The sequence below is a fragment of the Macrosteles quadrilineatus genome, unplaced genomic scaffold, assembly GCF_028750875.1.
Source record: "Macrosteles quadrilineatus isolate MER2022 unplaced genomic scaffold, UCM_ALF_1.0 Scaffold_6__1_contigs__length_79288215, whole genome shotgun sequence".
In the NCBI taxonomy this organism is placed as follows: Eukaryota; Metazoa; Arthropoda; class Insecta; order Hemiptera; family Cicadellidae; genus Macrosteles; species Macrosteles quadrilineatus.
In genome coordinates this window covers 7,138,504-7,193,412 of record NW_026542599.1, presented here as the reverse complement: position 1 = coordinate 7,193,412, position 54,909 = coordinate 7,138,504, and the positions used below count along the sequence as shown (strand labels likewise).

At 36.3% G+C, this 54,909-nt stretch overlaps 2 protein-coding genes across 4 annotated transcripts; both read left to right on the top strand.

The window, feature by feature from the left end:
• Positions 1 to 385: 385 nt before the first annotated feature.
• Positions 386 to 32,028, top strand: LOC128996365 (protein lingerer). Of its 3 annotated transcripts, XM_054421651.1 has the most exons (21): positions 386 to 438; positions 2,785 to 2,962; positions 4,068 to 4,148; positions 4,791 to 4,898; positions 5,288 to 5,495; positions 7,693 to 7,944; positions 8,678 to 8,740; positions 14,582 to 14,805; positions 15,336 to 15,480; positions 17,326 to 17,462; positions 17,917 to 18,207; positions 18,875 to 19,144; positions 19,464 to 19,644; positions 20,301 to 20,419; positions 20,781 to 20,907; positions 21,466 to 21,635; positions 23,998 to 24,273; positions 26,090 to 26,314; positions 26,871 to 27,044; positions 28,143 to 28,172; positions 31,331 to 32,028. In XM_054421651.1, exons 2-21 carry the CDS (start codon positions 2,825 to 2,827, stop codon positions 31,436 to 31,438), a joined length of 3,327 nt encoding a protein of 1,108 aa, XP_054277626.1. In that variant the 5' UTR covers positions 386 to 438; positions 2,785 to 2,824; the 3' UTR covers positions 31,439 to 32,028. The 3 variants fall into 3 exon arrangements, with proteins under 3 accessions (XP_054277626.1, XP_054277628.1, XP_054277627.1); XM_054421653.1 differs by lacking the exon at positions 8,678 to 8,740; XM_054421652.1 differs by lacking the exon at positions 28,143 to 28,172.
• A 17,544-nt stretch (positions 32,029 to 49,572) lies between these two features.
• On the top strand, positions 49,573 to 54,468 carry LOC128997128 (la-related protein 6). Its single transcript, XM_054422710.1, has 2 exons — positions 49,573 to 50,556; positions 52,902 to 54,468. Exons 1-2 carry the CDS (start codon positions 49,681 to 49,683, stop codon positions 53,739 to 53,741), a joined length of 1,716 nt encoding a protein of 571 aa, XP_054278685.1. The 5' UTR covers positions 49,573 to 49,680; the 3' UTR covers positions 53,742 to 54,468.
• The last annotated feature ends 441 nt before the right edge of the window (positions 54,469 to 54,909 follow it).

The window sequence follows — 54,909 nt, the reverse complement described above, 5'->3', positions numbered from 1 at the left end:
ACTTCTGTACGTTTAAAGGGGAGTCAACATTTTCATAGCCCAGTAACCAATACTTGAGGAGTAGCCTATGTCTTATCTATGGTGTCGTGTAAATCAAATTAGGCGAATGGGAATTCGCTTAGCCTGCAGGTCTGCTGCGGCGGAGGTATTTATGAATTGATCGTACATTTTATTATTACCAAAGCTATTGAGTATTTATAATTGAATTCATAAGAAGCATTAATTTGTCCACATATCTGTTTTTTACACAGTTATGGCCACGTTATCAATGACTATCCATAAAAAGACTATTGTTATACATAAAACAAATATATGAAAATTGGGAAACATAGTTCATCAATGGTATGCAGTGGGAACTCAACTGGGAAGAACAGAAGAAGTGATCTGATCACGTGACCTGACTACTACTAGTGACTACCATTTGAGCGCTTGCTGCAGGTACCGTGATTAAATTATATATTTATCAAATTTAGTGGGTAAATTGTATTATATTACTGTTTACTTGTGTTCCAAAATTAAGTTGACCACTTTAGAATAACAAGTTATAGTTTTTGGTACTACCGGTTTATGTTATTCTATTTCTTGTGCAATATTTGATTTTGTCGAATAGCGGACTAATGAACCTTCTGCCAAGGCCTCAAACAAAGTTTCGGAATGGCGTCCTCTCCACATGGCAATTAATGACCCTCTTTAAAGCCAGGAACTAATATATTCACTTTATATTTCGCGTCAAATTTGTTAGTCATAACGTTATCTATAACTCATCCAAAACTCGCAAGGGTGTCTCCTTGTTGGATGATTCTATGCCGATCATAATGTTGAGGTCCATTGTGATCGGTCGCGCAATAATAAACTAGGAAATATTTGTCATAAATTTGAAAATAGGCCTATTAATTGCATAGTTACTAGGCCCATAGTTTTTATACCAATGCTATACCTATTTAATCAGTTTATGAGTCATTTGCAGGAATATGACTTTTTGATAGCCTATTCCTAGTCTAGGCTTAACTTAAGTGTAACTTAGGCCTATTCTAGCCCAAAATAAATAGACGTAGCCTAATCTGTATAGCATATTCTTCTAACTTATTAACTTAGAATACAGGTTTTAAAGAATTATCTTAGGCTAGTTTGCTTCATTTACAATCACACACACAATTCATAATTTAAAGTTCTAAAACTTAAGTTAGCCTAAGTACTTTATTTCTAAATAGCCTACATTGTTTATGTAGGCTAAATTGTCATTGTCAATTAAGTTAAGTTTAGTCTTATCTGCAAGAATTCCAAATTTCCCTGATTAGACAAATAACTTAGGCTAGTTGTATCCTTATCTATGCTGCAGTATGATAAGGCTCAGGGGTCTGAATTTACTGTCAAATATAACTTAGGCTTGGGCTTTCATAGCAATCATGTTTAGGCAAGTTAAACTTTAAGGTAGGGCCTAAGTTTACACTGGGATAGCCTAACTTACTTGTACGGTAACTTATGGGAGAACATGTGTGAAATAGGCTAGGCATATTGTAATAACGTAAGATGCAAGGTGAAAGTTTGAGGACAAAAATTCCAATAAGTTATCCTAATTTACTTGATAAATGACACTTAAACAGCATAGGCTAATTACACTAAAACAAGTTTAACTTAAGTTAGGGATCTATTAAGCTTAGGCTAAGGCTAGAAAGGGGGTAAGTATTGGTGGCATTGGTGAATACTTAGTTATGTACTGAAGCTATTATTCTTAAATTTAATTTACCGTACTTAAAATTATGGATAAGTTAGGCTAGTGATAAAGAGGAGTATTGAAATAATGTTATTGAAATTGAAATAAAATTATAAAATATTGTGTGTTTTTACACACATAAAGTTAAAACTTATTAGTATAAAAGAGGATGTTTGTATATTTGTTTAGATAAATTACGGCTATGTAGACTGGCCTAGGCTAGGGTATTGTCTTTTACATTTCACATCACTTAAGTTGTAGAAATAAACAAAGACTCCTTACATTTACATGGATCACACTTAACCCTTCAAGGGTTAACAAGGGCCTTGTTAAGGAATCAGGCTTAAGTTAACTTAAGCTTACCTATATATACATTAGTATAATAAATGAACGGTTATAGCGGTGAGCGTATTGCTGCATGAAAAGTGACTTATTGTCTAGAGGAGTAGTAGCGGACTGTGCCGCGGCCGAACATCGTACCTTGGAAAAGTACAAAGGTCGGGAAATTCCTTTCTTATCGGCCGGACATGGGTTGAAAGATAAATAGTGAAACCAACGCTCAGGGCAATGGAAAGTAGGTGTTGAAATAAAAATATACCTAGGCTACCAAACAAAATGATATTTAACAGGCTAAACTTAGGGTACCTTTTACCACCAAGGCCCATGATTCATCATCTAACTTAGGTCTCGTCCTTTATTGCTTAACTTTAAACTTATTGCTTAAGAGTTGTTTCCATTCATCTTGCATAGGTAGTTCTATGAAGCCAACAGTGGGGTGAAACTTTGATATCCGACTTCATTGACATGCTGTAGCAGAGTATTTTTAAATAAGTTAGCTAAACTCTTAATTAACTTAAATTCATTCTTTAAGTTAACTCAGGAACAACACCTCCCTCTTAACCTAGCTATTAATCTTCAGCGTTTAACACAATTTTCTTTTTTAAGTTCGCAATGATTTAACTTAGGCAAAAAGTTTTTGTACTAGACTTCACTTAATTTTGCAGTTATATAATGTTATTAGGCTTAATGTTTTAATTGGGATTTAATTAAGTTTAGGCTTTTTGTTTCAGTGTAACTACTGTGTAAATATTGTAAAATAGTTATCAAACAATGAGCACAACGGCCCGTTCCACCCCCAGGGGTGGGAAGAACAACAAAGCGGAGGCGGCTTCGACTCCGAAAACTCAGAAAACAGAAACCAACAAATCTGAGAGTCCAAAAGTAGCCAACCTTGACAAGTCACAAGTAGTAAGTATTTTAACTTAACAGTAAGTTAAGAGATTGTTCAACAAAAATATCTTTAAGATTTTATTGCTGGTAAACAGTTAGGCTTAATACAGGTAGGCCTGAAGATTTATGTTTATTTTTTAGGTAAACCAACTTGAAAATTAATGTCTAAGTAACCTAACTTAAATTATGTAGTCATACTGTAAAAATATCTTTTTCATTTTTTGAAATTTTGTGTCTTTTGATTATAGACGTAAAAAGTAACTTGGTGGATTAAATTATGTTTATTTAAGTCACATTAGCCTACTCGATTGGAAGGACCAGAATAGCTTTTAAGTCCTTCAAACTCCAACAATCAATATCCCTGCGGTCTGGATTTCTTGGAGAAAACTTCCCGGTTTTACAGAAGGTTCACAGAGCCTCAAGCTGGTTCATTAGTAAAATTTTTGCCTTTTGCCATTTGAACTAACTTAGGACTACTGGCAGACATTTATACTGGTACATGTGCAGTTTTTGTACAGACCTTGTGCTAGCAATTTAGTCATCTTATAACTTAAGCAAGAAATTAACCTGGTGTTGTAAATAAAGTATTTAAGTTAGGTCCATGAATTGGTCTCTCTTGCCATTAATCCTCCATTCATCAATCTTGCCAGCTTTCTTACCCACTTTTTTCAAGAGTTTGTGACGGTACTGCACCTGTATTTAAACATGGAGAAGGTGTAATTTTTTTTCTGTTTGTGTTACCGGTAAGTGTAAGAAAGGGCCATGTGGCCCTAACTTTGCCTGGAAAAATAAACGATTTTCATTTCATTTAACTTAATAAGAAAGTAAATTTTTATTTACCACCAGAGGTTTGGCATCCTTTTTCTGTGGGTGTTTTTTTACTTGAATACTCTAGTTAAGAAAGTTAACCGTTTGATTTTCTAAAAGAAACAAGTTATCTTAAAATATTTAAGTCCCATGAGTACCGTACCCTATCCAAATAAACATTGTTAGGCCTACCTATATAAAAACTTGCCATTTTATCTACGCATAATTATATAAATACTTGACACAACTATAAAAATGAAACTTGTGTGTGAATTTTTGTTGGAACTTTAATAACCACAATGATTGTAACTTTCAGCCCACAGCTGAACAGATGCGAATGGCAGAAATCATGGATACCAAGAAAGATGATTTGGCTTTAAAAGACAAAATCAAGCAGGTACTGTGTCATATGCTAAAATTCATAATCTATTCTGTAACTTAACCTAACATTTTTAGCTCCATGCCGATTTGTGTTAGATTGTAGATAGGCCTATGCTAGAAATGTAACTGTCTGTAAACTCTTATTATCTTTTATTAGCACTAAAACTAATAATTTACAGTTTACGTCAATTGTTAAGATTGGTAATATTAACATCCTGAGACTGTACCTTATTTTCCTCAGATCTATCTGTACTGTATTTTCTTAGAACCCCCCCCCCCCCCCCCACAGGATCTAATTTAAGTTAAACTGAACTTAAAAATCACATAATGGTACCAAAAATGCTTCTAATTGTTTATTATAATTTATGCAATTTAACTATTCTCTCTCTCGCGGCTACCACTACAGGCCTAATCTATATAAGCGTAAGCATCACCAGCACTGGATTCATGGAAATAACATTAACTTCTCTTAAGTATTATAAATAGCAACTTAGAATTTCCTTCTTTAAATAGCCTAGACACATTTTTGATTGTTAATGAAAAAGTAGATAAACTCTGTCTGTATTGATTTATAAGCACAACTAAATTCTGTACCATTTTTTTTTTTTTTTATAATCTTGAGGCATATGAATAAATATATTAATTCATAATTTTTCAGGTGATGGATGCCACGCAGAAATCAGAGGATGAAGTTTGCACTGCTCTTCATGACTGTGACAATGATGCTAACAAGGCTGTTAACTATCTTTTGGAAGGGAGTCTCAAGGTAATATTGTCTACAAATTCCCCAAAATCCCATTTGAAGTTTTAAACTTTTTACACCCTGCTGTTAAAAGATATATATGTTATTTTTTAGTTGAAGAGATAATGGCTGTCAAATTGTGTAGGCCTCCACCATTTACCATCTCATTCCTCTTTTTTACCTCAACTATCCACCTTCCTCAAGATTTTTCTTCCCTCTATCATCGTCATAGAGCCTTGACCACCATTTATATATTTCCTGGAATTTTCTCTCATATTTTTCTCACATGTGTCTGAACCATCTCAGTTTTACTTTTTCTACCCTCATGGTGTCAGTCATCTTGTTTGTGGTGTCGGTTTATTTGTAGGCGTTTTGCAGCAATAGGGCAAAGTGTTACATATGATTTTGTACAGGACGAGTGGTCCACATCAGTTGTCAAGAAGAAGAAGAACAGGACAGCGAGTGCGGCCAAGGGCGCGGAGGCTGTCAACAACCATACAGAAGCGGAGGAGTGGGAGACTGTGGAGCCAAGTGGTGGAGGGCGGGGCAGAGACAGAGCTAGACAGCGGGGCAGCGGCCCACCAAGACTACGGGGCAGAGGATCCATGGAGAGTCAGAGATGTGAGTCAAGACAGTTTAGAACCTTTGACTAAATTCTGTGTTAACTGTATACCTACAGGGTTAGGCAAAAGTCTGGAACCCCCCAGTTAACTTTTTAACGTGTTGCAGTAGGAAAACCAAACTTTGCACATATTTACAACATAAGAAATTGCACTTTTTGATTTAAGTTACTACTTTGCCCCAGCCCCCAAAATGGGGTATTTTGGGGGCAGCCCCAAATTTTCAAAAGTAAACACCTATCATGTGACCCCTCATTTTAAAGGGTTTATCAAGAGAAATTTAATGGCACAAACTAGAGGTCAATATCGCATCCCTAATCAAAATGGCAGCCATTTGAATGATTTAAGATGCGCAAGCAAGATAAAGCAGGGTGTCTAGTAGTCGGGAAAGTCGGGAATTAGTATTGAATTTCAAAATGGTCTTGAAAAGTCGGGATTTAGTCTTAAATTTGATTTAAAAGTCGGGAATTTTATGATTTTGCCGCGATCGTCGTCTTCCGTTTACGTAACCGCGAAAGCCAATGATGATTGTCCTCACGGCCTCGGGAAATGTTCATGATTTTGCCGTGATCGCGGACGTCGACAATAACGTTTCCGTGACCGCGGGAGATGGCGGTAATGTCTAAACAGCCGCGGGAAATGTTCATGATTTTGCCGCGATCCCGGACGACGACGATGACGTTTCTGTGACCGCGGGAGACGACGATGATGTCTACACGGCCGCTGGAAATGTTCATGATTTTGCTGCGATCGAGGACGACGGCGATGACGTTTCCGTGACCGCAGGAGATGACGATGACGTTTCCGTGACCGCAGGATATGACGATGACGTTTCCGTGACCGCAGGATATGACGATGACGTTTCCGTGACCGCGGGAGATGACGATGATATCTGCTCGGCCGCGGGAAATATTCATGATTTTGTCGCGATCGCGGACGACGACGATTACGTTTCCGTGACCGCGGGAGATGACGATGAAGTTTCCGTGACCGCGGGAGATGACGATGAAGTTTCCGTGACCGTGGGAGATGACGATGAAGTTTCCGTGACCGCGGGAGACGACGATCACGTTTCTGTAACCGCTGCAGTCAATGATGATGTCTAAACGTACGGTACGCAGAAGATTTCATGATAAAAAAAACAAATTTGCTAGTTAGAATTTTTTATTGCTGCATTATTTCTTTACTTGAAAACACCACATTATCATAATACTACTTTATGACAAATACAAAGGGTTGGTGTAGTATTATTCAGAAAATTTGGTTAGAAAAAGCTATAAGAATAGGTATCGGTATCAAGAATCGAGAATCGATACATTTTGGTATCAACACCCACTAATTGTGGAAAAAACTAGTCTTGAAAAATCTGGAATTAGTCTTGAAAAGTCTGGAATTAGTCTTGAATTTTATAATGGAAATAAACTAGACACCCTGATAAAGTCTGGACACCCCCAGTTACCTTAAAACATTTAATATTTTAAAACCAAAAGGTGAGTTCTCTTTTTTTATAAAGGTATGCTGAGTTTAGTTTTCCTGCTATAACCTGTTAAAAATTTAATAGGGGATATTTAAAAATGACTGCCATTTTGATTAGAGGTGCGATATTGACCTCTAGTTTGCGCTATTTAATTTCTGTTGATAAACCCTTTAAAATGAGGGGTCACATGATAGGTGATTACTTTTGAAAATTTGGGGCTGCCCCCAAAATACCCCATTTTGGGGGCTGGGTACAAGTTCTGACTTAAATGAAAAAGTGCATTTTTAAATGTTGTAAACATGTGCCGAGTTTGGTTTTCCCACTGCCACACGTTATAAAGTTAACTGGAGGTGTCCAGACTTTATCTTGCTTGCTCATCTTAAATTAAATGGCTGCCATTTCGATTAGGGGTGTGATATTGACCCCTGGTTTGCGCCATTCAATTTCTCTTGATAAACCCTTTAAAATGAGGGGTCACATGGTATTTTTCTGCATGAATTTGTATTTGCTTATGAATTATGTCCTTCTAAGTAGTTGTTTAATTCAATTCTCGTAATTTATTAGATCTGATTATCTTAGGCTGGGCTGAGTTGAGAACTGAATTGTTGTTTAAACATAATCATACAAATATATATATACCGTATATGTATATATTTAACTTTTACATGGCTATTGTGAAATGTTTAGAAGTCTATACCTGTATGACTAATATTGGTTACAGGGAGGGGTCGAGAAAACAAAGAGAATGAACGGAACCTGGAAGACAACTTCAACGGAGAAAGAGGTCGTAGGGGTGACCGTGGAGGTCGTATGTCCAATGGTCCAGGCCGAGGAGGTCGCGGAGGCAGGGGTGGTGGACGGCTCGGCTCTCGAACCTTCCAGCGGGGGGAGAGGCCGAGCGGGGGTGGATTCCCAAGATCCATCGAGACCTGGAACAACCCCTCTGCTGAAGACGGTTCCGGGGAAAAAATGGGTAAGTTGGTGTAATTGTGCCTTTGACTAATTTGTGTATTGAAGGTTGCTGTGGTCTGGTCTTCTTAACTATTATTTTTATGATATGCTGTTTTTTATGGATCATGTGTTCATCTCCTACCTAATCCTCCCCAATTTCTTTACTCTAATATTCTCTTTTTACTTACCTTATTTTTGATGGTTTAAATAATTTCTTCCTTCCGGATTGTGTTAGGGTAGGGCCTTTGGTATTTATTTTATATTATATGGTGGTGGTATTTTTAATCATGTTTTGTACGGGAATTTTTCAAACCCTAGTCTCTTTACTACATTATGTAACGTCGTTGAAAAGCATTAGGCTACTAAATCAAATCAAATCAATACTAGTTCACCTCCTGATAAAAAAATAGATTTGTTAACTAAATTCAGAACCTATCCTATATTTTTATATTTGAATTGGTTATTGTTGTTCTTCCTACCAATAATTTATGGCTCAAAGACTAATAGTTATTGACAGAATTTTACGTTTGATTAAAGAGTACCTAAACAATTTGGTTCCAGTTTGTCAAATTTTTATTTTGGACTTGTTTGTCTTGTGGCATCTGTTTCGCTGATCCTCTCTTTCCCTTAATTCCTATCTTCTGGTGTTTGCTTTGTTCATTTTCTTTTGTTGGTGATGGGTTTCTGCATGCCAAGCCATTTGCGATTTCAAATACTTATTAAACATTTTTTTCGTTCCATGTTTTGTTCTGAAGAAAATTGGGATGCTAACGGAGCTGAAGATTGGGACACGGAAGAGCCCAAAACCAAACAAAATGGTATAGTATTGTTCTTAGGGAAAGTAGCAGAGGTCCTTCTCTCTAGTCGTTAGTATCCTGCAAAGGTTCAAGATGCTGATTATAAAATTTTGTTTCCACCCATTCATGAAATGTATTAATTGTTTAATTAGGCCTAAGGGGATGGTTAAAAAAAATAACTATCATTAAGGAAATTAAAAAAAGGATATTCAACAAAATCTTCTTAGCCAAGTAGTCTTTAAGTTTTGAAACTTTGCATGGACTCTCATCAATAGCTCGAGGCGCTTTTATAGAAACAGGTTTGCATAATGTTATTAGGGCCTGGTTGTACCTAGGGTGATTTACATGATTCATCATGTTTAAAATTTGTTAATGACCTTTTACTGAACAAATATTGATAAATCTATATCAATAGAAAGAAAATTTCTTCTTAGATACCCCTACCGTTTTGTTAGCCATGGAGCAAGTTTCTAATCGATGTTGTAAATTTGCTCATTCACGGGCTAGCAATACAATCTACGACAATGAGAATTGGTTCATGTAGTTCTTGAAGGTTTTGAGGTTTTGGCGGTATATATACTTTGTCCTAAACCTAGTCCCAGAGAAAAGAATTGAACACCGTATGGTCCATAAGAGAAAGGACAAGTCACGTGAGGTAACTTGTCGTGTAAGAATTTACGTACTTCATGGTGCCAGTGAGGTGGAGCCCCATGCTGCTGAAACATTGAGTCTTGTGAGACTTCTATCTGAGGAAACAACCAGTCCTCCAACGTGTCAAGAATGGCTATTCCTGTGATGGGTTTTTTCTGGAAACAAACAGGCCATTCACCTAGGGTTTTAAAACCACAGAAGACATTACACCAAAGTGTCTGAATTTGACATAGCAAATCCGTCTCTTGTTTACGTTTCAGCGCACTTCCAGAGTTTTTAAACTGAAGACACCGCCGTAGGCTGCTTTGTTGTGGCGGATTTTTTCTGTTGGATTGTAATCAATAGTAAAATGACTAGGGATGGACGGGCCTCGAAATTTCGGGAAATTTTAAATCTCGTTCTACAAGACGAGATTCTATTTTGGTCAAGATTTCTTCGAGACAAGATAAAAAAAAAATTTAATTTAAAAATTTGTAAACATTAAAAATAAAAACTTTGCAAAGGTGTTTTTATTTAATTATTATTTATATAGATTAATTCTTTACATGGAAATATTGCTTCAATTGTTTTATTATTTTTTTTGACATAGCAAATAATGAGAAGTTTTGTTAGTGTAAGCAGTGGGGAACATGTTTTAACTGTAAACATAGCCAAAATAAGTCACTCCAAAATCATTCTAAAAATAACACAATACTTGAAAATTGTTACTTGATACTTAACTAGTAATACTGTTGTTAAAGATTTATAAATTTGATATTTTTCAAAGTTGAACTATATATTAAGTGATATCTCCATGATTCCTATGCCGGAGAGTTATTTTTAATAAGTTAGGCCTTAATAATATTTTTTTTATACTGATATTTTTATTAATGTTTTTTAATAAAAGATTTTAAATATTTGTGTATATTAATATTTTTTTATTTACAGTCATAAATCAGTAGGTATTTAAAATAATCAGGTTAAAATGTGGAACGTGCATTTCCTGTTATATACGAGAAGAAAAAACCCGTCTCAATCTTGTCTCGAAATTTTATGAGAAATAAAAAATCCTGTCCTTTCTCGAACTAAAAATTCAATCTCGTCCATCCCTAGTAATCATCCAAGTACCATGTAAACAAACCCGATAAAATGGCATGAATAATTATTAAACATGTGATTATAACAATTTAAAACATTCTCTTCAAGCCAATATTAAAATCATCAACTAACAGTAGATAAGAAATAAGTGAGATACTTGATGTTAAAACCTGACGAATCATTTACGTACCCTGTATTTAGAATATTACCAAGTAAACACATAATGGTCCGCAATATAAACATTTGTTGGATAGTGAAAGTCAATACACCAACTGACTTGCTCAACAATTAGACTAATCACAGTTGAGGATTTGGTCAACTAGTTGCATTGAGGATTTGATCCACCTCTTCTAGATAAGAATGGCCCAAATTTAAACAAAAATACTTATCTGCACAGTGATAGGAAAAACATGGTTCTCCTGATAGTTTTAGATGTTAGTCTGGCTCATTCTTTGATAAGAATGAGTTCACCCCTTCTAGATAAGATAAGTAATGGTTCTACCAATAATAGGAAAATAATTATAGGAAAAAATAAATAGGAAAATATGTTTCTTCTTGAAGTTTTAGATATTTGTTTGGTCTTGCCTCACCCTTAAAAGCTGTTTATCTGCATTTAAATAAACAATTACTGTTGGCCTAAAACAAATATGCTAAACATTTCTAGTAGCCTACATTTCAAGCAATGCAATATATTATTTTATAGATAGGGTCACAACAATAATTTCACTACTTATCTCAGCCTTCTAATATTACACATTGTGTTTATCAGTTAATCAATACACTACCAACCTTGCCCTGGTAACTGATATGGTGTTGGTGCTATTGAACATTTTTATCTTTTTGCACTGATAGTAAATTATTGTTAAAAAAATTATATTTTGAGAATTTTTTATACTTATCTGTTATTTAATGTCAAAAAATTTAATTTGAGGATTCCATTACCTGAATAAGAATATATAACATTTTATTTTAATATGCAAAGACATTTGTAATTTGTAACATGACTTTTCTCTGCATTAAAAAACTGAATTATACCCAGTAAAGTATCTATACATTGGCATTCAGTCAATGTCATTAAATTGTAGGTAATACTGAAAACATTGAATTATGATGTTTGAGGATCAAGTAGACTTCCGATTATTAAAAAAACTCAAACTAGTTTTTAATGAGTGTTATTTTTATGTGGATTGACCACTGATGAATGTTTCTATATTAGGTAGGGTAGATCTTTGCGAATTCTGATTTACAGTTTTAAGCTATTGTTTCTATAATTGGGCCAATTTATTTGTTAAAATATTTTTTAAACTAGCTGTTGTACCCGTGCTTTGCAACGGGAAGAGAACACGAAATAGAAACATGTTGATCTTTACATCTGTTGATAAAATAGTTACACATAAGCCTTTTGAAAACATAATTTAACCTTTACGGCCTTTATAAAATAGATGTTATAAATGTAAAAAAATAATAGTATCGCACCCTGTTGGTAAACCTTGTAACTTTTTAATGCTATTCAATATCATAGAACCAACTTGTGTAGTTGAAACAGCTGACAAAATTCTTTTACTATAATATTGTGGTATAATTACCTCGTCAAGTAATCCAAATGATGTGATGTTAGGCTAAAAACCTACATGTTTCACCGTTAATACGGCATCGTCAGGGTACAAACACAGTAAGACATTGTTGTCACACGCATACAATAAATAAATAACACGAAACGAATTACGAACATAACATTTAGATAGGCCTATCACACGACGCGGACGGTCCCGGCGCAGGTAGTAGACAAAATTCTTTTACTCCTTTTAAATATGATTACTCATAAGGTTAACATGGGAAACTCCAGAGCCACTGAGGCGGAGCCCGATAGGACTTTTGAGATAAGAATGCGTCCATATGTTAATCGGGAATGTGAGCTATCATCATACCAAATTTCAGCTCAATCCGACCAGTATTTTTCGCGTTTACTTGTCACAAACATACATCCAAACTTTCTCATTTATAATATTAGTAGGATAAGCTAAGTACTGTGGAACAAACATTCTAGAACAAATTGTCCTCTCTACATAAACAAGACTGATCTGCTATTCAAATTATCTTTTTAAAATCACGTTTTCATAAGCATGATAAATATATAATTGAGTGGCTCAAACATATTTTCAGGTTCCAGATTTTAACAATAAGATGAGAAATGTTCTGGTAGTGTTTAAAATCAACAGTATAACTTAAATTAGGAATATGCCTGTGTGAGCTTCTATATTAATTATTAAAACACCCAGTTTCATTGACAATTTTAATCACCAGTTAAATTAAGGCATCTCACATATTGTTCTTGTGTTTATTCACTGTTTTAAAACAACTCAATAGTATCATTGTTAATAGGAGTTAACACTCCATTCCTATGTTGGTAGCCTGTTGTAGAATGATAAAGTAGTTGAATTATTACTGACGGTGTGTACTAATCTCAATAATTACTGTCTGTTGACAACACAAATGTGTTAATCAAGCAAATAGAAAGAGTTAATTATTCTAAACTATAGCTTGTTTCATCTCACATCTAATATCATTCCATGAACTACAGGAGTGAATTAAATTATGACAGCGGCATACACAGATCATAATTCTACCCTCATCCTTCACTCATATTTGGGTTAAAATACACACCCAGTTGGCATCCCCGTCTTAATGATTAATAATAATTCACGGTTTGTGTCTCATTAATATATTTTTATATTTAAATAAAATATTGGGTGCAGCTGGTCCATATGGATGAGATGTCTAATTAAGTATACTAAAGTCAACAGTAGTATTTTGACTTCAACAATGCTGACTGGGGGATTTTTAGAATGCCGTGTGATATCCATAATCTTGCAGGGAACTGGGACGGGTTTCCATCCCCTGAAGACTGGGACAACGAGGAGTATACCGGCTCAATAAGTTAGTGATTTTAAGATAATAAGAGTACATTGGGTCAGATCACTTGCCAATACAATTAACTCTTATGATAAGGAAAGAATTGGATTCCAGAGACGAGAGACAAGTGTTATCTTTACTTCCAAGATTAAAGTGGACAAATTTTGATGATTTTAATTTCTAGGAAAGAATACACACTGCTGCTTTAAATTTGCAATTGGACATAGACGAGAAAAGAAATGTTAAGAGTCTCATTCAATGTACTACAGAGTCAGCTCATGTTAAACAAGTAAAGTCAAATAAAAACAACTCTTTCAAGTTTGCAAGAAAACAGCCATGGTTTGACTTACAGTGCGCTAAAGCTAGGCACAACATTTTTAAACTATTGAGAAACTACAGAAAAAGCAATGAAATTGAGAACAAAATGAATATATTGAGGCAACAGATCTTTAAAAAATGTACTTAAACCTAAAAAAAAAACTTCTTACTTTGACAATATGTATTTATCTTTGACTCAGACTAAAGATGGTAAATGTTTATGGAAACTTATTAATAGTTTTAAGATTAAAAGTCCCAATACAGGTGGTCAAGTCAGTCCAAACGAATGGTTAGAGCAGAGCACTTTAAGAGTCTCTTGAACCCGCCCCTGCTGTCAGCCAATGTCCGTTATGCGCTTCCTCTTATTCAAGACGACTTTCTAGATAGAGAATTTAATTTGAACAAATTAAAATCAGTTTTATTAAAAGTAAAGTAAGGTAAGGCACCAGGAGCTGACAGAATACCATACGAGTTCTTTAAAAAAAGTTCAGAATCTTTTTTTTTAGTTAAGTTGCTGAATTTTTATAACAATCTTTTCAAAACTAGTAAAGTACCGAAAAGTTTAAAAAAATCAATAATATATTCTCTGTTTAAGAAAGGTAATAAAAACAATGCCCAAAATTATAGGGGTTTATCGTTTATAGATTGCGTAGCTAAGTTATACACAAGTTTACTGCACAACAGATTAAATCTTTGGATAACAGATCATGGTAAGCTATGTGAATATCAAGCCGGTTTCAGGAATGGTTATTCGACAATTGATAATGTTTTTATTCTTTCTAATGCTGCAAAATTGTGTCTCAGTAAAAAAAGGTAAATTATACACTTTTTTTGTAGATTTTACCTCAGCTTAATGCTGACTAGGTGTTTTTAGAATGTCGTGTGATATCCATAACCTTGCAGAGAACTGGGGTGACGGGTTTCCATCGCCTGAAGACTGGGACAACGAGGAGTACACCGGCTCGCTGGCTGACAGCAAGGTGTTCACCCCGTCGTCCGGGCCTGACCCGGCGGCACCCCAGGCTGCGGCAGACCCAGACCAACCTGAGGATGGGTCAGTGGAGCAGCCTCTGCAACCCGTACTGCTGGACACTCAGCAACCGCCCCGACCTGTGCAGATGCCTCCGGTAGGTTATTTGTTTCATTCATAAGTTAAATCAATGCATGTACAGTAGAACTTCAATTATTTGGAATGTTTGAAACCGGTCCTTGTCCAGATAATACAAATCTGAATAACTGAGTTGTTCGAGGAAAAAGTTAGCCTATTTCAAATGGCAAAAGACAGGCATTAGGCAGATTAAAGAGGTTAAAGAGTAGCATATTACGAGGGTTGTTTACATCTGTGTTATTGTTGATTTATATTTGTTAGCTTTGTTATTGTAATTCATGCTTTGATAGCTTGAGATATTTTGTTTTCATTATTTTAACATTTTTCTTGACAAGGTGTTGTATACACTATTCTGTTTTGTGTTATTTGACCAATAAATCTCTTGACTCTTGACTTAATCCTGCCTGCCTCTAAAAAATATCTGATTCCCAATTTTTTTTTAACCTAGTTTGGTGATTAAAAGAGATGGTTCTGCGGTGAAATACATTGTAACACAATGGAACAGATTTTTTGGTGAACAGTTGCGTAATATCGATGTTATTGTTACAGAGCCCAGTGGGGGTGAACACTCTAACGCCAGCTCAGTCGCAGTATCTCAGTCAGCTGACGCAGCAGAGTAGTGACTACAAGGCAATGACTCAGTCACAACCCCAGCCTCAACAGTACCCCACCACCTACCCCGCTCCTCCCTCCGGTGAGTCACAAGAGTAAATAAACACTACATTTAACCTATAAGCTTAACTTGTGATATTATTTGATTACTCCATTGAGTGTTGAAATAAATCCCTCTTGATGTATCTTAAGCGTGGATGTTGCTGAAAAGCAATCGGGCGAGTATTTACCAATTTTAGCGAATTTCCCTATAGGGAAGTAGCTATTACCGTAGGTCTCATGGTAAGACCTAAGCCCGGGACCGATTTACTTTTTCATTTTGATGTCCCCAGAGGCCAAAAACACCATTCGTTCAAATTTTTATATATCTATATATAGATATATATTTTGATAGTTCTGTTCACTTTTTAGGGCTACTTTTTCAATTAATAAGCGAAATAATAAAAACCAGAGTACCCTGAAATTCATTTTTATTTAAACTGATACGTATTTCGGCACTAAGGCCATGAATTACTGTGATCATGGCCTTAGTGCCGAAATACGTATCAGTTTAAATAAAAATGAATTTCAGGGTACTCTGGTTTTTATTATTTCGCTTATTAATAGATATATATATATATATATATATATATATGTCCATCCGCACGATAACTTGAGTAATTTTTGTCCGATTTTGATAAAATTTGGTTTGAAGGTGTAAGGCGGGATAAACTTGAATGAGTTCGCGAACCAGCATGATCAGACTATGGGAACGGGGGTTTATGGGGGGTTTTATGGGGTAAAAATAGGTTTTTCCCATTTTTTACCCTAAAAACATGAAATTTCACAATTTCTTTTTAAACCATTTTGTAGAGCTTAAAAAAACAAATAATTTAGTATATTGAAGCGTTATTATGCGCCTATTTGTTACGGAGAAAATTCAAAAAAATTTAATTTTGAAATTCCCATGTTATTCTTATGGGGAATAAGTCAACTGTTGTAGTTTGCTTGTTTATGAACATATTTTGATCGATTTTGGAAAATACTTTTATTTCTTACTAAACTATTATCAATTTATAAAAAAAAAACTTTTTTACCCTCCCTGTTGCAGCAAACCTAAGTACTCGTTAAACTTATTCTATTTAAATAGGAAATAAATGTGCTATTTTTATGGAGGCATTTTAATGTAAATCTAATCAGGTTAATGGAAATTCGCTTAGTCTGCAGGTTTGCTGCGGCGGGGGTATTTATCTGTGATTTTTCCAGACCAGTTATTTGACAGCTTGTTGCCTTGTGGTTCAAGCTTTTTGTGATTGGATTATGCTCTAATCAAATTTAAAGGTGATCATCAAATGTGACAAATCAAAATGAAGCTTGCACTTCGAGGCAACATTGGATGAATTTAAAAAAAACATTAGGAGGTCAATATTTATCTGTATATAAACACATGAAACTGAGTTACTTCTTCAGTGTTAGTGGCGATCTGTTCGCTCCATTGCAGCCAGCTTGAGTGTAAACGGTGTTATAAACAATAATAATGGCACCAAACTATGTCATCAGGTTCCAAACCAAAATCTTCAATTTCAACACTTTGAACCTATAAACTGTCCAATAAAATTTCAAAACGGAGACTTTTCTAAAGTTTTGATGGTTTCAACATCACTATTCAGCACCATGGTATCAGACTGGGCGACACAACTCTAAAAAACGCAAAACTCTAATCTAACTCTGGATATCACAACTCTAATTGAAGTATTGTAGGTATATTTGCAGCTTAGTTAACTGTAGTTTGAATAATAATTTCATGGTGTTTTTATAAATATTTTATGGTTGTTTGCTTATACTAAAAAAAGTCTAAATAACAAAATGTCTGGCTTATGGTATATGTCCTTGGTATTTCTTTCAATGTACACTTTATGGATTTGAAAGATAAACATTTACTTTACAGTCGCCTATTCATCCAGCTATGGTGTCAACACTAACAGCTACAGCTCGTCTCTGCAGGATGGAACATCAGCTCCTTCAACACAACCTCTTCCTGCAAGGACCAAGCCTCAGAAGCCCAGGGTTCCTCCTCCGTCAAAGGTACTGAATTGTTCTGTTCCTGGTTAGATTGTGATTGCTAATGAACACAACCAAAGTCCACTATCTTTGAGACCGTTCCGTCAAATGGCCAAGAATTATGAAATGCTTACAAGAGGTTAGGTTTAAGGAACTTTTGTTAGGATAACACAGCAGGCTTACCTGTAGGAGAAAGAGTTTACTCCGGCACAGGAAACACAAACAACTTACCACTATACACAGCAGAAGAATAGTATATATGTTGGAAGGTTTTTGGATTTCCTGTGCCAAAATTGACTTTTTCCGATTAAGGTAAGCCTGGTATACTTACAAAAATCTGTGAAACCTTTAGATAAATTATTGTTTCCAATGTAATCTTAATATACTTTTGATCTTTTAAATACCTATCTAATCAAAGTTCTCTCTGTTACTTGTACTTACAAAATGACTTATTTTGACTGAGGAACCGATTTTGCAGATACCATCGAGTGCTGTAGAGATGCCACCAGGGGATGCTATCGCCGTGGCTATGTTGGACGTACAGTTTGGTGCGATGGAGTTTGGCTCTGACTCTTCAACGCTAGACACGTCGACGTCACTGGACTCAACTAACACCAAGGCGACTGTAGCGTCTTCTGCGCCCACACCTACCCCCACCGCGCCAACGCCTACCTCGGTAGCAGCCTCGGTAGCCTCCATCATGGAGTCGTATGCTTCTTCTCAGCCTCAGCAAAACAACCTGGCCAACGCCCTTGGGCAGACGCAGAAGGTGGGTTGTATTGTATGCAAGACTACTCAGGGTGTCATAGAAGTGGCTGTAATTCAAGTTTTTGTTCTGAATGAAAGCCAATATTATTTTTTTAAATGAGAGTTCAGCTGGATTACCTGAGAAAATGAGCTCATAGGGACTATGTATATTTTGAAAACGGTCACAAAACTTAACATCAATATATTGTTCTAATATAAAACTTTCTTCAGAAAGTAGATTACAAATTTAATTGTTTTTAAAATCTTCAATTTGCAGTCTTCAATACCCATTCTCTACCTGCCAGCTCTGGTTCAAGTACATAGTTGATTGTTCATGCTTAACCTGTACACATTGTACTTGTGATGTTGTCAATTTACAGCTTCAAGTTTTTCCTGTACCCGTAAGCTTAGATATTATGTTAATGCTTGTGAAAATTAAACATTTTTGTCATCAATCAAAGCCAAACAACATACAAATCTTTGACTTGTTGCTAAAACAATTGAGTTATAATTAACCTATACTGAATATAAGGGTTTCCAATGTGGAATTGAAATTACGACTTTTGTAAAAATCATTACTAATTGCATTGAGCATTTACTAGCAAACTTATTTAATTTGAACCTCATCATCATTAGCTACTGGTCAAATTGAGTTCCGTTGTTTATCATAAGCAACATGTGTATTACAGCTGGGGTCAGGAGACTCGATGTTGCCGGACGTGGTTGTGACGCAAGCCAACTCGTATGCAGCCCAGAGCTCCAGCAGGCCAGCAGTGAGTAGTGTGCTGACAGAACTGACCAACAGCACAGCCAAGTCATCGGTAGACACTACGTTGTCGTACAACTCCACTGACAGCGCACTCTACCAGTCACAAGCCTATCAGAAACCTGCCACGGCCAACTACCCCGCGCCAACACCGGTGTCTACCTACAACAGCTCCAACTATTCCACGTCGCAGGTAAACCATGCAAATGCACACTGGCTCACTGGGCAAGATAGGTGGTTTAGACTGATGAAAATCCTAATCTCAGTTGAATCCATCTTTAACATATCTCAAAGGCCAATGTGCTTTTTGTAATCGCCTAACAAAAATCAAACTCTTTATACTACGACTTTTTTTCAGACATGCTGGTTTACTCAGCTTGCCCAATCATAGGATTAGGGGAAGTTTGTAGTATATTTAAGCTGTTATGTTTAGGCCGCAGCATACTTCTCATTGTTTAACAGATATCAAATAAGTCTCTCAAAGAGGGATTCTATTTGAGTGTGTATTACAGGTGACGTCAAGCAATACAGGGTACAGCTCACAGACTGGCTACACCAATAGTTACGGAGCCAGTGTGACACAGAGCACGGCGTCGTATCCTTCGTACACTAGCAACCAGACATCGTACGCTTACACCGGCTACCCCTCCACCAACAACTACCAGAGCAGTGGCCAGATGTATCAGGGCTCAGGTAGGTCATCACGATAGTTACCGAACATAGAACAGTGTTTCCCAACCTGTGGTAAAAAGAGACCACTTGTGTTCTTGGTTGGGAATAGCAATCGACAAATATAAGAATTTTTTTTAGAAAGGAATAGAGTTCAGCTAGTTTATCTGAGAAAATAGAGTCTGGGGGCTGATAGATCCACAATAAAAGAACACAAAATATTTGTCCTGGACTTCTTCCTACTGTCTGAAGAAGGACGAAATATTACTGTTATGCTTTAGTTTTTTTTTTTAAGGAAAAAGATAATCCTTAGATGTGTTGAGGCTGCTGATGCTTGAATGGTAAGAGGAAGAGAGTAGGTTAACCCTTTAATACACATTCACTTCTGCTGTTCTTGGTTGTAGCCAGACTGAAAGGGATTTTGGCCAGTACTTTTTGCTTCCACGCTGGACATATATATATTTATGAAACGGTTACGCACGTGACACAAATTCACTGGATTATTTCTAAATAAACTCTAAAATGATTTCAGGTTTTGTCAGGCTATTATAGTTCTGTGGATTTTAAAATATTTGTAATCAAGAGACTCTTTTTAACCAAGAATTAACAGTACCATTAGATAGCTGAGATGGAATCATTACATTTGTTCTGTTTGTGATGAGTGTTTATCACCATTCCAGGTTCGACGACGGGCTACCCAGCGTCTTACCAGAACAGCAGCTATCCCCCCACAGCAACCGCTCAGCAGAGCCATAAGATGAGCTCAGCACTAGGCTCTTCTCAGGCTAAAGACTCACAGGTGATTATATTGTTTCTTTATTTTAGATCCCACAGTTTTTGAAAACATTGTTTGTTTTGTAAGAATTTGTATTTACTTCGTACTACAGTTTAATGAAGCTAGGCCTCCATTCTTCCTGCTTTTGATTTTTTTTCTCAGGTTTTTCAGATGTTATTCTCCCCTGTATCCTTTTACACACTTTTTTACAATAGGGAAATGCCTTAAATATTGTCGGAAAGTAAATTGGCAGGGTCCAGTTCTTACTATGAGACGGTAATAGCTTATTCCCTTATGGGAAATTTGTCATAAGTGGTATCTATTCAAATATTATCAGTGTGTCTCGTCTTATCACTTTTGTAAGCCATGTTGTCGAATGTTTCAGTATGAGAGTGGTCAGGTGAACAGTAATAGTGTCCCAGCTGTGTCCACAGTCAGTTCAACACCTTCACTTGGACTGTCTGCGACCAGCCAATCTGCAGCTTCCACCAAAGTCACCGCACTCTCCACAGGTAACAACTCTCTACATTCATGACAAAGTTACATTTTGGTGAGATAAGTTTAAGTTATTTGAAAGGTTGTGGACTTTTCCTATTATGACTATGAAAAAGATAAACTGTTCTTATTTCTCGATCTGGGACATATTTGTTTTGTGGAATCAGATTTTTTTTTTATTGGTTAAGTAGCATTGCTATGGTGCTACATAAAATTGTTCCTCCAATGGTAGGCCTAAGTGCTGTGTTTTGTTGTCATTCTAAGTGATCAAAGTACCTAGTGGGCAATGTAAAATGTAGATCAAATGTTTTGCAAACTGTTTCACCAACTAATTCAAGAGAACAAATGCTTTCTTGGACGACAACTATAAAAAAAATACAATTTCATTTAATTAAACGCTTACATTCTTTTAAACTGAAGCCTTTAAAGCACACAGTAGTTTAAAGCACACAGTATCACATTCACGTTTGGAGTGCTTTTTTTCACCTTGTTCAGCTGTTAATTTGTTATCTCTAGTTCCTCCCCCTACCCACACAATAATAACACGATTAACATTTGCGATGTCCATTAATTAGCCAACAAGAGCGGGCTGGTGGCTGGTATTCCTCCGCAAGTGCCTCCAATGATCAACACCCACCAGTATATCATGGGCCAGGCCGCAGGTCTGCCGTACTTCCAGCAGCCAATGTACAGCTATGACGAGCTCATGCTGCAACAGAGGATAGCAGCCGCTGCCCCACCTATGGTGAGTTAAACACTGTCACACCTCCCTTCTAAATCAGAAAATCAGAAACGTTTTATTGTCCTTCAACATTTACAACAGATGCAATAGACTAAAGTCAAGAAAATTCAGCTATTACATAAACAGCCTATTTTTAGGCAAAACAAAACAAGCCTAAAAACAAGTCAAAATAGGCTATACTAATACATATGCTTACAAATAAAAAATAATGTGGAAATGTGAGGACATTAAAAGTTAACTTCGTCAACCTTAAAATATTCTTCTAAGTCATAAAAAGGATTTAAAAGTAACCAATCCTGAGCTCTTTTTTTAAATGACTTAAGGTCCAATTCTTTGGCATTGATGCTAAGCTTATTAAATAATCTTAATGAAATAACATGGTAACTATTTTTACATTTACGTGTGTTGTGTGAATGGATATTAAACCTATAAACATGGGAACTAGTATTTTTCTTAACCCTAAGTAAACACATAAATATGTACAGATTAATCACAGTCAATATTCTACTTCTTATGAACAATGGCTTGCAATGCTCTTCAATTGGAGCTTTGTTTATTATTCTAACTACCTTCTTTTGGAGTATTAACACTTCACTTATGTGACTACTGTTTCCCCAAAGAATCAAGCCGTAGCTAATTATGGATTGGAAAAATGCAAAGTAGGCTACCCTTATGTAGGTTTCAGGTACAACACCCATAAGATTTCTAAGCAAACAGATTACTCTGGACAATCTTGCACAAACCTAATCTATCTGAGGAGACCAGCTTAAACATTTATCAATTTTTATTCCTAAAACTGTAATTACATTTTCATTGTTTACATCTTGTGAATCTACTGGAATGTTTTTAAGACTACACAATAGATTAGATAAATATTTAGGCTATCCTCTTCTGTCTACACTAGTGAAGACATTTCTTTAGGAAGAATCTTTAACACTTACCCCAACAACTCAATCACTCACTCACTCCCATGGCCATTTATGCCCAAGGCGGGATTTGGCCGCACCAACAACTGCTTTCCATCTCTCTCGATCTTCTGCCTCTTCCACTTCTGCCCCCACTTCTCTGACGTCCTTGGAAACACTATCCCACCATCTCTTCTTGGGCCTTCCTAATGGTCGTTTCCCTTCTGGCTTTCCTATACTTGCTTCTTTTAGTAGTGAACCTCGTTCTCTCCGTAGTGCGTGTCCTGCCCACCTTATTCTCCTTGCTTTCACGTGTGCTACTACATCATAATCATTGTACATATTCCTTATCTCCCTATTATGCCTTTTTCTCCATTCTCCATTTTCTTGTATTGGTCCATATATCATTCTTAAAATTTTGTTTTCAAAAGCAATCATTTTGTTTTCTTCTTTTTTATTTAAAATCCAAGTTTCAGCTCCATATGTTAATACTGGTCGAATTATACTATGATATATTTTTATTTTCGTTTTATGTGAGAGAATCTTTGAAGTCAACAATTTCTTACAAGAATACATACATTTATTGTACCTACAACATACACACCCCATTAAAGAATAGTCTAGATTTGGCTTGTTCAAACTTAGTGTTTTCATAATTTTTCAAGTTCTTTTTAATTTGATTTGATCTTTGAACGAACTTTTCTAAAAAAGTCAAAGAAAAGGCTTTATGTTGATCAAAATATCTTGATTAATTAAGTTGCAATTAATTCCTGTGGCTTAATACCATCACAAGAATTAAATGTATAGTAACTGGCCCAATAAGTATAGCTTGAGAATTACGAATTTCATTAATACTTTAGTAGATTATTTTTATAATTAGGTACTCATATCGATATTTGTAGAATTTATGTTTCCATCTACTCAGTGGCCTAATCTAATTTACAAGTTAATTGCGCATTCGTCTTTTTAAATAAGTAGGTTTATAAACATTGTTAGTTCCTTTTTTGTATTTATTTTATGTTTGCTATGGATGAAGTTTATCATCCAAACGTTTCATTACAATGTCTAGAACAAATGAATATTCTAACTAACAATTGATTCTTCTTTGAACTCTACATAGTTTAACCAAGAACACCTAGAAAAAAATAAGTTACAATAACAAATTATTCCTGAGTCGGTGGCTCAGTTGGTAGCGTTACAGACTTCGGGCCCAAGGCAGTGATGTCGTGGGTTCGGATCCTGGTCACTGCCGCAAACATTTTATCAGTATAGTTCACCTTCGTACTGTACCGGCTCACCCCTTGCTTTATTGGATACGTTCCTCGCACAGATCTGTAGTCTATGTGGACGGGCAAATGCAAGGTTAAAACAGGCCGCCAATCCCAAAAATATATATATATATATATATTATTTGTTTATATGGTGTAAGAGATTGTTGACACTTCGTACCATTGTTACAGCCAACCGGCTACTTTGACATGAGTTTCCAGCAGCAAGGAGGAGCGGGCACGTCAGGTAGAGACGCAAGTCTCGGAAACGTCGCATACTCCATGTCTGATGGGAGGTTTGCACGTGCAGACAACGCGTCTCCTGTGCCGTCCACACTCAGTCAGAACGTGACGACGGGACATCAGCAGCCGATGATCAACCCCAGTCTACCTCCAGGCTATGCCTACATCTACGGTGGCTTCCCCGCCAACTACGCCCAGTTTACAACGCCCACTGCGCTGTACCCTGTTAGTTTGCCAATGTTTAGTTAAGATTATGTCGTACATAACCAATTTCCTCCCTCCGGTTAATATAGGTAAAAGTAAATAAAACATGATTAAAACTTGTTAATGGTAGCTGAGTATTAAAAACAATATACAACATTTCATCACAAAAAGGAATGAGAAATTAATGCTAAGATGGCCAAGTACAAATGTAAACAGGTTTACTGTTAAATTTTGATTTATTACATTTGATTAAATCATGGATAAAACATACTCCCTGTAAGTAGATTTCCCATCTTTATGGAAAAGCTGAAGCCAATTTTATTGTTAGTTCTGTCCGGTGTAGTGTAGATGTTGTGTTTTGTTTACAATTTGTTTCTATTATTTTAGGGTTATTTTCTCATTATTTGTGCCTCACTGTTTGGTTATATAGCTAGTGGACGAGTTATTGTTTATGTTATGATTGGATAGTTTTATTTGGTGAAACGAGGTTTTAAGTTACTGAAATAACAAGAAACGAATTGTAAACCAAACACGACATCTACAGTACACCGGACAGAACTAACAGTAACATTGGCTTCAGCTGTTCCATAAGTATGGGAAATCTAAGGGAGTATTTTTTATCTATGATTAAATGTAGGGGGAAATCGGCAAAATTATATACACAGAGAAGTTAGGTTCTGAGGAAAATAGTGTTTAGGACGATTGTGTGCTTTTAGCTCCAGTATGTTGTGCCAAAAATATACTTGTATATTTTACTTGTATATTATACTCTGAGCAAGGAAGAGGCCAAGTAGCCACTGTGTGGAAATTCCTATCCCACAGGATCTTCTTCCACGTAAGCGTTGTAGTATATGAGGGTGAGGAGGGCAGTGTGGGACACTAGACACTAGTAGGAATGGCAAAATTTTTCAATTTGTCGATATATCGGAAGCAATATATCAATGACCCATACAAAAAAAAAAAAAAAAAACACAATAAACACAAAGTAATCAAAAGCAGTCTGTCAAACTTGTTTCACTTCCAATAGACTAATTATCTGGTAGAGTGTTCAAGAACCAAATGGTAGAGTTTGGGAGAAGAATTCGCACGCAATCATTCATCAGGGGAGCAGGGCAGCCAACTGAAACGCTTGTTGATGAAAATAAAAGATAGATAATTTAAATAAAAAATAAAACCGCTTGAAAATAAGCGTATACTTGAACACATGAAAAAATTACAATTTTTGATATTTTATGAATCCAATATATCGGACCAAAAAGATTGATGTCTCCACTCTGATACTATTGGAATGAATTTTGTCGATATCAATACATCGGGCCCAGAATATCGATGTATAAAAAATAACGATGTATCGTTGCCATCCCTAGACACTAGTGCTGGTCACCACTAAAATTTACTATAGAATCTTTCCTTTCTACCTCACTTCTATTTGATGTAGTTGAGTTGATTAATTTGTTACTATAATCAGGGCCGGATTTAGCATTTTGGTGCCCCAAGGCCCAATAATTTTTCCGCCCCCCAAGTCTGGTTAAAATCACTTTCCAACAAACCTTTATTAAAAACTATACCAGGCTCATGTCAACTACATCCATTTTGAGCTAAAACTGGCAAAAACTTTAACACGGGAATGGAATGCCTAGTACCATCAATAGTCAAAGGTGTTATATATAACAGCTTCTGTCACTCAATATACGTACAACTATTCTTTCTGTTCAAATCCTAAACTGTGCATTTTTGTGCAAGAAACCTTTTTGTATAATGTTTTTAAAAACATTTCTAGCCAACCTAACAAACAACTGTTATTTATTTTAGATAAAAATTGTGATTTTGTTTAAAGATGGCACCAACGGCGGCAGCAGCCAACTCAACGTCAGGTCAGTACAAGGGGCCAGGTTACGGCTCAGCAGCCGGTTACGGGTCTGGCTACGAGGCAGGTGCGGACGGTTACAAGGTCGGGGCTGCCGGCGGCTACTCGGCTACGCCACAGACCAAGGCAGGCGGCACCCCCACCACCTCCGCCGACCTGTATACCAAAGGCCACGCTACGCTCAACAAGGTTAATGTGAGTACATGAAGGGGTCAAGTGAACTCTTTCTTATGGTTGTGCATGATTAAGTTGTTACAATTTTATACGGCAGTTTTGTTGTGACCAAATGAACACGCTGTAGAGCAGTGAGGGGAGATGGCGAAAGGAGTAAGATTATGTGTTAGAAAACGTTGAACGAGGGTCACGCAACAACTAAGTAATAAGCTCCTTGCCGTTTACTGGTGTCATTAGGAAATAGGTAGCATTCGCACCATTCATATTATAACCATTCTTATATTATGGTGGTATTGTCACCATTAGTAGCTCTATAGCGGACGTGCACTATTTGCTGTGTGTAAAGTAATTTTTTAAAATTATTGAATCTCTCACCGCATGCAAGATAAGGTCAATTGATATGTTTTTTACCACAAGAAACATATCCGATGCCGACATTCATCTCATGATGACTAAAGCATTATTTGACTTGCTCATAACAGTTCAGACGTTACAAAAATAATAGGATATTCTCTGTATTATATTTCCAAAGTAATAGGTGACACTTTAGTAATAGTATTATTGCTCTTGTTGACAGTCGTATGACAAGGCTGGTTTCCACTCGGGCACACCTCCCCCCTTCAACCTGACTGGTAGTCAGACGGGACTGGCCCCAAGTGGGACGTACGCGCCTCACCTGTTTATCCCTACGATGCCTCCTCACCAACAACACCATTCCGGAGCAACGCTCATGCATCAGCCCCTTCACCAGGTAAGTCTAGGGTGAAAACTGTGCGGTAACTTGTACGAAGGGTTGAGTTCAGCTAGCTTACCTGAGAAAATTGCTCAGGGGCTAACTGTATGTCTGTTGTATACTGAAGTCTCTCAAATAGACTTTCCCCCTTCATGGACCAGCTGTAGCCAAATTTCTTTAAAATAGAACATAGTTGAGCCAATTGCAGAGTGTTTTTCTGTCAAACTGAGATATTCCCTTACTTTTTTGTTACTTCGATAAAGTAAGTGATTCTTACAGTTAGGCTTCGTTTGAAAGTTGAGGTATTCAATATAAATCAGTATACAATTTACTACTGATCAATTTACTCCGTGAACTCCAAGTTGTTGAATTTTTTTCTCTTAACACTAATTTCTGAAATAAAATTAAAGGTTAGCGTCCTTTGTTCGTTTTCAGTCTACTTTGTTTGACTAGTGGATTACTAGTTTGTGTTGAGTGACTCATTGTCAAATCCAACATCAAATAATGAGTTTGTGTACAAAATCTTTAGTTAGCACACACACACTGACAAGACACGAACAATAAAACATTTCAAACTTGACATTTAAACACTAAGCCGGCCACTAATTTTCTCAGATAACCAACCTAAGTTCTATCCCTTTTCAAAGAAACATTCTTAAGCTAGTGCTAATCAGTGGCTCGCTATTATATAAAGCAGTTGTTGTCAATTACAGTTAGGTACTATCGTGTAAAAAAACAATTGCAATTTTTTATGATAAGAATATTTCCTCGATAAAATAGGTACCGTCTGAGTCACCATCTATAATATTTAATCCTTACTAGTGTTGAGTTATTTATTTTGAAATCTGAATGAAATCCGGTATTTTTTTTATTGTACTATTTTGAATTGTAGGCTTTGGCAAGTGAACTGTATTCTTATTTGTATTTTTAGATTAATTACAATTTATTAGGCAACCATTAGGCTTTCAATTCTTTTTATTGTACTGAACACTAGCCTTATACGATTAAAAATGACTGATAAAAACAAAAATAGATAAATTGCGTGGACACCCTGAGTAAATGATGATTCTAGTACAGTGTGTCTGGGTGATACTGTAGCTATTGTCTTGTTTGCAGATTGAGATGAGGAATCATGGGAGGAGAATGGTCAGTACAGCCCCGTAATGTTAAATGTTTGACAAACTCAACATTTCCACTAATTGTTGTCCGTGTCGAGATCTCTAAAATTTCCTAATAAATGTTTTCTACCGTTTCTGCTGTTTATTTTCCAACATCTCTCATTGTTGCCGACTGGCGTTTGAGATTAGTGGAAATGTATGTCTGCCATTTGTTTGCTTACCTTACCTGTCAACCTCCCATTTGTCTTAATGCTGACTGCTTTTTTATGCTTAATTTTCACTACCAGTAACAATTTTTGTTCTTCCCATGAATGTCAGTTACCATCTTGAATCAGAAGTAGTCAAAAAATCTCCGTATCAAGTATTTGAACCATGGCATGTCAAAAATCATCAAATCTAACAGACAATAGTTGTGTGGTTTTGTAAATATTCATCAAAAAGTTCATTGAAGAAAGTTACCTTCATTCTCATTATGATTGTTAAATGTCATTGTTTTGTTATTGGCTGCATCAGTGTTTCACTCTTAGAAAACCCTTTATCGTTTTACAAATAAACATATTCAGAATTTGAAATGTGAAACTACTGACATATTTTGTACTGTATTCAAAAGAACCATTTTATTTTCTTTTAGGGCCTAATAGGAATTTTAATAACATAGTCAATGTCAATACAATGAGTTTTTTTACTTGAATGCATTAATTTTTATAATTAAATCAAACATACCCTTGAAAACTCTGCTGTCTCGTTGTTCCTCGCATTTTGTAAACTAAAATCTGTAAATATCTAAAGATGGGTGTTTTACATTATGTTGGGTGTTTAACATGTGTATGTTCATAATATTCTGATATTAACAATCTGCACTTAACATGTATGTTTTTGGGTCAAATAGTATAGTCTTTATATTGATAGTTGTGAAGTTAGAGTTAAGTAAAAGAGAAGAAAACTATATTGGATTATTAGTCTGTAGGTTCAAGATTCCAGGGTGTCCACGAATACAGCTAACCAGTTATTTTAGTTACATGTACAGTAACTAGTTGACTTGTGTGTAAATAGCTAACATACGTTTTATAATCAATTTGTAGTTCAACTATGTATAAAAAATGTATACTGTGATTCTTAGAAAGCAATATATTATTTGTCTACTGAGCCATGGGTTCATCCATTGTTTGATTACCAATAGGAGATAATTAAATCTTGCAATGTAGTTGGTCATCGTGTAGTAATATAGTTCATTACAGGATACATATTTAGAATCATGATGGTATGAGTTACTTTTGGTAATGAAAGCTGTCTACAACTTATTTGTTTGTGTCTATGTCAGGGGTAATAAATAATCATAAATGCTTTTAGAGTAATTGGATAATCCCAAACTTTTTAAATTTAATGGATATGGCAGGGATCGACTAAAGTCAGAGACTAACCACAAGGCTACAACACACCCTGCTAGACGACGAAGACGTTTCCGTGACCGTGGCAGTCAATGTTGATGTCTACACGGCCGCAGATGCTTACGATTTTGCCACGATGCTGACGACGATGATGACGTTTCCGTTACCGTACTGCAGGAGTCAATGATGCCTATATGGCCACGGGAAATGTTTATAATTTTGCGGTGATTGTGTAAGACGTTGATCAAGTTCCTGTGACTGCGGACGACGACGATGGCGTTTCCGTGACCAATGATGATGTGTGGCCATGGAAGATTTTCATGATAAAAAATTTGCTAGTTACAATTTTTCATTGCTGCATTTTTTTCTTTACTTTAAAAACCCCCAATTAAATTAATAATAGTTTATAACATAAGACAGGGTTTGGTGTAGTGTAACCAAATTATTTAGAAAATTTTGTTGAACTATAAAAATTTCTTCGACACATCACTAATTGTTGAAAAATCTAGAATTAGTCTTGAATTTTAAAATGCAAATAAACTAGATACCATGGTACGACAGAGAAATACAACTGAATGAAAAAGGCAAACAAGTAATTCCTAATAACAAAATTTCCAAATATTCAAAAAGACTGGTTTGTAAATATTTTTGACTTTTCAAAAATATTATTTTGTAAAATCTTACTCTTAATAAATTGGTTGGGTGTTAAGGGATTTAGACTGAAATGACGCTAGATCTTTTAAAAGGAGAAAAAGTCAAAGTTGCCAAATTTCAAATGTTGAAAAAGATTTTCTTAATAGCTTGTAATGTAATCTCATAAAGGTTTTACAATGTCAATAGTTAAAGTTGACTAATTTAAAATTTGGATAAGCTTTGCTATGTTAACATACCCTCAATGTTGGAATTACCCATGTTATTTGTTACTCTCATTGGAGAACTTAATATGAACTATACAGTTTGGGGCAACAACAATAGGATGATGGAAAACTCAAGTTTTGTTATTTATATTATTAATGAAAATCTACTGACACTGTTGTTATTTTACGAGAGCTCTATCAAAATGAGGGTCTCTTACAAGCTCCCGTAGCGGCTATGTTCTTAACTTCATTGACTATTATTATGGTAAAATGAGACAAATGGTCCCAAGTGAGACGGGGTCCCAAACAATGAGAAAACCAATTTTCACTCCTGCTCAGTATGAGTAACGCTCTATCATCAGGTAGTGAACCTATATATAGGAAGTGAGTTGTTTTGGTTGCAAACTCAATTTTCAGAAAGCTCTTGTAACAAACAAAAGTGAATATTGAAAAGTGGTTTTATAACATAGCAAGGTCACATTTAGTTAGAAGTTATTGTTTTTTCTGTGCTATATGCAAAAGAAGAGGTGGTTACTTTATCCATAGAGAAGTAAGGAATAGACTCACTTCCATTAAGTAATACAATAATAATACACACCATTAAGTTAGTAATAAATGCCATTAAGGTGGTGTCTAGGGCAAAAACCAACACTGCCTTCCTCCCCTTCATGTACTACAACGCTCGTTGTGGAGGAAGACCCGTACTATAGGAATTTCCACACAGTGCTCACCTCTCGGGTTCTTCCCTGCTTGTCACAAGTACCTGTACTTCCAGCGCAACATACCAGAGCTGAAAGCGCAATTGTCATAATTGTGTTTCCTCTGTTTCTTACTTCTCTGTTCTTTGTCATACAGTTTTTTGCCAATATTTATAACAGTAAAATTATCTTAAAAACAGATATAAAAGAGTACAAATGTGAACGGAATGTTTGTTGTTTCAGGACGGAGCCACCAACTCAGGTCCTCGCACTCAGTCCACCTCTCAGCCCAACAAAGCTGGCAGCAAGCAGCAGAACTACAGCCCTTCCTTCTGGGCCACCAGCTCCTAAACCTTCTCTCCTTCTTTGTTGTTCTACGGGCTTTGCACTCTCAATGTCGCCTCTTGAATGTTTTTGTCAAGGCCCGTCACGGGCCGATCGGACTCATACGATGGAATATGTATTATATGTGTAGTTTAGATTTTTGTTTTTCGTAAATATTACCGATTCGGTCGTAATCGATCCAAATCGTATTATTTTTGCCGTATTTTCTAATGCATTTTTGTAGTCTGCATGAGAGATATCGAATATCGCTCTCCTTAATATTATCAAAAAGTATTCGGGTATCCGCGGAAATAGCCGAAGACCCGTGTAAATACAGTTTCACAAGCCCTTTTTTTTATTTTAGTCTCGCTTAACAGTCAATAAAAAAATAAGACTGATTTTAATTGATAGATAATTAATTGTGAAGTGTTGTGCGCTTGTGAAGTTGTGTTACAAGCGTCGCTGGGCCCACATCTCCATGTACAGCCTCAGAAATGTTTGTAGATAAGTAAGAATGTGGATAGTTTACGGTCGGTCAAGTTATATTGTGTATTTATATTTACTAATCATAACTCGACAGTGAAATTTCATTTAATACAAAAAAGATATTTGCTAAAGTCTCAGTGTTCCTTGTGTTGTTATTTACCCTACATCATGAATGGAATTGTTATAGTTTAACAAGTGCTGTTTCTGATTTTCCTCCTCTTTTGGTGCAAACTGTCCAATAAGTGGCTTAAAAACTAATTGGGATACTATATAAACCTGTAAATCTTTTGTACAAATAATTGTATTACTTTGTTAGTGGATTATGAAATCATTGTGTGTTATAATTTCCTTGAATTGTAAGTCAAAGATAAAATTATTTCTGTATATTCAGCTACCATATTCATAAACCCTACTTTTATAACTTATCAATATATATAATTTTTGTAAGTATTATGGAAAGAACACTTTTTGTCCAATCATGATCCACATAATATAGAAAAGCCAGTCCATAGGCAATATGTTTATTTTTGAAATTGTTGGAAGAATAATGGGGATTTTAACTTATGTGTCCAGTTTGCTGTTTTTTGTATTAAAATTTTGTTTGGTTTGTTTGAAGTTTAATTTTATTGATTTCTGAAGGTGAGTATCAAGAAATTATTCAGATGCATGATCAACTGAAGGTGGAATTATTTTAAGGTTATAAGTTTTAAACTGAAGATTCAAGCTACTGGCTATTTAAGTAATCAACCACATGATTTAGAGTATGTATGCAATATGTAAGGACATCCAATTATATACATCTAAAACATGCGAAAGTCTCACTGACTAAAACGTCACTAATTCTTCAACTTCCGGACTGAAATTTCATATGATTTTACCAATGGGTATTTATTTAAATAACATTAGTTAAACTAGTAGAGTACATGTTTCCTGCAGATAAGGTATCTTTTCAGTGACATGTTAATAGTTCAATATGAAACAAATTTCCCAAATTAAAAAAAAATATGTTCGTTAACAAGCAAATACAACAGTTAACTTATTTTCCTTACAAATGAGTGCAAAATTTACATTTTTTTCCTTAGCCATTAAGCACATAACAACAATTTGACATAGACATAGGTACTAATTTATTAAGCTCTTCAAAATGGTTCTGAAAAAAATTGCAAATTTCAATGTTTTTAGGGCCAAAAATGGTAAAATCACATTTGAACCCCGTAAACCCCTGTACCCATCATGCTGTTGATCATGCGAGTTTTAACGAGTTTGTTCAAATAAATGTAGGATTACACGTTAGTACAAAACTTTATCAAAATCGGATCATTTTTGCTCAAGTTATTGCGTTAATGGGCAACGAAATATGTCCCGGGTCCAGGTCTTGCCATACCACCTATGTTAATACTGTAGCCTATTCCCTATATGAAATTCGCTAAAAAGCAATGGACTCAGAATTAACCCCTCATTGAGACTCCTTAAGTGACATTAATGTACAGTCCTACCTTACAGACTACCTCTTTCATCTACCGCTTGTTCAAGTCCCTTCTGATATGATATGAAAAATAGCCAACTCCTTACCATGTAAACAATAAGATTTTAATTTGCTTAACAAGATGCGGGGCAACCATTTAACTGTTCCACAAGGGGGATTGGAGGTAAAAAGGAACAACCTCCAGTAAAAAGGGGTATTGAGATGTCCTCCCCCAGAAAATCTTTATGTACAAAATGGTTTATTTAACAAATTTGTGGAAGTAATTTTGCTTTAAATGTATTGTGAGTTTGTTATTTGCGTAGTATTTAGATTTGGTTAACGTATATAGGGTCTCATTTTTTTATTTGAAAAATCAACAAATAAAACAGACAACGTCCAACATAGAGGGGCCGACACGGTCTAAAACGTTCAGGTCACAAGGTATCCTGTTCCAAAGTCTCAAGAAGATTATCCACCAAACTTTCAACCTTATGTGGATTTGTCTTAACGAAAACCGAATTGAGAATAACTAAAAAGGTTAGCACAAACAATATGAATTCAAGGGGGTGTGAGTGTGGAATGTAGTTACTGTGTATACTAGATGCTGATTTGGTACCGACTAAGAGGATCAGCTGTTTATTTAGCCAAGACCGTATGATAAATACAGTTTCGAATCATCCACAGAGAAAAAAACTCCTGACTTGAACCGGCGACCGGTTATCACTATGCTGTAACTCAGCTTCCCATCTACATGCGATACATAAACCTAATCATCCTGAACTGTGTCATCAATTATTATCAATTATTTAAGATGGGGACGCCACTATGTGCGTATTTTAACCCCAAAATGCGAGTGTAGGATGAGTGGCGCGATCTTGTAGTCTTGTTAGTGACTAAGGCCGACATGTTCCTTAGGACACAGCTGTTAATTAATAGCCCATACAGCTAATGGCAATTAAGGGACCTATAGTTTATAGTGGAATCCTAACCACATTTTTTCCTTGTAATTTACGAATTGGTCTAATTATCAGGATAGTACTGCGGATAGTCGTAGTACTCACTAATGCGGACGTTAATCCACACCAGGGAGCATCGCATCCACAGAGAATCAGAATGGCCTAAATTTCATTCTAAGGTTAGCCATCAACGTCATCCTTTTTACACCGAGTACAATACTGCGAAGATGACATTCTCGTCCCGCCAGCCATTACTCTGTGTCCGCCCTATCAAAGGAGGAAACATCCGGAGGCCGACCGGAAGGTCAAGCAGGAACCTTGGACCGGAACTCGACATTGAAGATGGTCGGCGATTGGTTGATCTAACCGGGCCGAGGTTGCCGATGTCTTGCACTCACCTTACATAACCTTACAATCCGTACAACAAAAACACAACATGGAAAACTCCTTAAACCCGCGCGAGGCCTTTGATAAGAAGACTAAACTGTCCGAGAGAAGTTGTGGGTCTAACTGTTTGAGTAAAATATATCAGATTTAATTACCTTTGGCTTTAGAAGAAGAAGCAAATAATTTCAAATTGAAACTCTTAAATTTGAATGCAAAAATCCAGTGGCGGTTCTAGCACCTTGTGAAGGGCAGGGGGCTACCGGGGTGTGTGGACAAAAGGAGGAAGTCGGGGGTTAAAGCTTTAAAACTGTTTTATGGCTTTCTAAACTATTTTTAACTTCTAGAACCTTAACGATTATATATGTTAAACCTTTATTTAGAAACCAATATAATATTTTTATATCACATTGGTCATAATTTCTCGGTTATAATTTCTACCGTAAAATTCAACAGTTGAATTGTAAGGTAGAAATATAGCCTGTAATTGGTAAAATACACTCAACCTTTAAAAACCAATAGGGATATTAATTATTGAAGAAGAAACAGCGCAGTCGTTGGCGGCTCCTTGGAATTTCATATAGGCAATTTGGATGACTCCATGTATGGCGGGTATAGTTTTGTTTTAAACGGGCGCTTTCACCTCATCGACCACTGACAAAATATTTCACTCACTTTGCAAGGTTACAATTGTCTAGGTTAGTAGCGCAACCCATGTCACATATAGTGAAAATAATGGAGATCTGATCTAGGCGTTGCTCCAAAATACACTTTTCGGGACAGTGCCTAGATGTGTATATATTTATTCTGAGCAGTGACTTAGCCACGCAATATTTTCGGAACAGTGCTTTTCGGAGTAATGCAACGCACCGATGTGGCAAGGGAAGTAAATCCACCGTAGATTGGTGCTCATCAGCTGATTCTTATCTTACGTTCAACGACGCACAAGTGACGTGTACAACGCCGTATTTCAATGTACTCCGATGACGTCATCTAATCGCGCGCGGGTTCGCTTACCGTAAGCTATTCTTAAGTATTACCACAGATGTGGCTATATTTTATCAGTTTGCATTGTGAAATTGCTGTCTCGAAGATGGGTCCAGACTTTTCATATCCTGTTATGAAGGACGCCGAGTCGGGAGAATCGGTTTGTAAAAGAAAAATTTCGATCCCAAACCAGTTGCTACTTACCAGCTTTTAATCCTGCACATAAGGATGTGCATTCCTCTTCAGGGATGTTTAGGAGTTACAAGCATTCTGAATCAATGGTTTGTACAAATGTTTGAACATTATAATTTTCCTACAGTTACCAGACATAGTGTGCTTTCTTGTACCGATTATAGCACGAAAAGTTGCCAATTGCTGCATTTAGTAACTTTGACTTTACATCGTGCAAGACTTCTCGTCCTATTGTAAAATCTTAAACCTTTTTCATATGTTTTTCGATGGTTACGTTTATGGAGTACGCTGTTGTTGGATATTGTAGGCTATAGTTTTCTACATGAGAACAAACAATATAGTCTTCGAAGTTGGTTGAATAATCAGAAACAAGTAGGGAAATAACAAAACTATCGTAAAGGTATGGACACAGGCTCTAATACAAGTGTCCATTTTATTAGTATTAAGGCCGATTCAGGCCTTCAGCTAAGTGAAGAAACAGTAAGAGACATGAATGACATAGAGGACCTGTTTACGTTATTATAACATGTAAATCCCATGTCTACAGAACCGAACAAAACGATTATTAAAATTGTCATAATTTGTTTGTTCCATAACGATGATCAATCTGTTAAGGAGTATGCTAAATTTATGGACCAGCTGTCCTTGATAAGAGGCTTTTAATAAATGGTCCTGCAAAGAAACAGCTGATCGAAGTAGCAAACCTACACGAATAATCTGACTCCATTAATTTTACCCCTGCATTCATTTAGGTTAAAATACAAACTCGTATAGGTGTGCGTAGCTTGTTGATAGTATTGCATAGATTACACGTACCACAGCCTCCTCCATTACAAGGCCGCGGCGTTGGTGTGTGGCAACGTCGCACCGGCCGGCTTATTGCCATGGTAACAGTACACTGTAAACATAAACATTGCCAGACGCAACAGCTGATTCGGTGGAGTTGCCAATTTGGTCTCGACACGGAATTGTATTAGTGGAGGCCCTTAATAGATTTCTCATACTTAATCAAACTAATACAACTTTACGATGTATGCCGACATTTGGTTAATGAAGAGGTGGTTATTATCTTGTTTACTCACTTACAGTTAAAATTCATATTTAAAACAACTATTGTAACCTAGTAAAACTATTTATAGACCATTGCTCCTACATGTACCAGAGGCTAAAGCACAATTCACAAAATCCACCCTAAAATAAGAGAAAAGCACATAGGCAACACTAAGTGCTCAAACGTCACAAAAATGAAATACACATAAGGATCACTTCAGACTTTACAATAGGACAGGTTGAGACTATTCAAAGTCAATTATATTTACTTATAAACTTATCACGTACAGTAGTGTCAACCGAAAAGTAACGCGTACTCTCTAAAGCCTACCCTAAACTTAAGAAGACAATCACTCGACATCTTCACTTCTCAAGAGTAACCAGGCATGACAAAAATCCAAAACAAACTTCAACATTTGCCACGAGTCCACTTGCACTATAAAAAATCAATGCTACCTTTTCGACAGACAAAGTGCCACACCCACAGATCCTGAGTCCAGATCCTTAGCTGAGGTCACCACAGTGAGTGGGCACCGAGGTTGTCCCGAGGTTGTCCATAGTTCCTGACCTTCGAGTCCTCACTTCCTCTACTTCCGCATCTGCCACGCTCCAGCGGACCTCCAGTATGGCCACGGTTACATGGTTACAGACAGCTACGGTTACGTAACCTGGGTAACCAACTGTGAAGGCACGGAGATAAACACGGTTGTTAATGTACACTTTGTTTAGCACTATTAAATTGAGAGCATTTTCCATAACGATTATTTTATTTTGTAATTCTACACATACTAGGATGCTAGGTTCTATTCCAAATAGTTGACAATTTACTTCAGACTTGCCTAAAGGGTCGCTGTACTGTCATAAAGCTATTTTTATTGGGGGTTGGCGTGATTTGAACCCGGTGCCTCGGGAATCGAAGCGTCGTGCTTGATCACTTGACCAGCTCACTTCCCTCGATCACGATTAGTAAAAGCAAAGTGCTATCGACGTTTGTGGATCTGGAATTTGATTCTGTTATCAGATGAGGAATTGCCAAAAACATAACAAGATTACATTTCTACAAAGCTGTAAAATCACAAAAAAGAAAACAACAAGAGAACTAAAACTGTAGTAGTAAAAACGAGAAAAATCCTTAAAAAAATTATCAGTGTATAATTAAGGGTTGAAGAACATAATGGCTGATATCATCACATAAATAACGTAGATTTGCCACCAATCAAACCCAAACCATAATTTACCATAGTTTCAAACTAAGTACTGTATATAGGCCTACACATTAGGCGGGAACTTTAAATACCTATCAAAGATTCACCAATTGGTTAAATTATGTGATTTGAGATGAAACATGTTTGCTTGCTCAACAATCTTTCGATGATGTCATCTCGCCATCGACCTCAGTGACTCGACCTTGCTGTTGGTTGGAGACTGGACTCAACTGGAGCGAGAGCGAGAATACACTGAAGTGTTGTGATTGGTTGATTGTGCGGAATAAAATCCCTAATGATAAATGATCACGCTTATGTCCAGATTTGTTTCCAAGATTCTCTTATAATATCTCATTGTATTTACATAACTCAACTCATTACGGATTCAATCTAACTGGAATTTGTGTTTGAAGTCAACAGGAGTAGTAAAATCTGTCTCACCTATTGCAAATTAATTATTTACTGTGCGGAATTAACTCACTTATCTCTAAATAGTGGCTTGAATACCATTAATTCACTATGAGTTTTTATTTAATGCTTTTATTAGGGTGACAAATTTTGTAAAATCCTATTTTGCTTTCCAACAAATTTAACATTTCTCTATGGTACTCCGTTCTTAAGGACCACAGAACTGAGTTTTTTCAATAGACGCAGGTAGCGACAATGACTGAGACTATTAATCAGCAATAAGCCATCGCAAGTTGTCATAGCACAGAATATTAATATTATGTTATTAAAGAGATTTAAAAAAAGCCGATTAGTAAAAAATAATCTTTTCCTACGTTTCGGGAATATCGTCCCATCGTCCCGTCCACAGGTGGATTCAATAAAAAAACCACACAGAGCAGTAGTGGTAGTCAAACAAAAATCCTAGGACCGATTTGTTACTGTTTTGTGTTTTTGTTTTTATTTTTTGTTTGGCCTCTAATATATAGTCAATGCCTCTATACAGTTCTGTGTGTGGTATTTAAAAGTGTGCTTTTCCTGCTTTGACTGGGCTTATGTATTAAGAGTCTTCCGTAGTGGAAGCCATGTTGGATTTCTTCCCCATAAGAACAATGTTAAACATTACATCATTTGTGGACACGTAACGGTGTTATTTGTTAAGATATAGCTTTGAAATTTATAATTTGTATTTTTAACATAATAGACTCGTGACTGAGGTTTTTGAATTTCGAAAATCCATTTTCATTTCCTTTCAATAATTAGCGTAATTTTAAGCTAATTAATAATCAATTATTCATTATAAAAATTAAAAATTGTGAAATAAAAAACGTCAATCTCTAGAGGACCGCAATTCCTTAAATTTAACTCCTTATCCATAATTATATGACAATTTGCTGATGAGATATTTGGACCCAAAGTTAACATTGTTCTTATGGGGAAGAAATCCAACATGGCTTCCACTATGGAAGACTCTTATTCACGTTGCGTTTAGGTATGTACATTTCCACTTGCGGATGGAATCATATTCTATATTACAAAACATAGTGAAAACCTAACTGTCATAAGCCACTACCAACAATTTACTTTAAACAAAGAAGTAATGTTCTTTCTTTATTCTAGCCCAGGGGGAGTTCCAGTCAGGTGTACAAGGGGACATGTGTATTATGGGGGGAGGGGTCACATTTTTTTGAAGTCTGGTATATATATGTGCTCAGTGGAAACAACCACACCACATGTGCGCCGTCAAGGTTGCGACCCTGGCCTACTTGGACACCGGAACTTCCGCTCATTCCCCCTCCTGTTCCCCGTTCCTCTGTTCCTTTATTCCCGCCACGCCGCGCCGTTTGTTCCCTCACCTATGACCATCCTACACCGTCTCGCGGCTTGGGTTTCGCGACCTACTGTTTGCTGGGTAAATAGAGTGGAAATAGGGTGTAAAGTTTATTTTGACGTAAGTTTTTAATCGTTAAAGCGATTTATGTCTCAAAGCAATTAACAGTTAAATGTTATAGTTGTTGACAGTAAATTACTGGCAAATCGAAAATGGTCATTCGAGTCGGATTGCTAAAATGTTTCGCACTTCTGAAAATTTCGTTTTCTCAACGTTGGTTATTGCTAAAATCACGTCCGGTGCTCAGAGACGGTGTTTAATTACATCTATGATTCATTAAGGCCAAAGAGGGCACATTTAATGGTTCAAATAGATAGTTTCACAAAATAATTACTGCTCTGTAGTTTGACAATTAGGAAAATTAATGCACGGTATGAATAAACCCAACGATAACGAGCTTTTTCGTAATTTCGTAACTGAGTAGCTGACGGGTTAAAAAGTGTATGCGTGGTAAATCACGGAATATCGGTTCTGTTATTGTTCGAATCCAAAATAACCGGCCTTCTCTGACTGAAATATACTTGATGCCACGAATACTAGAATAAAATCTGGTATGGATCATAAACATAAACAAATGACGCTTTTGTCCGAAAATAAAGATTATTGTTAATGCTATTAGTATAGGATTCGGGCCAACAACGTCATTTGTGTATGTTTGTGATCCACACCGGGTTTTATTCTAGTATTCGTGGGATAAAGTATATTTCAATCAGAGAAGCCGGTTATTTTGGATTCGAACAAAGACAGAACCGATATTCCGTGATTTACCAGACATAAACTTTTTTAAACCGGTTCTTTTACAGTATTCGTACTTAATCCATTTCGGCCTAAATGTTGTATGTACAAAAAATGTATAGCAATTATAGGCACCAACGTTATTTTTAAATACCTTTGCTGAGTGATAATTTTTGTCGATTTTAAAGTGATAACACTCAGATAATTCAAAATCACTTTTAAACAGTAGAGTAATGAGATTTGTGTTGTTTTGTTTGGCTTAAATACACATTTTAATTGTTATAGACGTTTTGATACAGCTGAATTATTTAGTTAGTTTGTGGCTTTTGTGAGGTTAATAACAAAAAATGATTTCTACTTAAGAAACAGCTTCTGAAAAGATTCTATTTCAAACATATTATTATGTACTAAAAAATCGGTCCGTTTCGTCCCTAGCCACATTCCCTTGCCTCTAGGGCTAATAAACACAAACATCACTTAGAAATTCCACTGCTACTCTGATACTCAAAGGCAACCCAAAATGAATACTTCCAGAAAATTGCAAAGCAATAATGTTAATGTCAATTGAAACAACAATTCTTCCATGCCTACACTTTTGTATAGATTGGAGAAAATAAAAAGTTTAACTATCATCATTATCATTATCATTTTAGATAGGGACGCCACCTATATGCGTTTTAGAACAAAATATGAGTAAAGGATTAGTGTAGAATTTAAGGTAGTATATTTTATTCATGGTAAAAATAGAGTGCGATGCACTGTGTAGATTTGTTACTGACTAAGATCAGCTGTAGCCCGACTGACTAAGTCAGAACGAAGCCCAATGATAAAAAAAAGAAAAAGAAAAAAACAGCTGGCTCTAGTTTAGACTCATCGAAAAGCTACACTAATTTCTTGGATCGAATCGGCGACCTTTTGATTACAAGCTATTCAACGTTAAAAAGGTTTAACACCTGCTTTCGATCCAATGGATTTTAATAAATGTTCCTAACAAAAATCTGATTACTTAACAAGGATACAATACTTGGACACACAAGGTTTGTGTATTGGGAATTTCAAGGGAGAAGAACAGTTGGAATAAAGATGATGATATTAATATAGTATGCGTTCAGCAAACCACCTTCATATGTAGCCCTGTGGATCGGTGTACTATGGTGGAATAAAACAAGAGTTAGCTTGAAACTAAATCGCACCTCAACTAAAACCAGATGTGACAAGTTAGATAAAGGCATAATGAAATAATCAGGAGTTGAGTTGCAACTAAAATCGCACCGTAACAACAACGTTAGATAAAGCTAGTCAGATAACCATGGCTCATAACCAAACAGTTACGAACGCACTAACTTAGTTAGAACTTTCTAGACAGGGGTAGCGCTGTAACATCATGGGTGTAGAAACTAGGTTGGGGGGTGGTGTGGTGTGGTTACCGAACTGTACTTACTAGGCTTCCTTTGGTAACGTAGAGGTTATCTAGACGCTGTTGCAATCTGACGAAAGAAATTGGGATTTTATTTTATTAATATCTAGGTATTGAAGTTTTCTTGGAAAACGAGTGGTTGGTGTTGTTTTAAATCTGAACGTCGCTGGTTAGTGGTTTTAATAATTCGGACTTCGGAGTTGTTTCTGTACTCAGATAGCATTGTTTTATGATGCTCTCTATTAAAAGGTCGAGTTTTACTGTAGCAATAGGTTTGGGCCGTTCCTCTAAAAATCTAATAACACGAAAAATATAAATTGGGGGGCCCAAACGGATATTTCAACCCAAAACTCAAACTCTAAAACGTTAACGAAAACCATATTTACTCCATACACTAATTATAGTGAGGACGTAAAAAATTAAACAATTAGGCTACCCATTCCATTTCCATATTAAAGTCGTAATTAGTTTTAGAGTAAAAACAAAATTATTTTGTCACTGAAAAGGAATTATTGTACATAAACCATCATTAAAACTGAAAGGTTAACTTAAAGTGAACTATTTAAGTATAAGAAATGAAAAAAAGTACTTGGGAAGTATAGTCTACACACTCGTTGATCATTAAAGTGTTCTAAAATGAAAGAATCTAAACTAATACTATATAGTAGTCGGTTTGTATGGTTTTTATGTGAGCAACCACAATTCTTGTGTTTACATCTTGTTACTACTTTCATAACCCTTATTGCAAACAATAGAGCCAATGCTAAATAAATGTTGTAAGTTTAACTTTTTAAGAAAAATAAAATTTACAATGTCATTATACACTTTTGGCAGAACTTTCTTGGAGAAGGCAATAATTAATGCCTATACTTATAATTAATAAGATATGCTGTAAGGAATAATTTTATTAAATTTAAATGTATACAATGATGTATATATTTTTTCGGATACTATTATAAAATGTATATAAATAAATTTAGAGTTTTGTCTGTACATTGCGTATAATCGTAATGTTTTGGTTATTTTTTCATTTGATACGATAGGAAAGCCAAAACTTGTGTTATCTTAATTTCTGTCTGTCTGTAACACTCAAGATGGCATTTTACGCTCTCTTCTCCAGGAAAACGACAACAAAGATTACGATGAAACTGTTTCCATATATTCTCTACATACATGAGAAGGTTTTTAATTACTTAAAACGTGTCTAAGTCCATTGATAATAAAATAAAGAACACTCAAAATCCCAGTTTTGTGCGGTATTAGACTAATTTTGTTTTAAGTTTTACCATACAAGTCAAAAGTGTAAATATGAGTTTATTCGAACGACTTTGCGAACCAGGTAGAACTGAATATGGAAACGGGATTTGATGAAAAAATTGGATCCTCCCACTTTTGGCCCCCAGAGTACAATATTTGCTGTTGTTTCCTAATCAGCTTTGTAAATCTTAAACAAACAATCTAGTATATTGAAGCTTTGAATGGTTATAGAGAAAATCTTTTTTAAAGACTGAAAATTTAAAATTCATATGTTATTCTAATGGATAAAAAGTAAGTTGACTTAGTTAGTTGTTTATGGTTATATTTGGACCAAACCTATCAAATTTATTTGTTTTATACCCTACTACAACACTTCGCCAAAAACACTCTTTATTATGTTCCCTGTAGCAGCAAACCTCGGTACTCATTAAACCTAATGTTCTACTAAATGGGAATAGAATTTATGCAAGAAAAACTTTAAACTTTGCTGAGTCTACAGGTTTGCTACGTTGGGGGTATTTAACTGTTACATGTTTACATAATTTACCATTGTATCCCTTTTTTACCTTTTCAACCCTTATCCGTCCCAGTCTCAGCCCCGTGAGAGTCCGTTAAAAGAATTTATTTCTATGGTAGTTTTAACCCAAAGACCAATGAAATATTAGTATAGATCTGACGAGAAAAAATTGGCTACCAATAAGATACCTTCACTGACTTCACTGACTACCAGCTATGTAGTAGAGTCAAAGGTAGTAGCCATGACAATCTATCAAAGACTCAAAAACTCACAGACAAATCAATCCCTACCAATCTTTCATCTATTCACATTAGTACCTTAAATCAATAAACTAATGTTACATTACACAGCTTATACAATAGATAGAAGTCGCATCGTAGTACGATGGTTATGAGCTGCCGGTTACGGAATATATAACTAAACGGATAAGTGTGAGTGGAAGGGGTGATTATGTCGGGGGTTGTAGGGCGTCGTTGCACAATGCATAAGGGATGGCCTTATATGGTCAACTACACCTTCACTGTTGCAATATACTAGGGGATGCATTATGATTTTTTTATGGAGGGCACAAATTTGCTTACTTTTCCCTAGATTTTTTTTACATACTGTGCAACAGTTTGAAGGTTATTTACCTTATTCCACATTCATTGCATTGAAAGTATAAGTGAATCAAGGTAAAAGCCGGTGCAGTACAAGAGAGGACTGCTGATATATTAATGGTGGCATCAGGAATCGAACCCACGACGCTACCGAATCAATAAATCAATAAATCTGAAGCTCTACACTCTACGTACTTATCAACCTTTCGTATCCTTAACCCTTAGTAATTTAGAGTTACTGACTGCCTTAGGTTAGTAAACTAGCTTAATTCTACATGCCACCCTTTCTGTAAACTGAATGTAGTATCCGGCAAGTGCTCATAAACTGGTGATCCCATTTTCTGACCCATAATTTGAAAATTTAAAGTTGCCCAGTTGGTTCCCAGACTATTTACTTTGCAGATGAACAGTGCTGATAATTAGAATGGATTAAGATAATCTGTTATTATCATTTTACGTTTATCTTTGAAGAACTCCTACTTAACATACAAAGTTTCTAATACAAACTAACAAATTGAGGAAAAACGCATCTAATTGGTGGGATGTTGAAGAGAGAATGAGAGCAAGTGGGAGAGAGAGTGTGTGTGAGAATGTGAGTGTGCGAGAGAGAGGGCCGTTGCCAATCAAAAATGTCAGTTGCAAGTGGTGATACTGTAAGACCAAGGTCGGTCCAGGACCTTGACCCAGATCCAGAGTGGTCCTGCCTCTACCTCTATATCCGTCCACAGCGCTGATCATGTGCGCGATCTCGCTATCTGTTCACTCGACGTGGCGACAACCTAGTGAGTGCCAGTTGTTCGACATGCCACTTGGTCGCCAAGCCAGTTGACTGTTATTTAGAAAATATGAAAAAAAACTGGTATTTGACAAAGACCCATAAGCGAGTCATGGTGTTCTGGGTTAACCAGTAGTGTCCATAGATTTATAATAAGAACACTTGTTATTATAAATCTATGGAGGGGAGCGAGCTGGTTTAGTGGTTAGAGAGCGGGACTTCGGTCCAAGAGGTCCCGGGTTTAAATCCCGCCAAATCACCAATGGATTTTATCTAAGTGATAATGCCGCAACCCCTAGGTCTAGCCTGAAGTAATGTGAAAAACAATACCGAGCTCGTTCCTAGCGCCATATGAAAAAATATAATAACTAATAAATATTAATACTATTCAATGCGTGAGTCGTCAGATTGAAAAGTTTGGAAACCGCTGCGTAGCCAATACAGAGAAAATGGCCCACAAAAATTCTCAATAAAAAATTGTATTAACTAAAAAATATGTTAAGTGGTACCACGCGCGCCGCTTATCTCCAAGTGCGACGAGAGATTGCGTGCGCGTCGGTCGTGCGACCTTTTTAATTTATCTCGGACGAAGACGTGCCGCCGCGCTTGTAGCGGTTCCCCGATGTGAAATTTGACTCATTTGTTTACACGGATCAAAAACAGCCTCAGGGTCCGTCCATGGGCGATTCTGTTTACTTGCTTTCGCAGATACTGCAAGGCCTGTCATCTTTTATTATACAGTATACTAGCAAAAGAACCCACCGTGGTTAAATACAACGGTTTCTAGACAAATTGAAAAAAATCCAAAATTATAGTTATTTGCTAATATACACGGGTGAAGCTTTCCATTGACGTGTTGATAAATTAAATCAGTCCAGTAGAACTGTAGATTTAGTTATACAAAGTTTACATAATTATAAGAGTAGATTATGAGGGAGGAAATCAAGAGAGATAAATTCCCAGAGTTTATGGAATTATTTAAATATTTTCCTGCAAATGCTCATTTTTAGTATTTGATATATTATTCACAAAATAACTGTTGTAATGTGTGTTAATTTTACTCAGTATAATTATTACAAGGGGACCCATGCATAAATTACGCATTTTAATAGGGTGCAAAACTTAATTCCAAGGTAAAAACATAATGCAATACCCTTTTACTTTTCAAAAGATCTACACCATATAGTGTATTTACCATAGGTAAATGACTGAAGAGTCATTTACCTAGCTCAATCATTGTGGCTATTATTTCAAAAGTCTAAAAGCCTATTTTAAATCCAATTTCAAAAACTGTTTCGTCTTTCTCTTGTTTACAATCTGGCTGTGGTTAAACATTCAACTGAAGGATCAGCTGTTCTTGTTGATTGTAATTTACTACGGAGTAAATTACAATCATGTTTAAACCGTTATAAGGAAAGTTTTCCAGGAAAACTGTCTTATTGAAAGTAAACTCAAGAAATAATTGAAACGCAAGGGGACGAAACCCGTAAGGATAGCACGAATACTAGAAAAATACCGGTAAACATAAACAAATGACGTTGTTGGCCCGAATCCTATACTAATAGCATTGAACATATGTTTTGGCAGTTCCATTTAAGCAATGTTAAATAATGTTTATTTTCGGGCCAAACACGTCATTTGTTTATGTTTATGATCCATACCGGTATTTTTCTAGTAATCGTGAAGGATAGTAACTTTTATGTTACTATTCGCACTTGCGCCGGATCATAAGCTTTAAAATGCCACCTCAATCGTGAAAATCGGTTAAGTAGGACAGCTTGAAAAGGGATGTAACAGAAAACCCCCTTTTTATTAGTATCTAGAAGATAGATAGATATATTACTAACCAAATAAACCATTTTAATATGTTAATTTTACTCTAAGATTGCTTAAAGTTTTGTTGATTTAATACATCTAGCCTATTTGCTTTTTAGATCTAATGATTTGAAACTGTAGTATGGGATTAATATTTGATTAGTAAATGTCTAGAATTCCCACTCTAGCAAGCCCACATGGTGGGGTAAATATTAATTCTTACCTTTGCAAGAAAGGAGAAATATAATTATTGATTTATGAACGCCTGGTGAACGTTTCATCGACCTTGTTGTGACACTGGTGGAAATCTGATCTTGGAAGGCGTTGTTGTATAAATCACAATCAGCTGTTCAGTGTTTATATCGATATGAAATAAATGCTAACGTCATCTCAAATTTAAAACCAACAAATCTATCTATATAAATAAAATTAGGGTTTTGTCTGTACATTGCTCAGAATCATAAACTTTAAGGTTATTTTTACGTTTTATACATTAAAGAAACCGAAACAAGTCTTATCTAAATTTCTGTCTGTCTCCCAGTCTGTTACGGCCCAAGAGCCTTTTTACGCGGCCTTCTCCTGAAAAACGAGAGTACCTATCAAGTTCCAAATCATTTAAATCTATTAACTGGATTGGCGAGATTGTCTTTAGCCATTAAAATATAGCGTCACTACTTTTTAGATAAAACGCCGGACGATTAAAACCCCTATTTTGTGCGATTTTTTGTAAAGTTTTCTCCCAATGTTTATTCATCTATGAAACAACGAACAGCTGTTCGAATCAAGATTATTTCTTCTAGCTGTCACTGATATGTTTACATTGAATGTTGTTTACAAATACCGCAACCATTTCCAATCACGTTTTGAAAGCAAATCCAAACCAAGTAAGATTAAAAACGTGTTTCCTTACATAACGGATTTAATTAATCGCAAGTGCAATAATTTGTAGGGTAACCGTAAATGAAAATAGAGATTCTTTGTGTATGAAATTGTTCTTCAGTTTTGATAACCGGGAAAAAGACCTTGAATCAGTGTTGTATATGGCTGGGAAGCTTACATTTTTTAAATGAGCGTTTTCAGTCGAGACTCGGCACACTACCGACGCGCGTCTACATGTCCATAGTAAAAATAAAAGTAGGCATACCGTGTACTTATGTTTTATTCATCATGTGTATAAGTGTACAGTTCGTGTATGTGTTTTAAAAACTTAAAGACGCACCTAATGGGGAAGCTCAAGACCTTATATTAGGACTGATGATGGTGATTTAATTTCGCCGAAATGCATCTCCTGTATTAAGATACATTAGGATCGACCGGCGGACACAGGTAATTTATTAACCTTTTATCGATTGTCATACCGTACCGATTCGGAACAACAACAAACAGCATAAAATGAAGTTATGTATAATAGTTTGGCCAGCATATCTGAAAATATGCAAACCAACTGCTGTTCTTTATATAAGAAGGTTTCAACTGAATACTATAGATCCTCGTGCGTAGAACGGGTACACAGCTAGTCATAACTAAAGTAATGTTATTCAATACCTTACTGACTGTGTTTACCTATACCAAGAGACAAATTAATATGTAGCATAATATAGTTGAACAAATAATTCAGAAGCTCGCACCATATCAGAACACGCATGCAATACAATACGCCAATCAATTACGACTAACTATCAAATATAAAATAAAGTTCTCAATAAAAGCAATAATTATCAATAGTTTTACTTATTGTTCGTGTATTAAAACTTGTATATCAAATTTTCAAGTACGTAAAAAAGATTTAATAAAAATTGTATTTCCACCAAAGTTCGGAATATGATTGTGTAAGTAGTGATTTTTTGGATTTTTATAGTAGTAATTTTATAATGGTCTGCTTTGATGTTAAGATATAGTTGATTTTTCTCGGGTTATTAAGCTTGTTGTCTGTGACCTATGTTCTGTTGGATATAATTCAAAACTATATTGTTATTACAATGAAATGCGTTCTCTCAACGTATCCTATTTCATAAACAAGTGTATACATTGTTAAGCTGTTTATTACAAGTACAAACAACCTACAAAAGGTTGAGCAAAATTAATTGCAAATTATCATTTTACTGATCATCAATTATAATTTTACCCCAATTTACAATAGATAAATTGATGTTCAGTAATGATTTAGAGGCTGGGTAGTCATAAACAACCAATTAAAAAAGTTGTATCAATTTTTGTTAAATAAAACATAAGAATATGGTTTAAAATTGGTTTTGGAATTCCCATTGTTTGACCATGTCCAGTGACAAGCGACAGTTATCACAAATCACAATGGCACGTCCTCAACCCGGTACAATAAAATAGAAATAACCCATCCGCGACAACAATGTTTACAATATTACATAAAGTGTCAATGTCGCGGTGCGGAAGGGCCGGCGGCACGGGGGGAGGGGGGGCCGCGGTTATATAGGGGGGCTGAGCCGGTTGCTCAACAGTCGTCGTGGAGTAGCAGTCTTGCTCAGTGACGTCACGTGGTCTAGCTCAGTGAGTGTTGTCTCAGGAGGCCGCGCCGCGCTTCTAATTATAAGTTATTCTAGTCATACAGTGAACGCGATGCCGGAACCCAACGAGAGTGTAGAGCTAGCTGCCGAGGCAGCGGATCTGTGCGGAGAGCTGCAGAAGCCGCCGATGAAACATTCGGACACCAAGGATAGCATCTCGTCCGTGGAAAGCGACTCGGCCCCCGTGGTCCCTTGCGAGGGCAGAGAGGACGGCCCTACCGAGGAGGAGGACGAGCGAGCCAACCTAGCGGACCAGAGCGACTCCGGCAGCGAAGGGTCGCCGGAGAAGGACTCGGGATGCGAGGGCGTCAATAACCCCGCGGAAGACACCAAGGACGAAAAAGACGAAGAAGAACCACCCTTTGTACCCCCGGACGATGAACTGGTGGAAAAGATAATCGCACAAGTCGAGTTTTACTTCTCAGACGTGAATATCACCAAGGACGCTTTCCTGTTGAAGCACGTGAAACGCAACAAGGAAGGCTACGTGAGTTTGAAGTTGATTTCTAGTTTTAAACGCGTCAAGCACATAGCCAAGGACTGGAGGGTGGTCGCCTACGCTTTGGCGAAGAGCACGAAACTGCAGATAAACGAAGCAGGCACCAAGTTGCGAAGAGTGGACCCTCTGCCCGCTTACGACCAGACGACGCCGTCCAGGACCGTCGTGGCGATAGACTTGCCTCTGGAGAAGCCTACGATAGAGAATGTGGCGGAGATGTTCAGGACCTGTGGAGAGATCGCGCTCATCAGGATCCTCCGACCTGGCAACCCCATCCCTGCGGACGTCCGTCACTTCGTCAACAAACACCCGGAGATGAACGGCACGGTGAGCGCCCTCGTGGAGTTCGTCCGGACTGAGAGCGCCCATAACGCCATCAACAGACAGGACTGGGACTGGCGTCATGGAGTAGACCACTCGGCTATGAAGGTGGGTCAATCTTTCAAACATATGTATAAGAGGTCTTTACATACATAAAAACAAAAACCCCTGAAACTAGACCAATCCATAGTCGTTAAACACCATATTCGTTGTAAGTCACTCCTATCACGATTCAAACATTGTTAAACATTTATTATATTGTCAAGCGGTTAAGAATCTAACATCATTTCGAAGAGAGTCGCAAACAATCAATCAATCCCTTAATAAGGACTATTACGATTCAACCGATAACTTAAATCTGCTGAAGAGAACTCAGCATAACGTTTATTCGTATTGAAAACCCTGTAATGCTCCTCACATTACAAACACAATAGGTTAGAATTTAGTAACTTTGGAAACTTAATAATTGAAACACTGGCTAAACTAGGCCTCCAATATATTTTTCATTCCAAGAAGTAATTTAAGAGTCTTACAATCCGATGATATGTAGCTCATGTTGAAATGGAAGATTGTAAATGGACAGTAAAATATAACAGCGAGTTAGTAAGATTAATCCACTAAATCAGCAAATGAATAATAAATTAAAACTCTCATAATCACGTCTACAGTATTCAATAAAAAAAGTAAATATAGGTACTTAACTTTTTTTATTAAGTATCGACATTAACATAATTAACTACCACAAGATGGTATTGATAAGAAACCGGTTATTGATTACCTTGTAACATATGATTAGATAGTGATTAGATTTTCATGTTGCAACATTTTATTGACAGCCTGGTTGTATATATTGGCTTATATAGTTTATTGGCACAACGAAAGCTCTTGGCCTTGGCCCTAATAAGTTGAAGGCCATCGTAATACAGGGAGCCCCCAATATATTTTCCGCGAAGAGTTTTAATAAGTTCAAAATACAAATACAATGTTATACATTCAACTAAGTAATTGAAAAATATTGTACAGAGAAAATAATTTAAAATCAACAAATGGTGAATTTGACAACACACCATAAAATATTAGATGGGTCTTAACTTAACTGGTGGAAGACTTAAGTAATTTTAATCTTTGCTAATGTTTGAATATTATTTACTAGTGCATAAATAGATGTAACTGGTGTTTTAAGCAGACTAGCTTCAAAGGTCTTTAAACGGTTAAACGCGGTTAAACAGAAAAAACCCGGAATACTTTATAATTTACAATACTTTAAAAAATCATGAATGTTCCCAAAAATATTAACTGATACAAGGTATACAACATTTTGAATTTTGTTTCTAATCAATGTTTCAATTAAAATAGCGCTTCGTCGTTAACTTTTAGCGTTTATTGATTCAAATACAATACGAAATTCATCAAATGTTTCACTTTTAATTTTGGAATTTTTGGTTGTAATTTAATTTACTTAAGGTATATTGTGGTCTTTATCTAAGTAAACACTTTTAGCATAGGCCAAATTCGAAATTTATATTTTTAGGTTGTACTCTTGAGAGTCTCTAAACAAATAATTCATTTTGCTTTTAAAGTAACTTTCCTTAATTTCAGTTTAATCATTTTATAGCATAAAGATCGATTTCGACAGGTTACAAGAAGGAATATAATTTAATTTCTTCTAAAACTAACACACGTATTGCGTTCCGTTGAAACTATTTTAATCTTCGTTTGGTTTTGTGATTAAGTCTTGTTTGAACTGTAAAACAAACAAATACGTATTATATTTAGAAGTCAAATCAAAATAGTTGTGCAATTCGACCATTCGTTGGAGGCTGTAGTTTGGAAAGAAAGTTAAAATAATGATACAGAGTTACAGTAGAATTACATCGTTAGTCTGAAATTTTAGTTTAGTTGTGGTTGTAATAATTTTTAGATAGGCTAAATTATGTATGGTACATATTTAATGTGATTTAAATAAATAAAGTCTAATTCATTTAACCTGAGAGGGGAGCGAGCTGGCTCTTGCTGGTGGTGGAAGAGAGCAGGACTTTGGTCCTTGCGCCCCGGATTCAAATCCCGCCAAGTCACTAATGGATTTTATCTAAGTAATAATGCTGCAACCTCTAGGTCTAGCCTGAAGTAATGTAACAAACGACCCCGGGCTAAAGCGTAGCGTCCTAGCACAAAATCCTTAAGAATAAATCGTATAGGAAAAATAATAATTACTATTGAAACATTGGTGTTGTAAATAAAACTATAACCAGTAGATTCATAAACTATAGCTTATTCCAGAAAAGTTAAAGTAGCAGCAGACATCATTTCACACCCACAGGAAAATACTAAATCATTAAACTTGCAAGTAAATAATAAGAAAATGGTAACTGGCGTTGTAAATGTATCAGCGATAACATAGGTTTCTTTTGTGGTTCATATAGTTCCTTTTCTAAATAATTGCATTTTCACAGGTGCTGGAACTGAACGCACCGCCGAGCTCTGACAGGAAGAAACGCACGCAATCCCAGAAGAAGAACCCTGGAATGACTCGACTGTTCGACTCCGAGTACTCGTCATCCTGCGCCTCCGGAAGCGAGGCCGAGGGAAGCTACCAGCGGCAGATGAGACTCCAGAGGCGTTGTAGCTCTCCGCACATGCAGCGACCCGGAGACCACTGGACCCAGAGGAGGTGGTCCAGAGACTCCGGCAGCGACAGCCCGAGCAGCAGCTTCTCCAGGAGTCGCTCCAACTCCGGGGTCTTCTACATACCAGACCACGTCCGGAGGATGTCCGCCGGTTGGGACTCCGGAAGTGACTCGTACGGAAGTGGAAGATCCAGGTCGAACAGTGGAGTTTCTCTGGCTGACAGGAGGTTCTCCGTGCAGAGCAAAGATTCCGATTGTTGCTGCTGCGGACATTACAACGACTGCAGAAGGATGTCCTACTGCCACGACTCTGGCAGCGAAGGTTACGGAAGTAACAGGTCTAGATGTAACAGTGGAGCTTCTGACATCAAGAGGAAAGACTCCGGGGAGTATTATTGTCCTAAGAGGTTCATCCAGCCGGATAGGAGGATCTCTCTGACCAGGGAACCCGAGGGACCCTATTGTCCGAGGATTCCGATGGACCAGCGACGAGTTTCGGTGGGAAGCGACACGGAATCTTCCGGCAAAATTGGTTTCCAGAGGCAGCGATCCTCTTCTGGCATCCACCTTCCGGAGAACATCGTGAGGATGCCCAGAGGCCCTGATGGAGGTCGTGGGTTCGTCGCTCCTCCGCCTGTAACCACCTGTCACACTCTCGTAGAGTAACGATCTCTCGATATTTTATCGGTCCCGAGACTACTTTATCGATATTGGTACCCAACCCACTGATTCCTGATGCAATAATTGAAACCTGAAGCAATATTCTAGTGCTATATACGAACAAACTGTACATATTATTCGAGTGATAGGATATATAAATTGGAAAAGCGCGTGTGATAGTATGAATATAAGTTACGAAACGAATGAGAATCTGATTATTTTCGGGCGAGTCTGTTTTTGTGTGAATGTTTATTTTATGGAATATACTTATCGTTAACGATGAGGCAATGGTGAAGAGACTGAACTAGGGCGCCCTAGGAGAAAAGAGTGAGGTTATTTATATATTTGTGTAAATAATAGGCTACTGTTATTGTTTCCTCGTCATGTTACCATTTGTAATTTATTTCATTGGAATTGTATTTATTTTATCCCGGTTGAATTCATTCATTATTTATTCCGTCCAATCTATTTATTGCATTGTACGATTCAGTCCATTTCAAATCATTAACTTTAACTATGTATTTATTTACATTCCGTTTGAGAATTTCAAATTTTCGTTTGTGACATCCTAATTTATTTATTGTTATTCAATTGTTGATTTGTGTTATAAGAAAATTTGTTAGTTGTAGTTTTAAGTCAGTATTTGTTTGACTATACATGATCTGTTAGCCATAACTATTACCGTTATTGTTAGTTTTAAATTATTGTAAATAAATACTTTTGCAAATTGTAAGTTTGCTGTTTTTATTCTTAGTTCAACCCTTTAATAACATATCAAAGTAAACAGTCACATTACATAGCAAACGCTATCTTAAGGCTCATGAAAGTGTAAATGAAATATCGAAATTTTAGATAAAAAAAAATAATAAAAGTAATACGATTAGTATCTAAACTAAAAACAAATTTTCAGACCATAGACGACATTAGATCACTAAAGAATTTCGGATGCAAACACAGAACACATGTATAAACATGAATTGTGTAAACAGCTGTTAATGAAAGCCAGGTTCGTTTCTGAGTCATGTAACCCTTCAGCACACTTGTTGCTAATGGATCAAAACTACCACAATCCCATAATGCAACAGTATCCTTAATAAACTTTCAGTTGCTTCTGGGTTTATTCTGGAGTTATTTTGTGTTTACATTTTGCTTAAGTCGTTAAATGAAAATAGAC

Coding starts and splice junctions, on each gene's coding strand:
- LOC128996365 (XM_054421651.1), top strand. CDS start 2,825: ATGAGCACAACGGCCCGTTCCACCCCCAGGGGTGGGAAGAACAACAAA. Junction 4,899..5,287: donor TTTTGGAAGGGAGTCTCAAG/GTAATATTGTCT, acceptor GATTTTGTACAG/GACGAGTGGTCCACATCAGT. Junction 15,481..17,325: donor CTACCCCGCTCCTCCCTCCG/GTGAGTCACAAG, acceptor TTTACTTTACAG/TCGCCTATTCATCCAGCTAT.
- LOC128997128 (XM_054422710.1), top strand. CDS start 49,681: ATGCCGGAACCCAACGAGAGTGTAGAGCTAGCTGCCGAGGCAGCGGAT. Junction 50,557..52,901: donor TAGACCACTCGGCTATGAAG/GTGGGTCAATCT, acceptor GCATTTTCACAG/GTGCTGGAACTGAACGCACC.